This window comes from Rhineura floridana, chromosome 1 (genome assembly GCF_030035675.1).
Source record: "Rhineura floridana isolate rRhiFlo1 chromosome 1, rRhiFlo1.hap2, whole genome shotgun sequence".
Taxonomy (NCBI): Eukaryota; Metazoa; Chordata; class Lepidosauria; order Squamata; family Rhineuridae; genus Rhineura; species Rhineura floridana.
Genome location: NC_084480.1, coordinates 178803482 through 178875325, shown reverse-complemented (window position 1 = coordinate 178875325; position 71844 = coordinate 178803482). Strand labels below are relative to the sequence as shown.

The window sequence follows — 71844 nt, the reverse complement described above, 5'->3', positions numbered from 1 at the left end:
AAGCTAGATCCAGGAGCCAAGCTATGTACCTACTCTTACAAGCAGAGTACAACATTCAGAACAGGGAACCCCCGATTTCTTGGAACTAGAAACCCACAAGACAGGACCTCCATCTTGTCTGGATTCAGTTTCAGCTTAATGATCCACATCCACCCTGTTACCTCCTCCAGGCAATGCTCCAGCACTTCAGTCACCTCTTCTAATTAAGATGGAACAGAGAGAGCAAGGTGTCATCAGCAAATTGATGGCATCTCATTCCAAATGTCATTCCATGACATCTCCCAGTGACTTCATGTAGATATTAAATAGCAGGGGGAGGGGACAGGGGAAGCAGATTAAACCTTGCAGTTCAGGACCCTATAGTTCAATTCCCGTGAAGTCAGGTAAACGTTGCCTATTGCTGTTGTTGTTGTTATGTGCCTTCAAGTCGATTACGACTTATGGCGGCCCTATGAATCAGCTACCTCCAACAGCATCTGTCATGAACCATCCTGTTCACATCTTGTAAGTTCAGGTCTGTGGCTTCCGTTATGGAATCAATCCATCTCTTGGTTGGCCTTCCTCTTTTTCTACTCCCATCTGTTTCCCCCCAGCATTATGGTCTTTTCTATTGAATCATGTCTTCTCATTATGTGTCCAAAGTATGATAATCTCAGTTTCATCATTTTAGCTTCTAGTGACAGTTCTGGTTTAATTTGTTCTAACACCCAATTATTTGTCTTTTTCACAGTCCATAGTGTGCACAAAGCTCTCAACACCACATTTCACATGAGTTGATTTTTCTCTTATCCACTTTTTTCACTATCCAACTTTCACATCCATATATAAAAAATTGGGAATACCATGGTCTGAATGATCCTGACTTTGGTGTTCAGTGATACATCTTTGCATTTGAGGACCTTTACTAGTTCTCTCATGGCTACCTTTCCCAGTCCTAGCCTTCTTCTTGACTATTGTCTCCATTTCGGTTAACTACTGTGCCAAGATATTGATAATCATTGACAAGCTCAATGTCCTCCTTGTCAACTTTAAAGTTACATAAATCTGCTGTTGTCATTACTTTAGACTTTTTCACATTCAGCTGTAGTCCTGCTTTTGTGCTTTCGTCTTCAACTTTCATCAGTATTCGTTTCAAATTATGACTGTTTTCTGCTAGTAGTATGGTATCATCTGCATATTTTAAATTATTGATATTTCTCCCTCCAATTTTCACACCTCCTTCATCTTGGTCTAATCCTGCTTTCCGTATGATATGTTCTACATATAGATTAAACAAATGGGGTGATAAAATACACCCCTGTCTCACATCGTTTCCGATTGGGAATCAATTGGTTTCTCCATATTCTGTCCTTACAGTAGCCTCTTATCCAGAGTATAGGTTGTGCATCAGGACAATCAGATGATGTGGCACCCCCATTTCTTTTAAAGCATTCCATTGTTTTTATGATCTACACAGTCAAAGGCTTTGCTGTAATCTATAAAGCACAGGGTGATTTCCTTCTGAAATTTCTTGGTCCATTTCATCATCCAATGTACGTTTGCGATATGATCTCTGGTATCTGTTCCCTTTCTGAATTCAGCCTGAACATCTGGTATTTCTCACTCCATATATGGTAAGAGCCTTTATTGTAGAACCTTGACCATTACTTTACTTGTATGGGATATTAAGGCAATAGTTCGATAATTACTGCATTCCCTGGGATCCCCTTTCTTTGGAATTGGGATGTATATCGAATGCTTCCAGTCTGTGGGCCATTGTTTAGTTTTCCATATTTGTTGACAGATTTTTGTCAAGCTTTGGACAGATTCAGTCTCAGTAGCTTGTAGCAACTTTATTGGTATGCCATCTGTTCTTGGTGATTTGTTTCTTCCAAGTATTTTACGAGCAGCTTTCACCTCACATTCTAAAATTTCTGATTCTTCATCATACGGTTCCTCCATGAATGAATCTGTCATCGTTGCATCTCTTTTATAGAGTTCTTCAGTGTATTGCTTCCATCTTCCTTTTATTTCATTTCGGTTAGTCACTGTGTTCACCTGTTGATTATTCAACATCCCTACTCTTGGTTTAAATTTCCCTTTCATTTCTCTAATCTTTTGGAATAGGGCTCTTGTTCTTCCCTTTTTGTTGTCCTCTTCTATTTCTATACAATAACTATTGTAATTGTTCTCTTTATCGCTATATACTAGTCGCTGTATTGTTGCATTTAGGGTTCTGACCGTGTTTCTATTTTCTCTTGCTTTTGCTCAGAGCTTGAAAAAGTTACTTTTTTGAACTACAACTCCCATCAGCCCCAGCCAGCATGGCCACTGGATTGGGCTGATGGGAGTTGTAGTTCAAAAAAGTAACTTTTCAAGCTCTGCTTCTGCTTTCCTTCTCTCCATTGCGGAGGTTGCTTTCCTTCTCTCCATTGCGGTCTTCCTCTCTTTTTAACTAGAGGTATTGTCTTTTTGCATTCTTCCCTGATAATGTCTTCATTCCATAGTTCTTCTGGTTCTCTGTCAACTAAGTTCAAAGCCTTGAATCTGTTCCTTATTTGATCTTTATATTCTTCTGGGATGTTATTTAAATTGTATTTTGGCATTATGAGTGCTTTGTTCTTCTTTAGCTTTACTCTGATTTTCAATACAACCAGTTCATGATCTGTACCACAGCCTGCCCCTGGTCTTGTTTTCATAAGAACATAAGAAGATAAGAACATAAGAAGAGCCTGCTGGATCAGGCCAGTGGCCCATCTAGTCCAGCATCCTGTTCTCACAGTGGCCAACCAGGTGCCTGGGGGAAGCCCGCAAGCAGGACCCGAGTGCAAGAACACTCTCCCCTCCTGAGGCTTCCGGCAACTGGTTTTCAGAAGCATGCTGCCTCTGACTAGGGTGGCACAGCACAGCCATCACGGCTAGTAGCCATTGATAGCCCTGTCCTCCATGAATTTGTCTAATCTTCTTTTAAAGCCGTCCAAGCTGGTGGCCATTACTGCATCTTGTGGGAGCAAATTCCATAGTTTAACTATGCGCTGATTAAAGAAGTACTTCCTTTTGTCTGTCCTGAATCTTTCAACATTCAGCTTCTTTGAATGTCCACGAGTTCTAGTATTATCAGAGAGGGAGAAGAACTTTTCTCTATCCACTTTCTCAATGCCATGCATAATTTTATACACTTCTATCATGTCTCCTCTGACCCGCCTTTTCTCTAAACTAAGAAGCCCCAAATACTGCAACCTTTCCTCGTAAGGGAGTTGCTCCATCCCCTTGATCATTCTGGTTGCCCTCTTCTGAACCTTTTCCAACTCTAGAATATCCTTTTTGAGATGAGGCGACCAGAACTGTACACAGTATTCCAAATGCGGCCGCATTTATACAACGGCATTATGATATCGGCTGTTTTATTTTCAATACCTTTCCTAATTATCGCTAGCATGGAATTTGCCTTTTTCACAGCTGCCGCACACTGGGTCGACATTTTCATCGTGCTGTCCACTACAACCCCGAGGTCTCTCTCCTGGTCGGTCACCGCCAGTTCAGACCCCATGAGCGTATATGTGAAATTAAGATTTTTTGCTCCAATATGCATAATTTTACACTTGTTTATATTGAATTGCATTTGCCATTTTTCCACCCATTCACTCAGTTTGGAGAGATCTTTTTGGAGCTCTTCACAATCCCTTTTTGTTTTAACAACCCTGAACAATTTAGTGTCGTCAGCAAACTTGGCCACTTCACTGCTCACTCCTAATTCTAGGTCATTAATGAACAAGTTGAAAAGTACAGGTCCCAATACCGATCCTTGAGGGACTCCACTTTCTACAGCCCTCCATTGGGAGAACTGTCCATTTATTCCTACTCTCTGCTTTCTGCTTCTTAACCAATTCCTTATCCACAAGAGGACCTCTCCTCTTATTCCATGACTGCTAAGCTTCCTCAGAAGTCTTTGGTGAGGTACCTTGTCAAACACTTTTTGAAAGTCTAAGTACACTATGTCCACTGGATCACCTCTATCTATATGCTTGTTGACACTCTCAAAGAATTCTAATAGGTTACTGAGACAGGACTTTCCCTTGCAGAAGCCATGCTGGCTCTGCTTCAGCAAGGCTTGTTCTTCTATGTGCTTAGTTAATCTAGCTTTAATCATACTTTCTACCAGTTTTCCAGGGACAGAAGTTAAGCTAACTGGCCTGTAAATTCCGGGATCCCCTCTGGATCCCTTTTTGAAGATTGGCGTTACATTTGCCACTTTCCAGTCCTCAGGCACGGAGGAGGACCCGAGGGACAAGTTACATATTTTAGTTAGCAGATCAGCAATTTCACCTTTGAGTTCTTTGAGAACTCTCGGGTGGATGCCATCCGGGCCCGGTGATTTGTCAGTTTTTATATTGTCCATTAAGCCTAGAACTTCCTCTCTCGTTACCACTATTTGTCTCAGTTCCTCAGAATCCCTTCCTGCAAATGTTAGTTCAGGTTCAGGGATCTGCCCTATATCTTCCACTGTGAAGACAGATGCAAAGAATTCATTTAGCTTCTCTGCAATCTCCTTATCGTTCTTTAGTACACCTTTGACTCCCTTATCATCCAAGGGTCCAATTGTCTCCCTAGATGGTCTCCTGCTTTGAATGTATTTATAGAATTTTTTGTTGTTGGTTTTTATGTTCTTAGCAATGTGCTCCTCAAATTCTTTTTTAGCATCCCTTATTGTCTTCTTGCATTTCTTTTGCCAGAGTTTGTGTTCTTTTTTATTTTCTTCATTCGGACAAGACTTCCATTTTCTGAAGGAAGACTTTTTGCCTCTAAGAGCTTCCTTGACTTTGCTTGTTAACCATGCTGACATCTTCTTGGCCCTGGCGGTACCTTTTCTGATCTGCGGTATACACTTCAGTTGAGCTTCTAATATAGTATGGAACTTCTCCATCTTCTGCTACCAATTATATAATCAATTGGATTCCTATATTGACCATTTGGTGATGTCCACGTGTACAGTCATATTTGGTTGCTCAAAAAATGTGTTCTCAAGAAACAAATTATTGGCTTCACAGAATTCAATAAGTCTTTCTCCTACTTCGTTTCTGTCTCCTAGGCCCCATTTCCTTACAATTCCTAGTTCTTCTCTGTTCCCTGCATTTGCAGTCCAGTCCCCCATGATTATCATCACATCTTGTTTTGGTGTGTGATCAATTTCCTCCTGTACTTCTGTGTAAAATCTCTCCAATTCCTCTTCTTCTGCATTTGCCATTTTAGCATAGACTTGGATGATGGTTATGTTAATAGGTTTCCCATTTAATCTTGTTAATATCACTTACTCTGACCTTGTGTTATAGCTCCTAATTGCTTTTGCTACATTACTTCTCAATATTAAAGCGACCCCATTTCTTCTTCATTTCTCATTTCCTGCATAAAATATTTTATAGTTGCCTGATTGCAAATGTCGCATTCCGGTCCATTTTAATTCACTCACACCAAGTATTGTAATGTTGATATGTTCCATTTCTTTCTTGACAATTTCTAACTTTCCCTGGTTCATGCTTCTCACATTCCATGTTCCTATTGTGTATGTCGTACAACTCTGGACTCTCCTTTTGCATCTGTGCGCATCAGCCTCTGGGCTTCCTTTCAACTTTGACCCAGCTACATCATTAGTCACAGCGCTACTCGTACTTGTCCTTTGTTTTTGTTGGAATGTATGAGGTTCAACTCCAACTTGGTGGGTTGAGGCTGCATGAGGTTAAAAAGGGTAGCTAGGGAGGAGACCTCCTTGTTGCCAGGCTATACCTGTCCTTTGATCCTTGCCGTCTCTCCCCTTCCTGCTAGACTGATATGCAAAGGATGTTGATCCCAGTTCCTTCCTGCCTTCCCAGTTTCTTCTTCTCTCTCGAGAGGGGAGCAGACATCTTCCCTTTGTTTCTCCCTCTAAACCAGCATGAGAGCTGCACTGGGACCAGTGCAGACTGCTCCAACGTAGCTAGTTAGCTAGATATAGAACTCTTTCCTATCAAGCATGTACTTCCAGAATAAAGTAGTTGTTTCTTATTTTACAGCTTAAAGTCTTTGTCTGACTAATTTGCAGGGAAGGTAGAATCTTAGCAAAGATTCAAACACACACACATAAGCTCGCTCAATATGCTCCAGTCTGCTACGCAACTCAATAGAATTCTGGCAGTTTTTCCCCAGTAGCTCATTCAGTACCTTCTGACGTGGGGGTCTCATCTTCCACCACTATTTTGTTTTGCATTTTGGATACTCTGTTCATAGGGTTTTCGTGGTAAGAGGTATTCAGAGATGGTTTACCACTGCCTTCCTCTGAGTCTGGATGCATCTTAGTCTGGTGTCTCAGCTTTGACGATTCCGCCTTGGGTTCGCCTGCTAGGACTCTAGCTTCTTAGTCTAGACTCCTGTCAGCATTGCTCTCAGGTTCTTCAGCACTCTCAAACCCCCTCACCACAATAAGGTGTGCATCGTAATAGATGTGCCTATTGCTGCTCACTAGAAATGACCTTGGAAGTAGGTGTGGAACCATTGGATGCAGAGCTACCAATTGACAACATACAGAGTCACTCCAGTAGGATACTTTGTGATCTGTGCTAGCAGAGATGAGCTTTAGAATGGTGTTTGGCAATGGCTTCGACATCAGAACCTTACATACTATGGTACTCACTTCCCACAGCAGGGTTGAGCTCAGTTCTTAATTATATATTTATTATTCCTGTTTTCAGAAGACTTCTCACTCTTTAAGGTGAGCATGAATTAATCAGTGATTGATGAATGATCTTAATAGGGATGGAGTTTGCCTGTGTTTGTTCATAAGGAGAGAAAATGAAACCTCAAGGCTAACATTTCACATGAAGAGTGATGGACAAGGTAGAGTTGCCAGTTTCAGGCCCCAAGGCTCATGGAACAGAGCCTGGGATATTAGTGGTGGTGGTGGAAGGTCTGGTGGATCTAAGGATAGGAACCTCACAGAGCTTGGAAAAGTTACTTTTTTGAACTACAACTCCCATCAGCCCCAGACAACATGGCCACTGGATTGGGCTGATCGGAGTTGTAGTTCAAAAAAGTAACTTTTCCAAGCTCTGCAACAAGATTATTATCTTCTTTCCTGTGGGGCCTCAAATTATATTAATTATGCTTGTCTTGAGGTCTCATTTTCAGCCACTCTTTCCTGCAGAAAGCAAAAGCAAAAAATTCAGAGACTGGAATAATGTATTGTAAAACTCAGGTGTGTAATTCTAAGGAAAGAGGATGAAGTTTGGGAATGGACCGTGTTTGTGTAAAATAGCCTGATCCTTTGCATTTGGCTCCTCTCCCTGAGATTTAACATCTCCCCTCGGAGATTCTGAGAAGGAGATTAAGCTCTTGACTCTAGCCCAAGCCTCCTTTGGTTCCCTCGTGGCTACTGTACCAGAGAGCAGCACAGTAAGAAATCATGCATAAGTAGCTTTCATGCTGCTACCAAAAATATTTAATTAAACTTGACCTAAACCTGATTGAAATCAAAGGGCTTGACTACGCACAATAGATTCCCATTCCATTGCTTTCAGTGGTGCTTAGTCAAGACTAATGTTTGCTCCATTTGCCCAGTCTCAAATGGCAAAATCATGGTTTGATCATACTGGTTACAATTTCTGAAAATATTTTCATGAATGAAGAAACCCCATTGAATTGGATGTGAAATCTAATTTTCTAAAAAGAGTGAGCTGTAGAATAACTATGCAAATAGTATACATTATAGTTGTAGCAATGATCATATGATTCCCACTGTTGGGGGAGAAATTCCAGACAGGGCACAAATTCAGCAGCAAGTCTCTTAATTAGATAGTCACCAAATTTCATTCTCTGAGTATAGAAATGGGTATTTCCAACTATTCTTCTTCTTATGTGTTATGGGTATGTGTTTTAGAAAATGAATAATTATGTCCCATGAAAAACTGGCCTCCTAAAGTAGGACACCAAGGCTGGCTTCCCATAAAATACAAATCTTGCATTCAGATTTTAGATATCGCTCTGTAGATGGGATGAAGAGCAAGAGACTGTTTTACATTGACAAGAGGTATTTCTTTACAATTATTTTCATGGAATTGTTGCTGTTGTGGCTATTTCTGCTCCAACTTCCCCCGGTATCAGTCACTTCGATATGCTATCAGCCACCTGTGGACTCTTATTTTATTTATTTATGTATTACATTTATATACCACCTTTCTTCCATGTGAGAAAGTTGGATGGTCTCTGTTAGAGGGAGATATTCACTGGTTCTCCCCTCTCCATTTTATCCTCACAACAATCCTGTGAGGTAGGTCACACTGAGAGTTGGTGACTGGCCTGTATTGCCAGAGACAATTTACAGTGACAAAGACTAAGGTTCTTTGCAAATTTGGGTACAATAACAGCACAGATGAAGTGAAAAGTCACAGGTTTGTTAACTATTATGCAGAGTACAGAGATACAAGAAGCAAAGCAGTTAATCTTACGTTCCTTCTGTTGTTGGGGAACCCTACAGAACAACAATGAATGGACCCCTGTAGGAGTTTCGGTATGCAGCACACCATTCTGGGATCTTGGGTCTACCATGAGTTCCAACATGGAACGGTTTTGCAGGGCTTTTTATACTCTAGGATGCTAATAAACCAGACCTGCTATTCTTGGGTTATTGTGAGGATGTTGATGTTTTTAACAAAACTTAGACAGCACTGTGTAGACAGAACACATAAGAAATAGCTGAGTTCTGTAGTTTATTTGTTTATTTATTTATTAAATTTTTATCCCACCCTTCCTCCCAGAAGGGGCCTAGGGTGGCAGCTAGTTGACTAGTGAGTTTCCCTAGTTCTAAACAACAGGTGTAGAGCATGAGTCAGTGAGCTCATCTCTTGTGAGAACATTGGTCTCCATCAGAGGGAGATATTGCCTGGTTGTTTTTACTATTCAGCATAGTTCTCATGGTACTGTGGCCATATGATGAAAGGCCTCCTGCTATCTGACATGGCTTCTCATGTTGAGCGGTGATCTTCCAGTTCATGGCCTAGCACCATGAGGACTGCAAGCAAGCTAATTTAGCCCCTGAAGGAAGGCCTTCTGCTTCCTCCCTTATGGGAGGAAAGTTGGGATATCAATTGAACAGAATAAATAAGAAAATAAAACTAGCTTTGGTTACTGCAAAAAGCCTAATATTATATATAAGCCTCAATATATCAAACTAGGCATGTGATAGGACACATTGCATATACATATGGCAATACAACCAAACAGAGAATATTAGGCATTAACCAATTATATGCATTCTGGCCCAGAAAGGATCCTTAGGCATGAAAGGAGCAAGCGTGGTGCACCTACCTAAACCTCTTTGAAGTACTATGGTTTTCCGGATTTATGGCACTACCTGGCCCAAGGTCACCCAGTGAGCTTCATGGCTGAATAAGGATTCAAACCCTGATGTCTCCCAGGTTATAAAGCACCTTGGACAGCTCTTTGAAAGTTTGGGCTAAAACCCAGAGTAGATTCACTGCCCCATGGACATTGGAACCACCACCCTCCACTGCTGGCTTATCCCTGCCATGGTTCAACTCCACCAGTGGAGAGTCCAAAAATGGGTTAGGGTAGAAGCAGGCTTTTTTGAATCATAAGATCCCATGGACCCACTCCCAGACCCTATGCTGGCACTGTAGAAGAACCCTTCTAGATGAGGCCAAAAGCTTGTCTAGTTCAGCATTCTGTTCCCACGGTGGCCAACCAAATGATGCCTATGGGAAGCCCACAAGCAGGACAGTGAAACTCAATGGGGAGACAAAACTACACCATTCCTCATCTCTTCCTGCTCTGCACACATCATGGCAATGAAGCATTGGGATCTGTCTAACTCTGACTCGCTCACAGCTCATCAAACTGCTGATAGGGAGCTTCTAACTTAGATGTCAGGGCGTCTGGCATAAGGTTATAGCACTTTGGCTTAATGTCATGCATGCTTAGAGCACATGAGGGGAAATAATGGTGAAAAGGCACTTTGCAAAAAAATGGAGCACTTTGCACAAATCACCAGGCCTCTGAACAAATATAGGAAGAGCAGTTTGCTAGCACTTGTTTTCTCAGAATCTTTACATGGGGCGGGGAACCTTAGGCCCAGGGTCTGAATGTGGCCCTCCAGGCCTCTGTATATCACCCTCTGGACTCTCCCCAATCATACCCCCTCTCCAGCCACACACCTCATCGGTCCTGCTTCTGGAGTATTTTTCCTTATCTGGATGATATCCTTCAACTCTAATAATGCTTCTCACTTGTCTAGATGGAGAATAGAGAGGGGCTTTGTGAGTGTGCGTAGCATACTGTAGAAAGGTCCAATTCGCACGTGTTGCTCTATCCATCTTTGCTCTGCCCATGCCCACATTTGCATCTGGTCCTGCGCACCACTTACATGAAGCCCCTGGAGGTTTGTCCAGAAGGCAATATGGCCCTCATGCTACAAAAGGTTTCCTACCCCTACTTTACAGGTACTCAGTCACATAGCTCTTCATACTGAACAGGAACATTTATTCCAATGCCACAGCTATGGATGCAAGTTCAAGGTACCCCATTCAGGTAAGCAAAAAGGAGGATGCCATGCCTCAGAGTATGACTGTTCCTGTGACTCCCATCTCTCCTAACACCTGCCACCCCTGCACTATTTTCAGCTGTGTATGGGCTAAACTTCACCCTCCGTGGCGCAGAGTGGTAAGTGGCGGTAATGCAGCCGAAGCTCTGCACATGGCTGGAGTTCGATTCCAACGGAAGGAGGAAGTCGAATCTCTGGTAAAAGGGGTTGAGGTCCACTCAGCCTTCCATCCATCCGTGGTCGGTAAAATGAGTACCCAGCATACGCTGGGGGGTAAAGAAAGACCCGGGAAGGAACTGGCAAAACCACCCCATATATACGGTCTGCCTAGTAAACGTCACAAGACGTCACCCTAAGAGTCGGAGACGACTCGCACTATAAGTGCAGGAACACCTTTGCCTTTATGGGCTAAACTGCAGTGCTCTTCAACCTTAGGTCCCCAGATGTTGTTGGACTACAGTGCCCATCATGCCCCAGCCAGCTTAGCCAGTAGTCATGGATGATGGGAGCTGTAGTACAACAACATCTGGGGACGCAAAGTTGAAGAATGCTGGGCTAAAGTATATTGGCTAGCTAAGCCTCTTTCCTTCTTCACTGTCGCTGTTTCCTGTGCAAGAGCTGTCAAGTAAGCATGAGTGGGGGCTGGCAGACAATCCCTCTGTTGGTGAATATCAGACACTTCTTTCCAACCATTGCTGCTGCTGGCTCATGACCCTCATGAAGACTTTTGCCTTGCCTGGCCACATGGAGCAGCATGGATAGACACTGCACAGAGTTCCATTGCAACCTCCGTAGGATATGGATTGTCTCAGTCACCACAGTCTGTCCCCCAATAGGAGGCAGGCTGAGGTAGGGGCACTAAAAGAGCCCCCAAGCAACAGCACAAATGAACCACTTATGAAGACCTACTGAACACCTGAGTCCAGAAACCATGGCAGCTGCTGACCACAACTCCTTTCAGTCCTGTGTGTCTTTTGGCTCTCCACAAGCACCCTTCAGACAGTTGCAGAGGCAACTTGTGTGTGTGAATGGCTTGGTGTTAAAACCATTAAGTTTGCGTTCAGTGGCAGTTGGTGGCTCAATGTCAGTGAAGTGGTGGAATATGCTCTGGGTTTCCGTCCAAACTTTCAAGGTGCTTTGCACCTTGGTCAGCTCTTTGAAAGTGCAGACTAAACCCCGGAGCAAATTCCTCTGCCCCACTGACATGGAGCCACCAGCCACTAATGACCGCACTGGTATCAGTTTTAAGACAGAGTGTAGAAAGAGGTAGCAGGCGGCTAATAGATTAGGCCAGCCTTTCCCAACCGGTGTGCCTCCAGATGTTGTTGGACCACAATTCCCATCTTTCCTGACTATTGGCAATGCTGGCTGAGGCTGATGGGAGTTGTGGTACAACAACATCTGGAGGCACACCGGTTGGGAAAGGCTGGATTAGGCTCTCTGACTGCTGTGTGGGTTTCAGGTTATACCTAGGGATGCCAGGATGAAGCAACACACAATGGCTGTGTTTCCCCATTTTCAGCCAGGCTAAAGTAGGTTCCAATCTTTCTTCCTGGCTCTGCTTCTGTGCCTCTAAATGGCATTTGGAGACACCACACTGTTTCCATCACTTTATTACCACCTTTTTTAAAAAGCAAAACCAAAATACTTTTTGTCTGTTAGGCTATTGAAGTCTGAGGAGCAGGGCCAGGAAACAGAATGGTAGGCCTGCACTGAAGGCACTCTAAAATAAGCTCCAATGAATTATTGATTAAAATGGGAGAAGGGACAGGATAAGGATTTAATCCTGATTAATTACAACAATTCTGCAAGATGAGAGTGAGCGAGCAGAGAAAGGTAAACTTATCAGAGGAAACAGTTTTTACCTCCTTCCATTTTAATTATTTTTATTCTTTCTAACTCTTCACTTCCCTCCCCCACCAAAATCTGTGTATTTTAGAGCCAAATCCTATTCATGTCCACCTAAAAATAAATCCCATTGAGTTCAATTAGGTTTATTTCTAGAGAAGTTGGTATAGGGTTGCAGCCTTAGAGCTTTCAATTTCAATTTGAACGGATTAAACCAGGGGTGCCTAACTGTCAGTTTGGGGCTGAATCTGACTTCTGAGACAATTATTTATTTATTTATATCCCACCTTTCCTCCAAGGAGCTCAAGGTGGCATAAATGGCTTTCCCCTCTCCATGTGATCCTCACAACAACCCTGTGAGTTGGTTCGACTGGCCCAAGGTCACCCAGTAAGCATCATGGCCAAGTTGGGACTTGAACCCTGGTCTCCCAGGTCCCATTCTGACACTCCAACCACTACATTACACTGCTGCTATATGTCACCACTGACAAATTTTAACCAGGCTTTGGTAAAAGGTTATCTTCTGTTTCACCTGTCCAAAAAAAGGGCAATGTTTTTGTTATGAGAAACGAAGATGGATTTGTAATGGTGAACTTTCTACTGACAGACATCACCATGCACCATGACCATGTGTGTGAGCAGATCAATTTGATCAAGAAAATGCCTGGAGCAGCCTTTCCCAACCGGTGTGCCTCCAGATGTTGTTGGAGCACAACTCCCATCAGCCTCAGCCATTGGCAATGCTGGCTGAGGCTGATGGGAGTTGTGCTCCAACAACATCTGGAGGCACACCGGTTGGGAAAGGCTGGGCTGGAGTGTATCCTCCTCCCTTGCTGTTTTAAATCATAGAGATTTTAAAGTACCACACATATTCCCTATATTTTGAAGGGGTTATGTCAGATCAACAGTGACCTCTAAATTCTCAGAGTTAAATGACTGGAGCAGAAAATGCTTGATCGCAGCATCTTTGGATCAAACCTTTGGTGGTATTTGGGAGGATTCAGTGGAACACAAGGCATTTCTTTACAGGTTACATTTCCCTGGGATACCCTTTTAATATCATGCTAGAATTGTATCTTCCTTTCCCCTTTCTTTTTACTATTAAAACTATGAAGTGAGGACTTTTTTCATCTCAAGCTTTTAAAAAACTTTTTATTGAGCTTCCAGAAGATGATAAAACAGCTGAGATTCACTGATGATCATGCCCAAGACTTTTGAAGCATTTGTAAAGATATTCATGGGCTCCACAAGCCTTTGGTAGTCTTTCTTTTGGGGAAAAGAAAGCTGCCTGGCAAGACATTGGGAAATGAGTGCTAATAGATGCAACCTCAGTTTGCTCATACAGGCTACTGCAGTGTCATCAGTGGTTTCTGTATATTAATCGGATAGTTTCCTATGCCTTTCTTCTTCCCAGGTTCAAGACAAGCTCAAGGTTTGCCTATCAGCATGTAATTTCCACCCTTCTTGTGATGTTCCAGCTTTCTGAAAGAGAGATAAACCTCCCACACAAGTGTTTATTGGGAACTAACAAGGATGTAAAGCTATAACAGGATTAATCAGTCCCTAGGTACCATTTACAGGAAAGCCATTATGGATTCTTACACTTTGCAAAAGAGACTCCCTGGCACTGTCACACCACACTGTAGATGTGGATCTCAGATTCACTGTATGGAGCTGCTAGAAAGAAAACATAGATTAACACCTCTGAGGATCCCTGGGGACTCTGAAAGACTACACTTCCTGAACAAGAAAGAGGGGCTTGGCTGGAAATTTCCTGCTGCAATTGCTTTGTTTCTCACACTTGCCAGGGATCCCTTTACTTGACTAAGAAAAAAAAAACAAATTTGACATGCATTTAAAGAAAGGGTTATGAGTGGACTCATGAATACTAGCAGATCCCATCCTTCCATGGATTTACAGTTGGATTCCAAGGCCTGTCTTGACTGAAAATGTTCCAACTTTTCATTGTCGTAAATAGCACTCAAGGTGGCAGAAAACAAAAACATCATAAAAATACCACATAAATGCAATCAGCTTAAAACACACCAAAGTACAAAAGAAGCCATAAAAGCAACAGGTCACAAAGAGATAAAATGCAACTATCCGACGTTTTCAAAACCCATCACCCAACTTGATCACCCAAAGCCCAGAGAAAGGTGATGGACATTGAGTGGCACCCAAAAGATAACAATAAAGGTGAATCGCAGTGGGTGGGTGGTGTTTCATCACCAAGGTAGGCCCTCTCACTCGTAGCCAGATAAACAGGGGCAGCTGGAGAAGGGCATCCAATAACTTGAGCTGAGGTCCTTCAGGTACCTGCATGTTCTAGACCAGGGTTGGGCAGAAGTAGGTCAGGATCTACTGGCAGATCTCTGAGTGATTTGCTGTGTGGGGCTTCTTGCTCCCAATTGTTTGATAACAATAATAACAATAAAACAGCTTTTGCCCCCTAAAATTAGGCTGCTGAAATTAGGAAAGCTGATCAGGAGAAGGAAAGCTAAGGCAAGTATGGACTTGAAAGCAACAAATAGCGAATGTTTAGGACAGGAAAGCCCTGGGTCACTCAGTGAAGCTAACTGGGAGAAAATTCAGGCAAGGCAAAAGGAAGCATTTCTTTGGCCAAAGCAAAATCTGTGTATGGGACTGGCCTCCACACCCTGTGGAGATGACCCCTAGCTTTAACTACCAGCATGCACAGCAACAAAGAGACTCTGCTTGGCAGGGCCATGCTATAGGCTCCTCAGCTAAGTCACGGATGAGCCTTGACTTGTGCAAGGGACTGAGCAGCTGAAGGTGCACTTTTAGAAAAACCAGATGGGGACTTCATCCAATTGTTAGCTGGCACTGAAGTGGCTTTTCAGGTGAGGCATAGGCAAGGCTCTCTTTCTTTCAATGGAAAGGCACCTGGCGAATTGTAGTGAGGGCTGCTGGCTTGCCTGCCTGCCCGCGGTGTATGAACAATGGAAAGAGACAAATGGTATTCCTCTCCGGAGAATCACCCTTTTCCCTTGTAGCTCCAGGTGCAGAACAGCACCTGCCCATTGATACATCCGCTGGCTTGCCTCACCAACAATCCAGGCAAGAGCGGCAGGAGGGCAGTATATTCCTTCTTGGGAGTGTTTCAGACAATTTATGATCATGCCACCTCAGCAGCACAAGATCTCAGTCCAGCTCACATGTTTTACACACACTGATGGGTGTTATTAAAGAACAGAAAAGATCACCAACTAGATTATTGGTAACGTTGGAGCACAGGCCACCATGAAGTTCTTCTCAAACCACACCCAAAGTGACCTGAGCTGAGCCTCTTCTTTTGTTTCTGTACAAAAGCACTTTAGCCCCTCAATGCATGCCACAGGAGGGCTTTTGAGTTTATGAATCTCCCCAGTCCTCAATGCCCCGTCCCCGATCCTAAATAGGTTGATTTGGAAGGAAGCCTGAGAGGTCAAGCTGTGAGCCAGGAACGCCGCTGTTCAAACATCAGCTTACTGGGGGGGGAGGGGCGCTCAGGGGCGCTCCGCCTCCTGTTATATGGGTTTAAGAAGACCGCCCTGATAGTTACTGTAGGATGACATCTGAAGGAGACAGTGCATGTGTGAAGGGCCTGGAAGACTAGAAAGCTGTGATGCCCCTTTAGAGGGAAGCTGGCTTTCCAGCGAGGATCCTTGCCCAAGCCAGTTGAATCATGCACTCTTTTTACCACCAGAGCGAGCAAACGTCTTTTTTCCACCATTCAGCCAAATCCTGAATCTCTTGCTCATTTCAGTGGACAGAGACGAAGCGGGCAAGACTGTAGCCTAGCTAGACTTAGTCTGGACCCGGGCTAAACCCTGGAACCTTTTTTCCATGCTCAGGCTCAGCTGTGGGACTTACCTAAGGACAAGAAAGGACAGAGCGCCTCTGAGCGATGCATTTCCTGCTCAGCGACAGCAGACCTTCTTGGTCACCACTCTGGAATTGGGGGCAAAAAGGCTTCAAAGGCAAACGGGGGGGGGAGGGAGGGGGAGACTTCCAGGCTTGCTTGAACTGCGGTCTTTCACTTTAGATCAAATGGGGAACCTTCTGGCTCTCCAGTTGCTGTTGAACTTCAACTCCCATCAGCCCCAGCCAGCATGACCAATGGTCAGAGTTGGTGGGAACTGGAGTTCAGCAACATTTGGAGGGCACCAGGTTCCCCACCCCTACTGTACGTACTTTAATGCATGATCCATCTCAAATTAGGCACTTTGAAGATCCCTGGATTTAAATGTAAGGCACTGAACATTTATCTCCCGCTGAATCAAAGGGCATTTCAGCATGCTTAACAGCATGCTTCCCTGCCTTCCTCCCCCAGTCCAAGCTAAGTAAGGCCTTTCAAGTCCCACCGAACCTTTGCACGCACGTGTAGGCGCAAGTCTCCCACTGAAATCTGTGGGAAGCTGGCAAAACTCTTCAGCCCTCCCCACGATTTCAACAGATTTGACCCCGTCGCGAATGATTCGGAGTCGCCCTGACGATCGACCGCGTTTAAAGTTGCGATCCTAGAGGCACACTCCCATCGAACTGAAGTCCCGCTGAACTTCGCCGGATGAAGATACTTCTGTGTAAACTTGGCTGGGACGGGGCTCGTCCCCGTGAGGCCGACTGCAGGCTGGCACACCGTCTTCCCAGCCACCTGCAGCCCTTTGGTTTGTTGTTCCTTCCTATTCCCTCCTTCGTGCCCGCCGGCGCTGGAGCTGGCTGGCTTCCTGCCCTTGTTTTCGGTGCCAAGGCTGGGGAAGCGGCTTGGGCACTGAGTGCGGTTGAGGCGAGTCTCTGCCAGAACCTTTCTCTCTCTCTCCCCGCCCCCCCCCCACAACCTTTCTTCAATAGTTTGCCCGGCACATTTCTCGCTGGCCCAGCTGGGTGACTTCGACGCCGTTTGTCTTAGTTACGAAATGTTGGAGGTCACCCTGAGGCTGCCGGTTAAGCAGCCCTGCAAGCTGTGCACGGCTGGATGCCTGGCCTCATCGCCCGCAGCGCTCAGAGTTGAAGGCCTCGCTCCCCGCCCGAAGAGCCGCTTTGCAGGCTCTCACCGAAGGCCCAACTTTCGAGCCCCGCGCTCTCTTTCCGACCCCGTTCCCTATCGTGGATCTCTAGCTTTCGCACTCCGCGATATACTGCTCCTGAAGACAGAGGTTCCATTTAGTTGTCACTGGACCAATTTTTCCCCCCTCTTCTATGGAAATTTTTAGTGGAGTCAGAACTGGGAAATTTCAGTGGCATCCTTCGTCCTCCCCCCGCCCCTCCCTCGTTTGAGCAGTGTTTAGTATAACTGCTTTTTGCCGCCCTGGGCTCCTACAGGGAGGAAGGGCGGGATATAAATTTTATTTATTTATTGTTATTACATAATATGTCATCCCAAGCGGATAGTTTGGACAAGTGTGATTAGTATCCGCCTACTCCCTCCGAAATTTTTCCAAAATCCAAGCATTTCGACCGAAACGGGTTATGGATTGTTAAAGCATGAACTTTCTTTCTTTCTTTCTTTCTTTCTTTCTTTCTTTCTTTCTTTCTTTCTTTCTTTCTTTCTTTCTTTCCTGCATCTATGGTACAATCCAGCCCAAGGGAAGCACTTTTAAGTCCTATTGGTTTTAATCGGATAGGTGTGCAGCGCGCGATCCTATGCATTCCAATCGGGCTTCCTACTAACGGCGCATAGGAATGCAACCTTAAGCACGTGCTTCAATCTTTCATAGAAATCAATGAGATACAAGTGAACTTGACTGCATTGTACATGTATATTTGTATGAATGTATACATACACTGAAAACATTTATATTCAACCTCTTTGGTTGCTTGGAGGAAGTTTGTGGTTGTTGTTGATTATGATAACAACATGAAATCCCCACATATATAGGAGCAGCCCCCCACCAGCAGTCCACTGCAAAACTAGAGAGAATCCTATACATAAAAACAGCCGTAATTTTTTTAAAAATGTCGTCCGTCAGCAGCAGAGCTATGACGGCCTGTTTGGGGTGCATTGTAGGGTATGCAACCATCCAAGTCGGTAGGAAACCGGGAGGGGGGGCAGTCATTCAGGATTCATGGCCCGGGAATACCACCAGGATGTGCTTTTTGGTCCCAGAGCCAGAGACAAGGGGGGCAGCCTCCACTCCAAAGGGTGCGTAAGGCCGGGCGCTCGGGCAGCCGGAGTCTTGGCGAGGAGAGCCCTCGGTGGGAGCTGATTATTCAAATCGTCTGCCTAGGACCTGGGGATTGGAAGCTCGCCTGGCCTCTGGCTGCTATATCACTCCGGCATCCACGTCACTGCACCACTTCGCCGCCGCCGCCTCCTCCGCTGCCGCCTTGCCTTCGCCTCCCAGCGACTCTTCCGCGCGAAACCCACCCAAGCAGCAGCAGCGGCAGCAAGAGCAAGGAGGGACAAACCCCACGCAGGGCGAGCCCACCCTCCCCCATCACACACACAGAGGGAGGGGAAGAAGGAGGGAGGGAGGGAGGGAGGGAGGAGGGAGGGGAAGAGAGGGAGCGAGGCAAGGAGGAGGGAGGGCTGCCGAGGGGGTGTTTTCCTTTTCCTTCCCCCCCCTTTTTTTTTGGATTGCTCTCTCTCCCTCTGTCGTCGCTTGTTGTGGCTGTTAAATTTTAAACTGCCATGCACTCCGCTTCCAGTATGCTGGGAGTCGTGAAAATGGAAGGACACGAGCACACGGAGTGGAGCAACTACTACGGCGAGCCGGAGGTAAATGGCAACTTCTGTCTGTTTGCGTGGGTGGGTCTCTCTCTCTCTGTTTGTGTGTGGGTCCCCCACCCAATCCCCAAAGCCTCCTCCTCCTGCTAAAAAACAGGAGTCTCTCTCTCTCTCCCCTCTTTTTATACAACACTGTGTTAGCCTTGAGATAATATTAACTTTGTGATCAAATATTGACTTGCGAAGCCTCCAAATCCTTTTGCCATGCCTAGCCGCGCTATCCTAACAAAGTTGTGTTTGGCAGAGAGAGGTTGGGGTGGGGGGAGGAAGGGCGTGGGGGGGGAGCTATAAGGAACCAAGGGAAGAGGGGGCACATTTATTACTCTAAATCTCGCCCTGGGAAGGCTCAGAGTTTGGGGAACAATGAAACCCCAATCCGAACAAGTCTCCTTTATTTATAGACGTGAATGAGAGGAGCGAAGCTTTAGCACAACTCATAGACGTTTCCCCATGTTGAGTGTGTCCTTTTGCGGCAGGAACCGGCGCGGTTCTTAGACTGGCGATGCTTTCCTTCCTTGATCCAGATCGCCTCTCAGCTTCGCTCCTGGAGCACTCAGATGTCCGCCCCATATTACCCTTGGATTTTAAACACAGTCGCCGCAAGTCAGCCCCACACTGATTTCCATGGGTTTTTTATTCTGCCTAGGATTGGGGTGACAGACAGTCCCGATCCTCCCCCCCCAGTGATTTGGATGCAGTCCTTAGCCTGTGGAGAAATACATTTGCAGGGTGATCGTTATGGATATTCCCAACTAAAAGTATTAGAAAATGAGGTTCGAATCGAATCTTACCAAAATAAAATACAAAAGTTTCTGTCGAGTGGTTTTATGGATCCGGCTGCTCTTGGGTTAGCAACGCTAACACAAGTTACTTGGGGAGTCAGTTGCTTTGAAAGCCAAGGGAATCGCTTCTGATTAGAAACCGAAAGGCTTCGGGGAGCTGAGCTGCGGGTTTGTGGCTGCACTCTTAGGTGGGAGTAAGCCCCATGAAACTCAACGGCGGTTACTTCCGAGTAAACATGCATATGATTACACAGGAAAGTATGTGCAGTAGAGAGAACCGGCTTGCTTCCAGGTGAACTTGCATCAGGGTTCGGGTGTCGATTGCTTGGATCGACGATATGGGTTTTTAACATGACCTTCTCCCCAGGCAGCGCGTAATGAAAGGTTTTGAACACTCCTGGCTCCTCCTTTTCTTCCATCACTACACGAAACACGATATTTTGGCAAAGTCTCATTAACACCAACGCGCTTTTAAAGGAAAAAAGCAAAACAAAACGAAGAACGGTTGTGATCGGAGGGTTAGGCTACGCTCGCCGGTACACTTCTCTGGGATTAAGGCCCAGATTCTAACTGATGTGTTTTTGGTACGTCAGCGATTTCACTGGGACTTATGTATCAGTTTAACGTGATTGGGAGCCAGGCTTACGATCCCTGGAACCCTGTCCTAACCATATACACGATCCAGACAAAGCTAGGCTTTTTAAAAAAATCGTATTCGGAGAGGTTTTCAAGCCGATCCTCTCCGTACGTCCTCGGATATAAATGTGACTATTCACTGGAACTTCCTCCCAAGCCTTACGCACCTGCTCTCTTCCATGGAAATCCAAAGAGCCTAAGGGTGCCTGGATCGTGCCATCTATTTACTCGAGACTTACTTTCAGTCTTCTAGGTAAATGGCTTGGGGTGGCACGGAGTCAAAAATAGAGTTTCTCTGTGAAATACGTGGTTTGGGGCTGGGGGATCGGGCCGCGGCCAGTATATGGGGTCTTGGGTGGGGCTATCCGTGGGCCACTGCCACTAACCGCTGGGCTCCCTCCTCTTGTCGCCTTTGCAGGGTTATTCCACCATGAATGCGGGGCTGGGCATGAACAGCTACATGAGCATGCCCGCCATGGGCACCGCGGGCAACATGACGACGGTGACCTCCGGCGGTTCCATGGGCATGTCTTACGCGGCCGGCCCCGCGGGCATGAACCTCTCTCCCGGAGCGGGGGCCATGGCTGGCATGGCGGCCCACCTGAGCCCCAGCATGAGCCCGCTGGGCGCCCAGGCAGGCTCCATGGGGGGCGCGCTGGGCGCCTACTCGGCTCTGAGCCCCAGCGGGGGCGGCGGCGGCGCCTATGGGCAAGCGGCGGGCCTGGGCCGTTCCCGCGACGCCAAGAGCTACCGCCGGAGCTACACGCACGCCAAGCCGCCTTACTCCTACATCTCGCTCATCACCATGGCCATCCAACAGTCGCCCAACAAGATGCTGACGCTCAGCGAGATCTACCAGTGGATCATGGACCTCTTCCCCTTCTACCGGCAGAACCAGCAGCGCTGGCAGAACTCTATCCGCCACTCGCTCTCCTTCAACGACTGCTTCCTCAAGGTGCCCCGTTCGCCGGACAAGCCGGGCAAGGGCTCCTTCTGGACGCTGCACCCGGACTCGGGCAACATGTTCGAGAACGGTTGCTACCTGCGGCGCCAGAAGCGCTTCAAGTGCGACAAGCCGCCGGGCCCCAAGCAGCAGCAGCAGCAGCAGCACCAGGGCGCTTCACCCACCTCTTCGGGGGGAACGGCGCCGCAGAGTAAGAAGGCAGCCTCGCAGGCGGCTCCGCAGGAGCGCGACCTGCCCAACGGCGTGACCCCGGAATCGCCACACTCCGGCGCCTCCCCTTGCCAAGAGCACAAGCGCGCCCTGGCCGACCTGAAGGGCCACCCGGAGCCCGCCCCGTCGCCAGCCCAGCAGCAGCAACAGCACCTGCTGGCTCAGCATCACGCCCACGCGGGGCTCGCCCACGAGGCGCACCTCAAGGCGGAGCACCACTACGCTTTCAACCACCCTTTCTCCATCACCAACCTGATGTCCTCCACCGAGCAGCAGCAGCAGCACCCCCACCACCCCCACCACCCCCACCACCCTCACCAGCACCACCCCCACCAGCACCACCCCCAGCACAAGATGGACCTCAAAGCCTACGAGCAGGTGATGCACTACGCCAGCTACGGCTCGCCCGTGCCCAGCAGCCTGGCCATGGGCTCGGTCACGAACAAAAGCGCCCTGGAGGCCTCGCCCTTGGCCGGAGACGCCTCCTATTACCAAGGGGTCTACTCCCGACCCATCATGAACTCTTCCTAAAGAGCAGCCCCCCCCCGCCTCTGCCCTCTCCCCCACCCCCTTTTCTCTCCTCGGGAGAAAAAAATCTGGGAGGTGAGACACTTCAGAAAGAATCCAAACGAGGCCCGAAGCAGCCCTCCCACTCTGCCTCCCCGCCTAGGTCACCTTCCGTTTCGTTTCACATCCAAAGCCCATCGGAATAAAACGATCCGGCGGTCTCAGCTCGCGAACTGGAGCCCCCCCCCGCCCCTTTGTATCGACTAAAGATTCTCTAGCCCTATTTTTGAAAAGAAAAGAAAAAGAACCCTTTCTACGAGGAGCCCTCCCGCACTGCTCTGGGCGAAGAATCCTGGCACTCGAGCCCTGCTCCTCGTTTCGAAAAGCTCCCTCACTATTTAATCGACGTTTGCCGTTGTGTCATTTCAGTCTTCTTTTTCTTCTGCCCTTTTCTCGCCGACGTCGGAACAACGGGATTGATCTCCAACCCCCGTGGGCGTGTGGAAAGCTCCCGGTTCCCTAGGCTTGGGCTCTTGGCCACCTTCAGTCTGCGTCAGACTCCGATTTAATTGTATTGGAACTGGAGGTTTCTTTTTAGGAGACGCCTTGTACGTTTCTTTCTTTTGTTTGTCGCAGGGAGTTATAAACATATCTATTTTTGGGCGTGAAAGTGACACAAAAATGTGTGTGTGTGTGTGTGTGTGAACCGATGTTAGCTTTCAAAACTGAGGATCAAAAGACTGTAGCATTGTGAAGTGGGGGAGGGGACAAAAAGAAAAAAAGGGACTTTAGATTGTAATTTGACACACGAAGATTTGATGTTACGGGAGAGTAAACGACTCGGATCGAATTAATTTATCGTTTCTGTACGCTTTATTTATGGCTTATAAACGTGTATTCTGGTAACGACCGGCCAAATTCTCACAAACCCTATATTAAATTGCTGTTGGAGATTTATTTTTCCCCTCCTTTAACTTTTTTTTTAAAAAATCTTATCTGTATTATTAGTTTTCCGATGAACGCATAATGCAAAGAGATGTGAAAAAGAGAACGAACTAATTCTAGTTCAAGATATTACCTGCCAAAGGGCTTAATTTGCTTAGGGTAGGATTTTTTCAAAGGAGTGACTGTATAAAACTGCATAAAAAGCATGCATGTTTAAAATACATATATGAACCTTAAATACAAGATGTTGGACATCTTGGCACCCTAAACATACCAGCTGATCATAAGTGAATTCGTCTTTCCTCAGAAGCAAGCCTCACTGAGTTCAGTTGAATAGGCCTGGATCTATGTAGGTTAACTGGAAAGATACTCCCATGGAGTCCAATGGGGCTTAGTCTCAAGTGTGAATAAGACTGCAACTTTACCCCCAAATGACGGTGGGTAGGGGCGGGCAGAAGGCAGTTCGGGATCTACTGGTAAATCTCTGACTGATTTGCAGTAGATCAGCAAAAAAATTACTCCTTTCCCCCAGTAAACTGCTGAAATGGTTGGTGTTTTGAGTGGATCGACTGTGAGCACTGTTGAGTTCTGGTACTGAAAACGAATTCTTAGGCTCCGAATGTTCTCAAAGCCACCCTGTTCTTTAAATCTCACTGTATGGTCCTAGCAACCTGTCTCTGCTTAGAAGATCTTGGGGTTCTAGTAGAAACCAAAGTAGATCAGAAAAAGTCTGCCACCCCGTTGTATAGGATTACAGCCTATGCACATTCTTGATGGAAGTCCAGCTGTCAGCAAACCTAGATAGGATTGGGCTGTTAGGGTCACAGCTGAGGCCTATATATACATATTTTCCTGGTGCCTACTCAATGTATGCATTGCTTTGCTCATCTGTCTTTAAATATTGTTTTGTTTATTTGATGCTGTGAACATTACTTAACAGAAGAAGAAAAAAACCACTGGTTACTTAACATGTTTGGAATCGGCTACCCAGCAGCCCAGCCATGAGTTATACATACGTAGACATCCCCAACTGACTTCAGAAAATGGCTAGGATTGCAGCCTCGGTCTAAAAGGTTCGACCTGTATATCATGCTATTCTTAGATTCTCTGCGTGGAGTAGTTTAAACAGTGATACGGTCCGCAATCTAGCCAAAATGTTTTTGTGACTGGTTGATTTCAGTTGTAGAGTTAAGCGTGCGCAAACCTCTTTCCTTCCATCGTTGGTTTTAAAAGTGCTTTGGTTATATCTCGGTCTTAATATTCAGTATACAAAGAGCACGTTTCAAGCGCTCAAAGCACTTCACACAGATTATCTCAGTAATCTGTGCAACAGCCATGTAATATTATTATTAACTCCGTATTATCATAGTCTATGTGAGAGGTGACGGTCTGAAGATCAGAAATCATTGATTTCAATGGGTCTTATCTGAGTATGACTAACATTGAATATCATTCTCAAGATTGCGGCTTACCTGAGGCCACCTAAGGAGTGCAGGACAGGGTTGAATATGAAATCTAGGGCAAAGAGGTCACATATCTTAATGATAACACTAAGGAAGGCCCTTATTTATTTAAAATATGTTTTATATATACAATAAATGTTACGTCTTAAGATTGTATGTCAATAATGACGGGCAGAATCCATCGGGACCCTTGCGAGGCTCCAATTCATTTCAATGGGGCCTTCGAGAACTTTCTTCTGGATTTGCCGGTTGTGTTACTCAGATGAAGCACGTGAAGCGCTGGGAAGCACCTAAAGTGCCCAATAAGCCAAAACTCCCGTCCAGTTCGGCCGACCACAAAGGCAGCTCGGCAGCCAATTATTTGTCGGGACTTTTTTTTTTACGGGTTGAAAGGAGTCAAATTCTAGGCCCAAATGACCTTTTTTTTTTTTAAAAGGGGGTTTGATTTTAGCCTGGTTGAAACGTAATTGGCAATCATTGGCCCTGTGCTCTTACTGGGAGGATGGGTGGGATATAAATGTAGTAAGTAAGTAAGTAAGTAAATAAATAAATAATGAACAAGGCCAGGTTTACTGAGTGCTGGCCAATCTGGAATCTGTTAGTAAGTCTGGTGCCAGCTTATTACTCTCTGCCCCCCAGAGCAATAATTTAGAGAAGGTCTCTCTCTCTCTTTCTCTCTGTGCATGCTTTGAATCAACTTCTGAGCTCCCCTTTGGAGACTCTCAGCAACCGGAGAACACAAGAGAGTAGATGTGACTCCACTCACGCCTGATCTCGTTCATGCAGAAATCAGCTGGTCTGGGGTGTGTGGGTGGGTGCGGGGAGAGAGAGAGAAAGACAGAGGCCTTTTCAATGGCAGGAGCTGGTCAGAGGGAAGCCTTCTTTAACTTGCTGGGCCCAAGTGAGAAACAGCTGGAGGCTGGTACTACCTCAGCAGGCATCGCAGATCTTTCTCGCCCCAGTAAAAGCCCTTTCGTGTGCTCCTTTGGTGGTGGATCAATTCTGCAAAAGCCACGAGATCTGCTTCTCTTGCACACCGATCATAAAAACATGGAAAACAGTAGGGTTCACCTCAAAGTGATGAATACCACATGGTATTATAAGAATTTTACTGATTAGTTAAGGGGTGTGTGTGTGTGATCCTGTTCATGTTTATGATCCGGTCCGAGGCTATGATCTGAAGGCACATGGGGCCACCACCTTGCTGAAGCTAAGCGGGTCTGGGTCTGGTCAGTGCCTGGATGGGAGACCGCTTGGGAACCACATGTATGCCGTCTTGGGTTCCCTGGTGAAAGTAATGAAAAATGAAATGGACTGCCTTCAAGATCCCCACTTACGGCGACCCTATGAATAGGGTTTTCATGGTAAGCTGTATTCAGAGGGGGTTTACCATTGCCTTCCTGTGAGGCTGAGAGGCAGTGACTGGCCCAAGGTCACCCAGTGAGCTTCATGGCTGTGTGGGGATTCGAACCCTGGTCTCCCAGGTCGTAGTCCAACACCTTAACCACTACACCACACTGGCTCTCTGGTAAAAGTAAGGCAGGGCATAAATGTAATAAATAAATAAATACAATGTTTACTCAGGAGTAAGGTTCACTGGGCACAATGGCCTTTGGCCCTAAGCTGCAGTCCTATGCATACTTACTTGGAAGGAAGTCCCATTGAACTCGATGGGGCTTACTTCCGAGTAAGGGTGCGAAGTGCCATCCTGAACCTCTGGCACTGGAATCTGTTGGACGTGAAGCGCAATTACTCTGCGTGTTTATCCGGAAGTAAGTCCCACGGAGTCCAAAGGCATTTACCCCCAGGAAGTGTGTTTTAGAGTTGCAGCCTCTAAAGGCCGCCATTTGGCTGGATTCTGTAGGAAGCTCGAGGAGGCAATGCTGAGCCTAGGTAGGAGAAATAAGGCGTCAAGTAAATGCACACTTAACGGGAATCCCTCCCACTGACGTAAGCGGGGCATACCTCCCAAGGAGCATGCGTAAGGCTAAAGGTGAACCCCACTGGAATGAAGGCGACTCACTTCCAACTAACCAAGCCTCGGTTACATGCCAAGGCCTCCAACCAGACGAGGCAGAGAAGATCATCCGGGGAAGGGAGGTAAAACAGAACCTCGTTTCTTGACCCCAAACGGAACAAAGCACCGGTGGTACACAACTTAACAAAAACTCCTGGTATGTGTGTAGCGCTTTAGAGGGTTCAAAGCACGTCACACAGGGTATCTTGCAATCCTCACAACAATCTTGTAAGGCCGGTCGGTGTTATCCCGACATCGCAAATAGGACGTTGAGGCTGGCTAAAGCCATTTAGTGAATTCACGGCAGACGCGAGAGGCACGGCTTGTTCCTAGCTCACGCTGCTATCATATGGGCGTTGACCTGGGAGTAAGGTTCACTGATTGTGACGCAACTGACTTCTGAATCAACAGGCATGGGCTGGCAGTGTCCTCTCGTGAGCCAATCTACTCTGCCACCTTTCGAGGTCAGGACGCGGCCTGGTGCTCTGAGACCTGTCAGCATGAGCGGAAACAAAAGGAGGAAAATACAAAATCGGGTAGTTTAATGGACGGATGCACAGAGCGGACGTATGAAAAACCTTTCTCCCACATTTACTTGGATATGAAGGATTGGCTTAACCCCCGCCCGTTCGTCGTGTGATGACTTGCACGTGAGAACGTGTCCTAGACTCGCAACCTAGCAGTCCTTTCGTATCACCTCGTAGTCACGAGGTACCTCCTGTCAGGTAATCACAGCAGTCCTCATCTCAAATAGTCCGTTGCATACATTCCGGCAAATGGTTGTGCGGAATGGGTTAAAAAAAATTCCCAAGCTCTCTGACTTGAGTTCGGGTGAACAAAAGTCTTAAGGGTGGTCTCTACAAGAAGGGAGAGCCACTAAATGTAATGGGAGAAAGACTGCAACAATGACTACACAAGTCAAGGGACTTGCTCCCAGATAAGTGGGGTTAGTATTGCAGCCTTCTACTCAACTCAGTGGAACGTTCTTCACAGAAATTGAGCATGTCTTAGGCCACAGTGCTAGAAAACTGTCAACATTTATCCCTTCCCTCAGGACAGCCAGATCCTATGTATGGAGTTCAGTGGGACTTACAAGAAAGTCTGACTAGGACTAAGTCTGCCCTACCTGTGTTTGCTCAGATGTTAGTCTGAACCTATGCAGAAGGAAGCATGCACAAAATCCAGTTTTAAATGGAAGTGAGTGGTCTTCCAAATAGCTATACTTAGGATGGCTTGTAAATTTGTTAAGAGAGCGCTTCATCCAATTCCCACTAGAATCAAGTCGTGCAGGATATTTACATCGCGATCCTATATATGTCTGTTCAGAAAGAAATCTCATTTAGTTTAATGGTACTTACTCCCAGTTGGTGGTTACAGGGCTCGAGTCTTGAGGTGGCTGGTTAAAGGTGGATGTTTAAAAAACAAACAAGTCACGTGGTTTTTCATCTGAGTTGAACTCTGAGCAAAATATGTTTAGGATCCGGATTTCATATAGGGCCAGTCACTACACAAATAAGCTGGTGGGAAGCAAAGAAGGTCATTCAAGTATTCTTCTGACTTCCTCTGGGTGCAAGCTAAAATATCCACTCCTGATTGGCTGATTCAAATACACACGGTACTCACTTGCAGAGGCTTCCTGACAAAAGTGAGGTTTTGTAGGCTTTGGATCTGGGGTGGTCTTTCCACATGGAAATCTTGATTTTGTGGCCATTAAGTGATGAGTGGCCCTGAGAGAAGTGATAATTGCCTTGGCGCATAATTATTTCAGTCAGGCAGTTCCTCCCACAAAGCCAGGATATAGAAGCCACATCTCTCCTTGGAAGTAAGTCACACAGAATTTAATGGGGGCGAAGTTTGGAAGTAAGTGGCAATGCTCTGAACTTAAGCAAGAGAGGGATCACACGTACAGTGCTGCAAATCAAACACCCCAGATACAACTTTCATATCCCTTTAAAATGTACTTGTGTGACCCACACATTTCAACTGCTCGTGTGCAAGTGTATATAGTTATCAAGTCTGCTATTATATGTGAAGTCTGCTCTTAGCCTGTTGAGGATTATGACCCTATCTTAGAAAATGAAATTTCCACTCCTTTTAATCTACTCCAAAAAGTCCCACTATTCCACCAAATATGCCTGAAATTGGGTTGGTCTTGCCCACATGTCCAATTTACAGCAGCAGGCAACTTACAGATTTTTGGGAGAATGTGGAAACCTTACTTCTAGGTAACTCTGCTGGAAAGCTGGTTGTTAGCAGAGTTTGGCCAACCTCAACCTGCTTAACCAAACTGGCACCTAGGCCTTTTTTGTGATAGCCCAATGAAGCCCATTTACATTTTGAGTACTTCAGTTTTACTACTTGAATTATCAAAGGTAAATGGTTTGACACCACGGATCCAAACTCGAGAAATATAATTGCATTTAAATAATAAAAAAGCTCATGAAATCACACCTGGCCCTCATAAATATAGCCTGCACCAGGGGCCAGGCCGAATTGGAGGGCTGAAGCAAACTATGTGTTTTCAGGACACTTTCACACGAAGTGCATGCTAGTTGATGCAGATTTGCATTTCTGCACATGCAGTTGTTTGCTTAAATTTATTCATATAGTTAAGGTGACTGTTAGAAAAATGGTGAATCTTGACATTTACCGGGAGGTGTTAAGACTGTAGAAGGCCTAGCCTGAAATGTGAGAAATCAGCTGCTGTTTTGACCTTTATTCCAATAACCTGGTCACTGTCCTTTACCATGAGAGGAATGAACATAACGTTGGGACTGAAGCCACTCAACTGGATGGCACGTTTACTGATGATTTCTGTCGTAATACTGATCTACCTCTCTGCCTGTCATATCATATCGAAACTTTGGGCCACATGCACATTAGTGGTCACAGCTCTCTCGGCTCTTCTCCCCACAGCCATCAGATTCAGTCCGGAGCTGCCGGAGATTGCTTTTTAACCCCCCCCCCAAATAAGACGTGACTTTCCACTCTTTGCTCCAAAGGCGAAGGAAGCCGGCGGCTTGGCCAACCTTACCCCCATGTTCTGATTTGATCAATTCAGACTGCCTCGTGAAGGCCGTTTAATTGAAATAAAGTATCTCCAAACAACCGTTTGTAGGCCTCCCTGCCAGGTTTATAGATTCAAAAAGTGGCCTCAGTTTGCGCATCTTTCTCAAATACCCCTCACTGTTTTTCGGGAAGACTCCAGGGGTGGGGGTGGGGAAGACTCCAGGGGTGGGGGTGGGGAAGACGCCCCCTCCCACCCCAAGTAGGCTCCGTCCGCCTCTGTCCCGCGAGGACACACACGTCGAGAAGCAAAGCGGAAAATGTGTGTTCGTTACCACATAAAAGGCTCCCGCCGCGCAGAAGAATGGGGCCTGGAATGGGAGTGATGGCGGCGACAATGGCCGCGAATGTGATGCTCTAACCTGGCCGGTCCCATCGCGCCTGCCCCCATTGTGCCGCGGTCGTTTTAAACTACTTAGCTGTCTCCCACTCTGCTGATCCCGGGCGATAAGATGTACTTCTGCCAAAAAGACTTTTTCTAAAAAGAGAGAGAGAATGCGCGGACGTGGGAGGAGGTGTCATTGAGGTGCCTGCTATAGAATCGAGACCTTCTCTTCCTTTTTCTGTCTTCTACATATCTTCCCTCATAGATCGGGGGCTCGATGGAAGGCTGGGGATGATTTGCAAAGGACCACACGGTCTGTCGGCCTCAGCGCCCCCACTCATTTTCATTTTTTAACCGTTGCTGATTTCAGTCACCGTGATCTGCGAGTAAAGAAAATCAGTAAAATAACAACAACAACAACAACAACAACAACAATAACAATAACAATAATCTAACTCCAAATTCCAGGAGGGTGAACTTTACACAGCACGTCTTCAGTAAATTTACACAGATATTAGGGACTGCTGTTCCTTGCCTCTCTCTCTCTCTCTCTCTCTCTGTGTGTGTGTGTGTTTCCTCTGTTCCTTTTGAGCCATTGTGCTTAACTGAATTTTATAACGCTGATCGATATCTTGGTAAAATATTCATTTTTAAACTAGCGGGCAGTGAAATCTTTGCTTTGTGCTAAAGTCAACAGTCGCTCCAATAAATGCCGCGATGCCTTTCCGAGGAGCTGCAGTCAGCGTGGCCTCTGGCTTGTCATCGCCTCTACCATCTGCAGCTCCAGGGCATCAGGTAGGGATTTTCAAAGGGGTGGGATGTTTGTTTGTTTGGGGTTTTTTGCACTGCTGGAAGGGGGGCTGAGAACCTTGCCTGATTCCAATCTGCTGCTGATCCCGATTCAGAATCAGGCCCAGTCATCCCTTCGCCCGCCCCCCACGGGAGGGAACGGCTTGCAGTCTCTCTGGCATGTTGGAAATCGAGCCGACGGGCAGAGATTTAATATGGCTACGAAAATCCCGCCACCAACAAAACACACAGCTGCCCCCTATAGCAGAGGTATGTGAGCTGGTGGCTACCCCATAGGTCGAAGTAAGGGGAATCTTCCACTGAAGTTCCTGACGACCTGGTTGTCAAACGGTCTCCTGTGCAGCCAACCGAGGGCAATTCGTCCAGCGTTGACGTTTTACTGGCTGGAGGTTGCGGCGGGGGGTGGAGGGGTGCAGGTAGCGAGAGATGCAGCTTGAGCATATGCAGGCTTACTCGGGAGTAAGTGCTACTGAGCTGTACGGGCTTCCTGGAAGCATCTGTCTAACTACTGTGGAAAATGCGATGCTGAACTAGGTGGGCATTTTGGACACTTCTTGTTTGAATTGAACAGCAGCCTTGGTCACGTGGAGAGGCGGACTTTATTCCGATCGCTTCCCAGTTTTTCGGAATCAACCTCGCTTCCGTTCAAAGCAGCCGGAGGGCTGGCCAGTCGTCACAGCTGCCCGCTTTGTTCTTGAGCCCCCCTCCCGCACCCAGTGGCTTCTTTCCTTCAAGCTTTTTTTGGCTAGCCTTTTAAAAAAGTTAGGACGCAATTCTAGGCAGACTTACCTGGGGGTAAGCCCCACGGAACACAATGAGACTTTCTTCCAGATAAACAGGCATAGGATTGCGCGGGAAGAAAATGGCTTCAGTGGCTGAAAAAGGTTAAACTCTTTTAACCGGTTTCGTTTATTAAACGAAATTCCAGAGAATGCAAAGGACTTGGGTGGACTGGGATTGAAAAGGCTGGTTCATTTGACAGTTGGTCGGCCATGGAAGGCTGAGGTTGCAACCCTAGACACACGTGCCTTGTACGCAACTCAGCACTGTAGCTTTCATCACTGCACGCTTAACTTTCAAAAATCCCCCGGGAAGTCCTTGTTCCCACTGGCATCACAGAAGACGTGGAACACTGTTGTGGGATCTTTCCGCATTTCCCACTCATACGAAGGGGATTTGCGCAGAACTTCCCGGTGGATCGTGGTCTTGATTGGACCGTGAAGTGAAGTGAAGTTTGGCGAGAAGACCGTTTGACCTCTGGGCTGGGGCTGTGCCGCTGGCAAATTCTCTACGACAACTTGAGGAGCTCTGGTTCAAAAAGCGAAATGTGCATGTTTTTATTTTCAGCGAGACAGGTGCTTTGGAATTCTTTCTGTGTTTCTCCTCAGTACAACTCCAAGGTCGCTTATTCTGTAATAACGGTGGTGTTTGTGTGTGTGTGTGTTAAAGCGCCTTGGGCATGTAGGGAAAACCTTAGACAGCCATAAGAGCAATATTCAGCCAAACTCAAGGATATTTAGGCCGACACTGACTTAGAAGAGATTTATTTTGGAAGTTGCTCCTGTAGTAGCATTAATTTCATTCACCGATTCGCTTACCTATCATTATTAAAGAATCCCATTTTACAGATGGGAGAACTGAGGAGAAGGCATAATCCCCCCTCCAAAACAAAACAAAACAAAAAACCCTATAGCTAGAATCTGTGTCTTTCAGTGTCTTTTAGACTGGCCAACCTCCTCCCACCCCTAAACCTCAAATTTAAAAAAATGTATCTTGTTTTCTGTACCTGACTCTGTCTTTGCGGAGCATTTTAGAAAAGAGCAGGGAGCCGCACCAGAGTTCATTCGTGAATTTGACTCTCCATGCTTGGGTGTATTTGACATGATGCCTAGCTGACCTTGACTTGCAAGCTCTCCCCTCCTCTCCCCCTCCCCCCCTAATCATCACACGCACGCCCTTTGGAAAGGAGCGTCTAGGGAAAGACCTTAGGTAGGGCCAACAGAGCCACATTGGGGGGGGGAAGCGAAGAGATCTCCTTCTCGGTGTCATGATTGCCAGCATGAGGTCGGGCGTCTGGAAGCAAGTTGCCCTGGTCTTCGATTCCCTCTGGATGGGGCCTGAAGCGGAGAAAGGGGAGGGGGAATTTCTCCCTCTGATTTCCCCTGCATCTAAACTGAAGTGATAGCTTATATTTCCCGAACAAGATGGGATCTCTGCAGGACACACACAGAGGCTAATGGTTTTTCAATAATTAATACTCCCCTAGCCCACTAGTAATGCGGCCTCTCGGATTTGACAATTACTTGTCATTAAACGAGTGTCTATCCACGTCCTTCCCTGTGAGTCCTTTGACGCAGGGCTGAGGGAAGAAAATCTCCCCCAGTCTCGTCTCAAAGAAGCCCAGGCAGTCTGATCTCAACCGGGGAAGGCCCTCGGTATCTGTGATCGGCAGGCAGGGTTCAGCGGGTGTTTGTGCAGGGAGCCGAGGAACAGCCTTCTGGAAGCCAGCGCTTCTAAAGAGATTTAATCGGGCAAATGGGCAATTTTGTGTTTCCGATCCTTGTCTTTCTTCTTACCCGACTGGCAAGGTTTGTTTGCTTGTTTTAAAGAGAAATAAGTACATCAATAGTAATCCCACCTGGTCACTTCGTCCAGGCAGAAGCCAGTCTCCCCTTTGAAGCAAGGTTGCCAACTTTCTCTTCCTACTGCTGTGCCTTTCACAGTCCGACAAAGAGACATTTAGTAGCTGAAGCCTCTCCAGGCCCTTCATCCCAGTATCCCTTGCTAAATTTCACCACATCAGGCTACTGTGAAAAGCAGAGCAGCAGGGCTGGCAACCCTATTTTTAAATAATAATCCATAAAAGGGCGCCGCGCCGTTCAGCGAATGCTTGAATTCGTGCCCCCTCTCATGGGCTCAGTTCTGGAACATGCACACATACCGCTTCGCTTCTGAGCCTGTTCAGAGTGCGATTCTTCTCGGCACCAAATAATCGCAACCAGCCTCTCGCATAGCTGGGATTTAAGGGACAGAGCTGTAAAGGCCGAAAATGCGACGGTTTGGATTGAGCCACAGGACCTCTCATTTTAGAAATTCTCCCTAGTTCTCTCCCTGTCTATCTCCTTCTTTTAACCTTCACGCAATAAAGTGGTGAAGAGTAACGTAAGCCATGGGTGCCTCAGCTGCCTGCCCCAAGGAGCTTACCATTTCTAGGTCAAAGCGTACACGATGTTACGGTCAGGCCAAAGTTAAGCGGTCGGAAGCCTCGAGGTTTTCAAGGAACCCCTTAAATGCCCATTCTCGGAGGGAATCAGAGGTAGCTGCACCTCTGCTAAGCACAGGCGAACCTGATCAGCACGGCGAGCCCAAGAGCCCCACGCAAGCCAAAGCAGTCAGACCGCTGTGGTAGGTGATGGGTCTTCAAGGTGGCAGACCTATGGCTGGACCCTGTCCTAAATTTAGAGGCGTGTCTGGGAAGGGGAGGGAAGACACAACAGGCATAGAATGAGGCCAGGGAGGCGGCTCGCGGGGCAGCGCTTTGCGGGTGTCGGGGGGAGAGGGAGGACCGTATTGATCGACTGTCAAGAAGAATATCCAGCCTGCAAAGGGACAATCCGGCGCTGCGTTCCGAAGGCGGAGGGCGCTTTGTTGCAAAGGCGGCGGGATCAGCGAAGGCCAAGCAGGCGCATTCGCCAGGCGACCGTAGATCGGAAAGGAGAACCAGATGCCCCTCCGGGCTCCCCTCTTTCTCGGTGCCTCCATAGGCCGTCGTTGCTGCGCAAAGAAGCATCCGGAGTCCTCGCCGCCGCGCTAATAACATCTAGCACTGTCCATCATGTGGAAAGCCATCCAGTCTCTCTCTCTCTCTCTCTCCCCGACGCTTCAGTAAACCCTGACAACAGGACTCATCCCCTTGTCCCTCCGCCTTCTTTCTTGGGCGTTAACTCGATTGTAAGCAGCGTTTGACCCTCTTTAACCGCCTGGAGTCTTTGGTCGATGAACCGGTCAACGTTACACACACACACACACACCGTGCGCGCGCGCGCACGCACGCACTTAAATTACTTTTGGGGATCCGGCGCGGCACCCTAAAGTGGCTGAAGACTTTGGCAAAGTATGAACATCCTGAAACACAAAAGATGTACATCCAGATTCGAAACACATTTGCTTGGGTCAGATGGATTTCAGCGACGTTTCCTTCCGCGATAAGGCTGGCCAGGCGAGAAAAAAAAGAGAGATCGGGGCTCCTGGGCCCTTAGCAGTTGGGTAGAAGATGGGATTTCTCTCATGCGCCCAGTAAAATCCTCTCTTCTACGTAACAGCTAAAACCCTAGTGTTTTTCTTAATTGGCGAGCCTAACTTCAGGAGCTTCTGGCCAGCGAGATAGGGGCTCCTGCCCCTTTAGTAGGTGCATAGAAGAGGGGATTTCAGCAGGTGTGGCTTGCAATGCGTCTGGTAAAATACCCTCTTCTGTATAACAACTAAAGGGCCAAGAGCCCTTAGCCCCTTTCTTAACTGGCGACCCAAACTTCAAGAGAGGTTGGATTGGCCTTCTTTTCTTTTCTTTTCTTTTCTCTTCTAAACACATTTCACCTTAAGACTATGTGCCCAGAAAAAGAGGAAAAACGAGTTACTCTGGGGCCGTTTCTGTGTTTTTTAATGCTATATATATAGTACAGAGAAGGTCCAGCAGCTCTCATGGGGCTCTCTCATAGGCAGGCAGATTGGAGTCAGGAAAGTTTTAAGACTCTTCTGGAAAGAGATAAGCTCCGCTATGCTTAGTGAAACTTACTCCCAGGTAAGAGTACACAGAATTGCAGCCTTAGGCAGCAATCTTATGAACGCTGCTTTGGGCTTCAGCACCACTGACCTGACATTTATTACGGTTTTGACCCGGTAGACTTGCGCGGGACTGGAGGATTGCAGTCAGTTGCGTACACTTGGAGGAAATGTAGTACTTCTGAAATCCGTGAGACTAACATCATTTTAGGATTTGAGTGGGGGGGGGGCTAGCTCAATCGGACCCCTAGAAATCGCGTGATTAGGGAGACAGTGAAACTCCCTTGTCTAAACTTAAATTGGATACATGCAATGTTGACCTAACAGTCCTTTTTTTTTTTTACTTTTTACTTTATGGCTGGAAAGGCTTCCAAAGACGACTTTCTGTAAAGGAAAGACCTGGATAAAAAAAATATGCGAGGACCCTTCCCTTTCCTTCCCCCTGCCTGCTCGCTTAAACCAGTATATCTTAACTCGTCCAGTTGAGAAAAGAACCGCCGGCTCTCTTCTCTGTCAAGAATTCCTCCATTCACAGCCGTAATAGAAGGGCAGAAATCATCTAATTGTGCACCCCTATTTTCTCCTCGTCTTCTCTCTCCCCCCCTTTTCCCCCCTTTACTTCCCTTCAAAACAAAACAAAGCCAAAGCCTCACACCTCTTTCTCTGTTGTGAGCCTGGTAATGACATGCAAGGATGGGCTGAAAGACAACCAGACATCAAAGCACAAAGAAAATGACATTTCCCGCACTTTGATAAGAAAGTCACCCTCTGGACTCCCCCCACGCTCTTTCCTTTCTTAAAGCAGGCCGCTCAGAGCGGTGGCATTTCGGCGATGGGCGCCCAAACGTTTGCAGCCTGTCCCCCGCACATTTGGAAACAGGCAGCCCCCTGGGTACCCCTGAAGTTTGTAAAACTGGGGGGAGGGGCGAACAAAACAGCAACAACATTTATTGGGGATACGGGAGCGCGGGGGGGGGGAGGGAGGGAGGACACACGCTTGAGACCGAGGTGGGACTAATTATGGCGAGGGGTAAAGAGGAGGTGGAACACCCAAGTCGAACTGAGCCCGTCTCCCGGGAGACTGATGGAGACCTATTTTACAAGCTGTAATTCCGCTTTAGACGATTGCAGGCTAAAGTCAATTCACACCCTCTTCTTTCTTCTAGAAATATTCCTAATCCTACCGTTCAAGCGGGGAATTCTCTCGCCTTTTCCCCACCGTTATTAATCTAGAAACTTCACAGAACTGGAGCATGATGGGGGGTGCGCGCGAGGGGGGCTTCTCTCTACCAGTTTAACTACCTCGGCAACGTCTAGCCCCCGAATGAGTAAATATTAAACAGGGAAAGAAGCCGGTGGATGATTTACGGTCCCTGGCTCTGTTGTTTGGCTGAAAGATTCGTCGCCAATAATTGAAAAACAACAGCAACCCACCATTTTATTTTATTTGCAAAGCGAGAAACTTTCTGTTGGCTGCATTCTTCTTTTTCGGGTAGTTAGAGAATCAGCGCCTGAGCAGTTTGCTTTAGTTTTTGCCTTAATATTTATGTTTTATTTTTAAAAAAATGAAAATAGAATCTTTCATGTGTATGTAGCTAAGTATAATACAATTATATAATTATAATTGATAATAGATAATAGAAAAATAATAAGGTTAGAATAAATCCTCTGGAACACAGTGAGTTTTACTCGTGAGGATCCGATCGGTGTGAAGCTGTAACATTGGGGACTGTTTGAGATGAAGTGTCATTTAACTAAACTAGACTTTCTTTTCAGCAGATTTATTTATTTTTATTTTTATTTATTTATTACATTTATACCCCGCCTTTCTTTTCATGACAGAAACCCAAGGCGGCTTACATATGGTTCCCAGGCAGTCTCCCATGCAGGCACTGACCGGATCTGACCCTGCTTAGCTTCAGCAGCAGATACCTGACAGTAAATCTCACTGAACTGAATGGGACTTTACTTCTGAGTAGATATGCAGATAATTATATTGTAACTGTCTACCTGGGAGTAAGCCCCATTGCGGTACCCCCTATTCAGATTTAGGTTGCTTCACATCCCACTGAAGTCAATGGCCTGTCTAATCCGAGCCTTCCTATGCTTACTCAGAAGCAAGGCCCACTGGTCTCAACAGTTACCATTCTTATTGTAAGTTTTGTAAGAGAGGAGTTATGAGTCTGCCAGATTTTGTTACTATTTTTCATTAGCAAAACTGGCAACAAGCAGAGTTGAGATATTATAGAAAGTAAAATAATGAAAATATCTATCTTAAATAGAATCCTTCCTTCCTTCCCTCCCCCCTTGCATATCCCCTCCTTAACCCTTATCAATAGCATGTCAGCAGTTTCATTTCACTGATACTTCTGGCCAGTTTGCTCTGTCAATTTGATATGACGGAAGATTAAAAGCAAAGTATGCATTCGTGTCCCAAGATAGGTTCAAAATTAAATAAAATACTAGGCTAGGGATAACCACCCCCCAAAAACTAGGCTAGAGACAATAAGTCAAGGGCTACACAATGTGGTGTCTGTTTTAAAGGTAGAGGCACTAGGATAATTTGCATGATACATGCTTCTAAGCCAGGATCGTCTGCCTTGACTTTTCATTCTCACCATTTCCTACATTTCTGAACATTCAGCAGGAAAGTCATTCCCCCTCATTTCCCCCGCTGGCAGGAAAGAGGCCATATCGAACAAGCACCCGTCGAACAGGAATCGTTCACTCCTTTAGAGCAATCTAATCTATAAAATATATATCTTCCAGCAGTTTTTGTCTCCTTCCTTTTTTTTTTAATGGCTGCCAGCTTTTCAACCAGCCCTGGTTATTGCGGGGCTTGATCGGCAACCGTCGTTCCTGGGGGGAGATCACAAACCTGTTCCTCTCCAGTTGCTGCAGATGGAACTGTTGTGAAAAGCACAGGTACAGAGACCGTCTGAAGAGTTGGCATCCTCATCCAGACGTTCAGTAGGGCTTAAATGTTGGTAAAAGTGTGTTTAAGATAACGGCCTTAATTAACAGTCCATCTTGGAACGAATAATCCACTCACTTCCCTAGAACCCAGAGGGATTCTAGATCCAGTCTCCCACCTTCTTCACCTGGGCGACTTTAAACCCCTTAATTTGAAAGAATATTCCGCGGAAATCAATGGGGCGCTTTCAAGTGATCCTTTACAAGCAAGACAGATCAGTTCCTCCGATTGAGAAAGTTACCCCCATCTTTCAGTACCTTTGATATCACATTTTGTATGTGCAAGCAGTACTGGCAGCGATCCTCTGGGCACTGACCTGTGGCTAAATCTTATTGAGCTCAGTGAGATTTGCTTCTGAGTACACACGGGTGCTATCTGGCTGCAGGAAACAAGAGTCCCTGTTTAGCGTACTTTCGCTAGAATCCGAAATTCCGGGGATGGAGGTATGGGGAAGGAGAGAAAAGTCATCCTCAAACGTGGATCTGACACAGTTCTGAAACTCTGAAATCAAGAGAGTTTTGCCTCCGAGGACAAAAGAGAGTATGATCAACAGTCTACTCGGAAGTAAGTTTCAGGGAGTCTCATGGTGCATAGGATTGCAACCTAGATGATGAAGAACACTGTTCCGCCCAAAATTAAGAGCATTTAAAGTCTCCTTGATGCAATTATAGGACACACAGTAAGACTATTGAATAAGTGGGACACGCATGTGTATTGGAAAGTAAACTCTAGGTCGATCAGTGGGATTTTACCCTCTAGTAAGCGTGCATAGTATTACAGCCTGCATAAAATCTTATGTTTAGGGGGATAATGCCTGCTACTATAACTACTACAATTGCCATTATTATGTTTCCATTATTTATTGGGGAAATAAAGGTTCTGAATCTTTCAAAGTGTTCTCCATTTTCCCAAGAGTTTTCCTGCCCGAATTTCCTGCTATTTCGGGACTGTCGGATTATCCTCCAGTTCCTTTCTAAGCGCGTTGGGTCGGGGGGGTGGGGGTAGGAACGGTACTACAGTCTGCCCCACGTGAACAGAGAGCCAGCAATATTCTAAGCGCCGATCCACAAAGCTTGGTCTTTCAGAGTAAGTTTGATCAAAAGTCCACTAGTCTGCTCGGGAGTAAACGACATGTGCTAACAGTTTCAGTGGCCAGCCGTCTGCAACTCTGAGCAGAAGACAAAAAACAAAAAACCACCCTTTTTTGGGGTGTGTGTGTGTTCTGACATAAGATTAATTAAGGCTGCAGCCCTATATCCATTTATGAGATTCACCTCTGAGTAGAGTAGACCTATATAGGATGGCACCCCCTCCCCGCATATTTGTTGAAAGCTGGAGGTTGCTGTGAGACTCCAAGGTGTGACTATTCTGAGGAGGTCTGAGCACTTCAGTGTAGGGATTTTCAAGAAATTCCCCTCCTTCCTTCCAAGGGCTCCATAACTTTTAGAAGGGACATGAATGTATGATCCTGTTTTATACCACTGGTTTATCTAGTTCCTTTCCTCAGATCAGCAGTAGCTTTCCATGGTCTTCTTCTGGGACTGTGGCATACAAAGCATGTGCTTTCCCATAAAGGTAGGCCCTTGTCTCTTTGAGCTCCCCTAGCTGGGGATATGACACTCAAAGTGAGGCCACAAATGCAGGCAAGCGTTTACTTTAATTTACTCCAAAGTGCTTCTTCCTCACCAGGAGTGTAAACTGTGGTCCCGCTGTTATTTTAGGCCGATCTCTGCACCCCCCTGAAGTTGCCCACTCTTCCATCCCACCACAGTGGCCTCTAATTGATTTTCTTCTTATTTTTCCTGATTTGTTAAAGTGTTTGTCTTTCTATGTAGTTTCAGAATAATTGGAAGGGGCAGGATATTTTTCACCATCATCTTCCCTGGCTTTATGACTTGGGGGAAAGATGTGTTTTCTTCAGGTGTCTGAGAACAAATTGGTAGGCTTCTGCCCTATAGGCATAAGTGTGGGGTGTGTGTGTGTGTGCTTAGTACGAGGCCTGTGCGTGTGTCGGAAAGGAATTCCTTTTCAGAACAGTGTTGGAGTTAAAACAAACACACCCACCAAAACTTAGTGTGCTTATTTTAGAGTAACTTTTTCAAGCCCGGTGGAATTCACTTTTGTAGATAAACTGTGTCTAGGATTGGAAGCCCTAATCCGAGGTAGCCCTGGTTGAATCAGGGTAGTCTGTTCCGGGTTAGAACAGTTTTGTTGCTGGCCTCACTCACCGCCACCACGGGGCTAGACAACTTACGAAGAGGAAATCCGGCTTTAGACAGAAAATAAGGTTGCCCACATCGCACCGATATGTACCCCGCACGACGAAACCGGGCTTTCATCCTCTAAACGAGATTATTGTTTCCATTTTACAGCTGACTGCACTGATACTGATACTGATGCGTGGGGAGAGGCAGAAATCACCCGTTTCAGAGCCTGAACCTCTGGAACTTTACTTGGTAGGCAGATCTACTACAATTCAGTGGAGTTTGCTCCCAAGTAAACGTGCATGGGATTGGAGCGATCTCGAGCAGACTGGACAGTTTTTTTTGGGGGGGTGGCGGGAGGAAGCAAGCGAATAAGACAGAATGCAACCCCCAAGACACGCTCTCGACCTCATCCGGAGTAGACAAGGGAGTGGAGCTGCAGTTCAGGAGGTCAGCTCGAATTTTTCCAGAGCTTCATTTCCACGAAGTCCCGCAGCGCCAAGAAGCCCCTTCTCGCTTGGCCCTTTGCAAGGCTCCCCCTCCTTCCTTCGACGCCATATCACAAAAGGCTCTCATTCTTCTCTAAACGCGGCTCGGCGAATGAAATCGGCTCTAGTTCCAGCAGATAAAAAGCAGATCCTTTCTCCCTTATCTTTTCTGACATCAAAACACTGGAAGCCGTTTATCTCAGGTGCCTTTAACCTGCGGTTATCAGCCTGCCAGGCTCATTTAGGGAGCTCAGCTCAGTAACCTGAGACGAGACTCCATTGATGGTCGAGAGTGTCCTTTAGATTCCACCCTTGCTCGGTAAACAACGCCAAGGAGCTGCCCTTGTTCCTTCCCTGCCCCCCTTCCGCCCCATTGAGCCACTTGCAGAGTACAGCACCTCGCCTAATCTTGGAGGCTGCTGCCTTTCAAACGTCTCCGTGCGAATTCCTAAGGACAAAGAGGGGAGGTATAAGAGGGGGAGAGAGATCCCGCAGGTGGACATTTAGGTTTGATGGTGTTCTGACATCTGCCTGGCAGGAAGGTGTTAAGTTCATGGGGTCTAGACCTTACTTTCAAAGGCTGAGATTGCAGGAGTACTAAAGGAGCGTTTACAGCCAGGATGCAGCAGAAAGGGGCGATCGTCTGTGTGTTTGTGCGCCCGCAATGATGTCCGAGAACCGGGCAGTTCTACCTACCTGGGCTGTAGTCCTGAGTCTAGTTACTTATATCGAATTCAGCTGGTCTTGTTTACATAAAAGCGCTCTAATTGTCAGGATGAACCAAACCCACCGTAGTAGAATGATGATGGTGATGGCGACGTTAAATAATTAAAGCGTTTGACGTGCTTATGCGGGGAACTCTATGGGAGCGGAGGTGTTTCTAGATTGTGAAGGCTTCCAAGTAATTAGATCTGTTATGAAATAATTTGTGGTTTGTTAATGCACCGCCTGTAAAGCAATAAATTAATCGCACTTAAAAAAAAACATACTGCGAAAACGTAATTGATCAATACTGCTTGGAAATTTTTAAATGTGAAAGGGTATATAAATGTTTCAAATGTGTAAGTAGGTGCCTTTGGAATATTAACTCACGTATGGACAGCTTACGGTTTACCAAGAAAAAGCTTTAAAATAAATTTAAACATATTTTTCATTTGCTGTGGCAAGTGACCCAAGAGAACCAAGATACCATCACAAAGGCGTTCCGTTTATTTTCAGAGTCATCCATTTAAACTTGCTCCCACCGATCCATCGATTAATCGGAGCATTAGTTGATTAATCGACTCATTAAAACGGTTTAGAATGCAATCATGATAGTGCACATTATTTGAGAGCAAGGTCCCCTCGGAATTCGATGCGACTTTCATCTTTGTTAACAGGCATCAGATTGTGTTGTTCGTTCGAGGAGGTTTATGACCAGCTAAACGGACCAACTAAAATAAGGCAAGCCACTTGGTTCTATTGGAGCAAGTCCTACTGGGGGGGGGTTATCTGATGTATTAAGAACCGTGGTGGGAAATGCTCAGGGAGCAGTTCTGTGTGAGACCTGATTTGCAAGATTGTTTGCCAGAACAGAACCTCCCATTTTTTATTTTAGCCCTGGATTCTTTTATATGGAAAAAGAGAATGGGCTCTTCTTGTAGTACCTTGAAGAGGAACAGGTTTATGGCGACTGAAGCTTCCCTGCGTTAGTGCTCACTTGGGAAATGCATCTGAGGAAGGGGGCTCTAATCCACGAATGGTTTAGTCATAATAAAATTATTAAAGTGCAATCCTATGCATATCAATCCATTAGGAAGTCCTACTCCCATGTGAGTGTGTACCTACTTGGGTATAAACCCTATTTAATTTAATAGGATTTAATTCTGAGTAGGATTGCACTGTTAGTCTCGAAAGGGCTAATCTTAATTTTTGCTGTAATAGATTAGGGTTGTATTGAATGCTAGTCTGACTCTGAGTAGACTCACTGAAGTTAATAGACATGACTAACTTAAGTTCATTCATTTCAATGGGTCTACTCTGAGGGTAGGACTTAGTTGAATGCAACCTAAGGACTTCAATTCTATATTGCCCAACATAGAAACAAGTTTCATTAAAGTTACTAGGACTTAGTTCTGAGCAGACTTGCATAGGAAGTCTGTGACCTGGTGTGGCATCTCTTAGGTGAAACTCTCAGCAGTGGAGGCCTCCTGTGAACCATGTGAGAGGAAGGCAAGTAGGAGGTGGCTGTGGTGGGGAAGAGGACAGGCTCTTGTCCCTTTGCCAGTTGTGTGGGAAAGAGGGAATATGAGCAGGTGTCGCTTCCCAAGAGAAAGGCACAGGGTGGCAGATTTATAGCCCTTGTCCTGTTTGCATCACACATTGACTTCAGTAGTTGCCTTCAATGGTCAGACCTCACGTCCATGTAGCTCAGTATCGGCCATACTAACTGGCAGCTGCACTCCAGGGTTCTCAGGCAAGAATTTTCCCCAGTCCAACCTCGATATGATGGGGATTGAGGCTGGCCTCTTTTGCATTAAAAGCAGGTGCTTCTGCTACTGAGCCAAGAGCACCCTTCTGCAATAGCTTTAGATAATGCCCATCAGTGTTGTAGTCTGGTAATTTGAAGCCCTGGCCTCAAGGGTCTTATGGAGGCCCCTTGTAGAGGGTTGTGTGTATGACTTCAGTTGTGAAGCACACAATCAACATGGCTGTTCCCTGCACCCCTTTTCATGCTTTGCAACTGCTTCTTCATTCTCATATGTTACAGCAACCTGCCCAATGCACAGTTTACCAACCCTGATAAAAAAGGAATACTCTGAGCATGTGCAGTTTCACATTTTAAACTCAATGAAGTCATGGCACCATCAAGACTACAGGAGTTTGGTTGTGCTGCTTATTTACTTGGGAATAAGCACCATTTTCTAGGAGAAAAGTTCCTGTTTGCTGCTACACCGGAGCATCTCTGGGTTGAGGGACTCTGAACTTTCCCAAGCTTCAGTCCTAGCTGCATCACTGGCACCCCCTCTGTAGGGGTGCAGTCATCCAGGGCCTGGGGTGTGTGTCTTAGATCCTTTCTGTTTTTTTGGAGAAGGGTCCCAGTAGGGTCCCTATGTCTCCAGCATCCTATGAGCCAATCAGCATGAAAGGGGAATGTGCTAGCCACTGAGCAGAGTCTTCTCATGTGCTTCCTTGTCCTTTCCTGCTGATTGGAACCAAACAGAGTGAAAGGAGGGAAATCAGTCACTAAGAAATCTCTTCTCAGTAGCTAACACTCTCCCTTTTCGTGCTTATTGGCTTGTAGAGGCATCTGTTGTGTAAGATGTCCTTAACAAGGATGTCATTCTCAACCAAGCAGAAAAAAAAGATGGGAGGGGGTGTGGCTGTAACTGTCATGAAGGGACCTGGCATTTCTGAATTTGCCACTACACTATTGCCCCCTCCCTCCTGCTCAGTGCCTAACACTTTCCCCTTTCATGCTGATTGGCTCGTAGGATGCTTATTCCCAAGTAAATAAGCAGCACAACCAAACTCCATTTGATTTCTGTAGTCTTGATGGTGCTATGACTTCATTGAGTTTAAAATGTGAAACTGCACATGCTCAGAGTATTCCTTTTTTTATCAGGGTTGTTAAACTGTGCATTGGGCTGGTTGCTGTAACATATGAGAATGAAGAAGCAGTTGCAAAGCATAAAAAGGGGGGCAGGGAAGAGCAATGTTGATTGTGTGCTTCACAACTGAAGTCATACACACAGCCCTCTACAAGGAGCCTCCATAGGAGCCTCCATAAGACCCTCCTGATTTCCCCCTCACAGAGCAACACCCTTAACAAACTACAGTTCTCATGATTCTTTGGGGGAAGTCTTGTGCTTTAAAGGTGCCTTGGGTGTGCTTTAAATGTATGGTGTGGAACCCAGTCAATATACTGCAGATTAATTGAGGGCCTCCGGCAAACTTCTCCGGTGTCCCATTGCCATGCTGCTGTTGAAGCTCACACTTGCTGGTGGAGGGCGAGGAGGAAATCAATCCTGTCCATCCAAGTGATGGAGCTGCAGTACTCATACTTTGAAATACACCATGTAGTCGAAAAAGGCTCATTTGGACATTACTAGTGTGGTGTAGTGGTTAGAGTGTTGTACTACGACCTGGAATACCAGGGGTCGAATCCCCACACAGCCATGAAGCTCACTGGGTGACCTTGGGCCAGTCACTGCCTCTCAGCCTCAGAGAAAGGCAATGGTAAACCCCCTCTGAATACAGCTTACCATGAAAACCCTATTCATAGGGTCGCTATAAGTCGGGATCAACTTGAAGGCAGTCCATTTCCATTTCAGATGCAAAGGAAGAGGGCAGGGCTCCCTTCCCCTTCCCTTTTAATATTGTTTTATTGATTGTATTATATTTGTGTGGTTTAATGATTTTTGGAACCTCCCAGAGGACTTTGATCGATGGGCGGTCTAGAAATGGCATAAATAACAATAACCACATTAACAACCACGTTAGGATAAGTTACCCCTGCCCAAATGCCCTCTTCTCCACAACTAATGCCCAGACGCTGCCCCCCTGGATTGTGATTTGCTGATCCCTTCAGTTATTCAGACCTGAAGGAAGCGCCCCCGGGGCAAACGTTGGAGCTGAATGTGGTGAATTCATTGCCCGTTCCGCCAGCAAAGTTTCGACTGGTGTGCAGTACTGTTTACTCAGAAGTAAACCCCACCGATTTAAAGTGGACGCTGTCATAAAACTCATATGCCCGTGTTTTTTTTGGGGGGGGGTGAGGACCGCTGATCTCATGGGAATTCCAAACGGAAAAAACTTTAAGATTATATATAAGTTTGCAGTTTTCGGCAGACAAGCACTGGCAAGTGGGAGGCCCAGCGTTGTTCGCTGCGATTGGTTTGACCAACTCCCAGCCGTCGACTAAAGAAGGGTTAAAGAGCGATCCGAGCGGCATCCCGAAGTGCTTTGCGCAGAAGTGCCGTGCACAGCTACGCTCGAGAGAAGGACAATGTCTTTGGGGATGTGCTCTGTCTTGCAAAACTATTTTTCAGGTGGAGTCTGCTGATAGCTGCCTTTGTAGACTCCAAACGTGATTGTCGAAAAGCAGTTTTCGGCTTGATCAGGCCCAGCGAGCATGGAGGGGGGAGCCAAGATGAGGCACAGTATTTACAGTAGAAATCAAGCATGAAATTGAATGTTAACCTTTTTAAAAAATGCAAATCCAAGGAGGGAGGACCAAGTTGGAGGTACTCGCCAAGCTCTCGCGAGAAAGGAAACAACGTTTGAAATTTTGTTTGTGGGATTTGAGGAGCGCTGTCCCATAGAGTAAGTTTGCTAGGAGACAAAGAGAGGAGAGATTAGCCTTTAAAATTTATTTAAAAAACAATGTAAGGGACGCGATCCACTCCAAACGAAGGATATTTAAATCCCTTTGAGAGACATTTAAGCTCCTGTCATTAAACTCGATGGGACTTGGTCTGAAATGTACCCAATGACCTGTAATGCAAGTTCCGGAACAGGCTTTTGAGATCAGCAGTCACAAGAAAGTCACTTGGGAGGAACCGTTTAATTTCCATGGTTCGCAAAAAAACTTAGCAGTAAGTGTGCACAGGAAGACCTTACTTCCTTAAACAGCAGAAACGTCCCTTTTTCAGTCTTGCCCAGAAGAGCCAGATGGATATATATGTATATAATTGGTGCTGTAGCGCTTTTTTAAAAATATCAACAGGCCACAAATATCTCCAGTGTCTTTGCTCCCCACAGCCTCTAGGCCCACCCCTCAGGCAGGGATAGCTAACCTGTAGACCTCCAGGGGTCGTTTGTCTCCAGCTCCCATCAGCCCCAGCCACAATGGTCAACTTTCGGCAATTATGGGAGTTGCAGTCCAACTGCCTATGGAGGCCCATAGTTCCCCTACCCCTGCCAGTCAATCCTATGTCTACTTAGAAATAAATCCCACTGAGTTAAACTGGACTTACTCTGTGTATAGCATTGCAGCCTGTGTAAGATTTAACAGGTGTCTGTAGTGTGATTACAACAGTTGCTGTGTAGAGGGATTGGGGGGGGAAGCACTGTGAACTGTCACATTTAAAGTGCTCTTAACACCATTTAACACTCCTGACTTCCTCCAAAGAATCATGGGAATTGTAGTTTGTTAAAGGTGCAGGGAATTGTAGCTCTGAACAGCTCATCATCATCATCATTATTAATACTACTACTACTACCAATAATAAATGTTGTGCTATCACCCAATACAGTTTAAAAAATATCCCGCGACATTGGCCAGAATGCCAGTTTGTATTACAAATGCCTCTGTTCTGCTTTCCAAGATAAAGAGGATCAAAGATATTGTAAGCCTCATATGTGAATGTTCCTCCAGAAGAGGGACCCTAATAGGCTATTACTATTGTTATTTCACCCCAATCTGTAATATAAATGAGGCTGGCTGGGAAATAACTAAAAGATTTCTGAGGGGGAAAATTGCTGATCAATAATGGGGGGACAGAGACTTCCTGAATACTGGGTACATGGGGAGAAAATTCAAGGTAGCCCAATGGACATTGGTTACTCCTTACCACCTATTGTGCTCCCAACAGATTTTTCTTAAGGCTACAATCCTGTCCACACTTTTGAGTAAGCTGCATCGAACAAGGAGGGCCTTAAACATGCATAGTTGGAGCTCGACATTTCTACCTATTTTTATGGGCTCACTCTCCTTTAGTGCTGCTGAGTTGCACCACCATGGGTTAGTTGCCCTCTGATTAATGCAAAAACCCTCTTTCAGAGTAGATGCTGCTGGTCAAACCAAAATGGGAGTCTGCTGTATGATGCTTGAAGGAGACCCCCCATCTCATCCTATATCAATCTGCCCCAGTTTGAGATCTTCTACTGCAGCTCTTCTTTGGGTACCTCCTTTATCAAAGAAGGAACAAAAGAGGAGGCTTTTTCAGTGGTGGCACCCTGTCTTTTGAATATCCTCCACAGAGTAGCCTAGTGATTAGAGTGTTGGGCTAAGAACTTGGAGATCAGGGTTCAAATCTCCATTTAGCCATGAAGCTCACTGGGTGACTTATGTTAGGCCAGTCACTGTCTCTCAGTCCTACCTACCTCACAGTGCTGTTGTGAGGACAAAATGGGAAGAAGAACAATGTATGTCACCTGGAGCTCCATGAAGTAAGGAGGGGATATGAATGTAATAATATACACATAAGCCTCCCAGCAACAGTTTCATTTATACAGGAATTTTAATTTATTGTTAGTTGATTGACTGCTATTTATCATTTCATTATTGAATTTTTAGTATGATTATTGATTGTATACTGCCCTGAAATCCTAAAAAAATATGAAGGGTGGTATACTATTGTTTTAAGGACCTCCAGATGCAATCTCAACTAATGGGAAATCTGGCTTCTGGAATAAGATCTGTGCTCAAATGTATAAGGAACCTCCAGTATAATGTAGGGTATGGATATTTTGGAAATAGAAATGCTAATTTTTTATGATAAGGGGTGTCCCTACATTTGGAGCACAGGAAAAAGGGAGGGGTAAGCACCTAAACTAGCAAGTTAATATATAGGGTTTTCACCCCATTATGTTCTTCCAGATTTCTCTTAACTGCTCTCGAGAGAGCCACAATTCTCTCCCCATCCCAAGCCTGTTAACTGGCGTCAGTGAATCAAAGTCTCATTTAATTCAATTTGCTTGTCAAATTAGATTGAGTGACGTTGTTAATCTTTTAGACATACTTCTACAGGTTGGGTCTTTCTTGCCCCATTCTCCCAACCCGGAGATTGGGGGACAGGACTTAATCTCTATCTGGGCTAGGCCACTTCAGACTGCAGGTGAGGACTCGTGTGGATGAATGCTTCTCTGTACAAAGCAGTTCCTTGCACACAGAAAGCTAGCATGCCAGGGAGGTTTCTGGGCTGATTTGCTAGGGATGGGGACATTCAATCATGTCAGCCCCCACCTACAAGCTGAAGAAGTACAGCCCAACAGTACAAAGTAACATGTGCTGTTAGTTGGTGAGAAGGAGGCCCGTCCCAGTCCCAAGGATATCAGCTGAGCAGTGGAAGTCTCTTAGCTTATAGATGAAGGTGAGAAGCCACAATTCTGTTTTCAGAGGTGGCTGCACAGATGCCTCTAGAAAGCCTACAAGTATGGCTTGAAGGCAGACGATCAACCCTTTTTTACCCACAGGATCTGGTGTTCAGAGGTAAACTGCCTATGAATATGGAGGTTCTATTATCATAATGGCTAGTAAATTATTATAGACCTACTCTTTATTAATTTCTCTTATGCAGCTCCTCAATATGAAGTCAAATTTCCACAACGAATATGTATAATTCCAGATAGAGGTACTTAGGGTGCCCATTTCTCTCTTGCTTTGATGTAATTAATCCGAATTTATCCTTGCTTCAAGGCTGCAATCCAGTGCACACTTACTCTCAGGTCACGTTGAAGCCAATGGAGCTTACTTCTGAGTAGACATGGATTGGATTGCAGCCCTAGCTGTGCAAAACTAGTCCTTCATGCGGATTAGAATGCACTCAAACGAATGTGTTGAAAGGGCGGGGAATGCCGACCCCTACCCCTTACCTGAAACCTGGGAACACAAGACCAGTTAGAATGGCCTTGCTGGATCTTCCAGCAGCGGCTGCTCGGATGGCTCCAGAAGTTCGCAAGCAGGCTGTGAGAATGATCCCCATCCTCTCTGTCTTTTGTTCCAGTACCGCTCTGCCTCTCTCCACGGAGGTTCCCTTTACTTACCACTGCATAAATCAGCCTTTCCCAACCAGTGTGCCTCCAGATGTTGTTGGACCACAATTCCCATCTTTCCTGACCCTTGGCAATGGTGGCTGAGGCTGATGGGAGTTGTGGTCCAACAACATCTGGAGGCACACTGGTTGGGAAAGGCTGGCATAAATAAACCTACTACCCTCCCATGAATCCATCAAAATCCCCCCCCGCCCCGCCTTTTAAAAGGCATCACCTCGGCGCAATGGTGAGCCGAGACAGTACGGGTGAAGGCCCAGGTGTTATCCGCACCGTGAAGCGCTCTTGCTTGAGCCACCGAGCCACAGGGTTTTTTGGCTGTCATAGGGACCTGGGAAGGGCGGGAGAGGGCCAAAACTCTCCTCCTGGCCTGCTGATTTCCGATCCCAACCGGTGCGCCAAACATCTCGGTTCAAGGCTCGTGCCTGGACTCCCCCTTGGATTTACCTAGAAGGGCTTCAAACAGATCCTTTCCAGTGATCAACATTAAAAACAAAACCGAACATCTCCGCCGCTGACATGAAAACTATTAAGTAATGTCGATGTATACACCTTTTCCTAACAGGATTGCTGATCATTTGGTTATTTGATTTGTATATAGCGCTCAGCTTGGGCTTCAGGGCTTTGCAAAACATTTATTGGGAGGGGGCACAGTCCCGCACTTTCCACACGGCAGTTCTAGATCCCTAACATGGGGGCTAGCGGCCTTGAATGCAATGAGATGTGTCTCCAAACACGATCGGGCTGCTCGTCCCACTGATTTCGGTGGAAGGCTTTGAAACACTTCTTTCTCGTTTCCGTTGAACGCCACGCGAGTTGAAAATGCTTCACCTTGGCTGGCTCGTACTCTTTGTGTCTTAAACAAGGAGAGTCCGCGCCCCGCCCCTTAAATGAGGGCCTCGAGAGTAGCGGCGATCGTTGGCGAGACTGGCCAAAAAGTCCGTCGGCTGGAGCTGACAGAAAGCGGTCCTCGCAGAGAAGCAGCCACTCTTAATTATTCTCCCCTTATCGCTCTTCCTCCTACCGTGGAAACATTTTCTCTCTAGCAATCCGAACTTCCCTGTTTACTGTTTGAATCAACTTTAGTGAGTTTTCCAGGAAGTTCTCTATTGACTTTTCTTCGCCACCCCCTCCCCACCGTGAAATTAGTGGAAAAATAGAAGCGTTATCAGCCAGGAAAGTAATAAGTAGCCGGCAGAACAGAGATCGCCTCGCTTATTGCCCCCATCGTTTCTCGTGTCTGGAGGCAAGAGAAGGAAGCGAAAGCGGTGCTTTGCCGTGCTAGAAAAGGGCGCAGCCTTTCAAGGAGAGCAGTCTCGGGAAATTGACATTCTTCTCCGCGTCCTTTGTCTGATTTCAAAACAAACAGAGGCAATTCGGATCCAGCCAATGCTTCGGAACGCATGCATTTCCTGATCATGTCTCGGCTTTGTTTCCAACTGCAGGGCGTTAATCCCATAAATGCGATTTAATTACTGGGAGGCTAATTGCTCGCCTCAGTTGTTTAGCTCATTAGTAACTGACTTGACATCCGCGAACGCGCCCCCCCCCCAATAATGATAACACGAATGAAAAATTAAGCACGGGTTTAAATAATTTACTCGCGTACATTTCGACCAGTGCTTTTTAAAAAAAATTAAAGGACGAGACCTGTGTAAGGCTGCAATCCTATGCAGACTTCCCTGGGAGGAAGCCCTATTGAATGCAATAGGATGTGCTTCGGAGTAAATATGCTTCGGAGTATGCTGTGTGTATGGTGCAGGTTTATGGTTTACACCGGGGTCTGATGTCAGTCTTGCCTGGTCTCCTTTGTTTTATATTTTTTTAATTTTAAAACCAGAAACCTCCTTGTCCACCCAGGTGTTTAAAATTTACAAAGCAAAACCAAGGAAGGCTTTGCTAATTTGTGTCAAAGTGATTCTTAATGTGCATCCTTGCTTGAGAACATAAGAGGATGTCCTAGGACTAGGTTACGGTACAGCCAGTTAAGCAATCTTTGAAAGAAATCTTATCCATTAGTAGACAGTCCACCAGAGATGGTCCCTACCCAACTACACTTTCTGCCCATGCCCAGAGTTTCAGTTTAAGCAAAGCACAGTCTCTGAATTACCTTTAAGATAGACCAGGTTAACAAGACTCTCTGAAAACCTTTGTTTTTGTGATAAGATACACCTAAGACAGAGGCTTCAGGAGTTCCACTATGGTAAACCATCGAAAGATATTTTCAGTCATTACCAGAGTTAGGTAGATACCTCAAAAATGATGTTAATGTTATTTTTTTTAAAAAACACAGATAAAAGTGCCTTCCATTATCAAGTGAGATGTAGAACTCCATTAATGTTCAAAATAGGCCATCCATATTTTAACGTCAGTACTGCCTTCATGCCTCCCCTGATTTCTTTGCAGTCCTTTTTACATCTTTCTTCAGTGTGGGACTTGATTTTCCCAGACACCAGGGAACAGAGCAGGCTACACAGAAGCAATAGCATCAAATATCATGGCTGAATCAAGCTGGAATATTCCATTTTAGGCTGCACCACATGTTTCAGTGCTGCTCTACAGAGGTGTTGCTGAACCCACAACTGTTGTATGCAAAGAAATAACATGTTGGTGACAAAGGTTTTACTTAGGGTTACTTCTCACAGAAGCACTCAACTTTTACCAGATCATCACTTCACACTGCAGGTGGGGCTCACATGATTTAATACTCTTCCATTAAAAAAATAAACAAAACTAAATAAACTCTCTGTTTAGGAAACTAGAAATTTAAGCTAGAGCCACTTTCCCTGATGTGTTACTTTTTTATATGCAGGGATTTTTGAGCATTCAATCATGTGAACCCTTACCCGTAGTCTAAAATAGTTACAGCCCAGATGCAGGTTTACCAGGTATGTCAGACCAAAACTGTTCCCTTTTCCCTGTCATGGTAGTTTCCCACATATAGCGAGTGGGTTAATCCCCAAGGTGAAGCATTAAAGCATGCAAATTCTCACCCCAACCTACGACCCAGAGAGTTTTACTTTTGATTTGGCTGATTGTGATCCTGAAGCTGATGGCAGTTGAGCTCATAGAGAGTCTAGTGATGCTCCTCCAGTCATCCCTTTCATCCTCTTTCAAAGGAGCAGAAGATGAGGGACCTGAAAGGGAACTGAGAATGCTTGATCAGGGGTTGCCTTAGGTTGAGTCAGACTATGGACCCTCCTTATTCCATTGAGCTATGGCTCTTCCACAGGTTAATGTCTTTCCTGGTAGATCTGGTCAGGTCTGGCCAACTTGAAGTTCAGCAGTGATATGAGAGGACCACCATATGTTTTAATATCTGGGCAGTGTATTCTCAGAAGGCTATCAACTGGAGTCTCAATTTTAAACAACAGAAGTGCTATGGGACCTCTTGAGAGCCCTGCCTTCTCCAGAAGGAAGTTTTGCTCCTCAGTTGTAAGTGAGTAAGGATAGACTACAGTTGTTTGGTAGTGGGGGATAGGCACTCTGTACTTTCTCAGAGGTACCTTTCTATAAAATATTATATCATATCTTGTGTTTTTTTTAAGGTTCATGGCCATAGATGGGAAGGAGGGTGTGGTGAAAGAAGGAAGGGAGCTTCCAGACCAAGACCTGTGGCACTGGCAAAGATATTTCCCACCCCAATACACTACTGAGGTGATGCCACAGAGCATAGCTCTAAATTTAGATCTGCAAATTTCTACCAAGTCTTAAAATAAGTTACTGGCTAGGGGAAAGTTTCTGATTTGAACTATATTCCCAGCAAGCTGGTGTTATTTCAGCTCTTTAGGAATGGGAGCATCAGCCATTCAACTTCAAAACCTGCTGCTTAATCCAAATTGTCCCACCATCTTCTGACATCATTGCCGAGTGCCCTTGCAGCTGGGGCTATGCTTGCAGAGGCACAAATCCTGTATGATCCTGTCTAAGATCTCCGCTGTGACCTATGCTGCATGCATATGATGCATCATGATCAGCTATGGCATTTATTTACTTATTGAAAGGTGGGGGTGCAAATACTGAAAACAAACAAATAAACAGGGTCAGCATATTTGTAATATTGATAGCAAATTGTCCTGTGGCAGAATAGTCCTGATTTAAGAGTGAAACATTACATATTTAAGCTGGTCTGAACGCAGTGTAACTGTGATTAATTTTTTCTTAAGAATAGTGGAAACTGCAGTTTTGTGACGGTGCTGGCAATTCCTAGTAGAAATTCAAAGTTCTTACATCACAGATTTTGCGTTGAGACCAGTTAAGCTGGATAGAGAGCAAGTTAAAGGGCGTGGCTCCCATCCAAACCTGGGGAACTGCAGTTTTGTGAAGATGCTGAGGTTTTGATTGTTACAGATCCCTTGCCTCATCACTGAATCATAGAGTTCTGAGATTGGGACCATGAAATCAACTGGGAAACTGATTAAAAGTATATACTGAGTGAACAAGGGCTTTTCCATTGTCAACTATAGAACGACTTGCACCTCCTGCAACTTACTGTATATAGCTAACAGTAGGATTTGGCTGTATGCACAGTTCTGGGCACTTGATGTAGTTTGATTCTCCCTCCCGTGTCTTAGATGTGTGGCTCCAGATGTTGCAAACAGAGCCTGAGTTAACAGCAGATAAGATGCATTTAATTCTGCTTTGGTAGGTGGGTTGACAGAAGAAGAGGATTGCATCCACTCAGCTGGATTGGACAAACAAGCAGGACCATGAGAGTGTAATCTTCCCTGTTGCAGGTAACAGTAAAAAAATCCACAACTCACTGATTGTGATTCTGTAGATTCAGGCCCTCAGCCATCATTAACCTAAAGAAGTGTTTCCCAAACTTCTACACACAACCCCCTGAATGAAAACTGAAGGCATTCTTCACCATTGCCCCTTCCCCAAGTTTAATTTTAGAGTGTAATACCAACAATTATTTATCCTTAGTCTACTTATATTTCACCAGGAGTCACTGTTCTGGTTTTGCTTCCTAAATGGAAGGATGCAAATGCAGAGCAGTGACTCATGCAGAGTTTCAGTGGAAGCAGGCTCCTCTGAAGGGAAGTAGTACTGTTGTGCCGCTTCATCAGGAACTAATGATCCAACGTTATTCAGTACAAAGACATAGCAAAGCTATTTGCCCTTCAGACAGGGGAAGGAGGCAAGGCCAGTGTAATGGACCTATGCACGGATCTTTTGTCCAGGGGACCAAAACTTAGTGGCAGAACACATGCTTTGCATACTGAAGGTCCCACGTTCAACGGCTAGCATTTAAAGTTACAAGGATCAGGTAGTAGGTGATGTGGAAGAGTCTGTCTGAGACCCTGAGGAGCCACTGCCGGACAGCATAGAAGCTAGATTGGCAAAGAGTCTGTGGAAGGTTGCTATGTTTAATTTTAGTTATTTAATCAACTCTTGTCTTGAGGCACAGTAACAGTTACTGCACTTAGGGTCACCAGCTTGGTTTCTGCCCACAGTTGGGGATGGACAGTCTTCAGTCGAAGCTGGGCATACTCAGTAGCGTGGGATACTGCAGTTGAATCAAGCTTGCTCCCAAAGCCTTTATTCAGAATTCTTCCTTGTAAATTTTGATGTAGAAATGTTCACTGGATGGTTTCTGAATAGCTGCATGTTATCTAATATTGAATATTGATTACATATGATATTTGATTTTGATATTTGCCAGATTTTTTTGCATTTGACAGCTGACATGCAATGACATTTAGCATTTAACTGCATTCCATAGCTGATACTGTATGTAATATTTTAATCATATTTGATAGCTAACATGACAGTTACATGATGTAACTGACAGCATTTGAAATCCGACATGCAATGATTTGGTATTTGGCAAAATTTAACTGGAAGCAGCATATGAAATGTCATATTTGACACCTGCCAAAATCAAAAGAACCAAGAGGTGCAAATATTTCAGTTTTTGAAATAATGTTTCATATTGAAACATCTATACTTTTGGTGGGTTTTTTTTTTTTTTTGGACTTAATGCCGTGTTCCCAAAAGTTAAATTCATGAAGGTGAATGCTTGATCATAATGGGCTCATAACTGTACAATCCTGTTTATGATCCGTTTGGAGATATAACCACAAATGGGAATATAGAAAATGGAAAAATAACTTTGTGTTTATTGCCTTTGAGGCTATGGATTGAAATGGGAATTTTTCTTAAATGGAACAAACCTGTCAGTCTGATTTATAGAGCTGGAAAGCTGTCAGTTTCAGCACTCATTCCCCCTCCCATCATGTAACTTTTCAATACAACAATTTATTTGTTGTTGTTATGTACCTTCAAGTCCATTACGACTTATGGTGACCCTATGAATCAACAACCTCCAATAGCATCTGTTGTGAACCACCCTGTTCAGATCTTGAAAGTTCAGGTCTGTGGCTTCCTTTATGGAATCAATCCATCTCTTGTTTGGCCTTCCTCTTTTTCTACTCCTGTTTTTCCCAGCATTACTGTCTTTTCTAGTGAATCATGTCTTCTCATGATGTGTCCAAACCTTGGTTTCATCATTTTAGCTTCTAGTGATAGTTCTGGTTTAATTTGTTCTAACACCCAATTATTTGTCTTTCTCACAGTCCATGGTATGCGCAAAGCTCTCCTCCAACATCACATTTTGAATGAGTTGATTTTTCTCTTATCCGCTTTTTTCACTTTCCAACCCTCCTGGATGGAGTTAGCTTGGCCACAGTTACCCATGTCATGATAATCTCCTATTTAGATTATTGCAATGTGTGTTACATGGGATTGCCTTTCAAAGTGGTCTGAAAACTGCAGTTGGTTCAAAACAGAGCCACAAGACTACTAACTGGCAATGACCATTTTATCGCAACATTGCTTTATCAACTGCACTGGCTCACAGTCTGTTTCTATGCTTAGTTTAAATTGCTGTGGGTTTTTTTGGTAACCTTTGAAGCCATTTACAGCTTAGGTCTAGGTTACCTGAAAGATGGCCTACCCTATACCTACCCATACCTTAAGATTCTCTTCAGAAGCTCTGCTCCATATGTCACAATGGCTGCAGGAAGCCAAGAGGAAGAAGGCCTTCTCAGTGGTGGCACCTTGGCTATGCAATTGCCCTTCCTCCAGAGCGGCTTGCCTTCTGTATGGTCTTTTCAGTGCCAGGTGAATACTTTTTTATTCACCTAGGCCTTTTAAACAATGTGTCTCAGGCTGGAATCCAATACACACTTAGCTGGGAATAAGCCCCTTTGAACCCAGTGGAGCTTACTTCTGAGTAGACATGTATTGGATTGCAGCCTCAGTGTTTGCATTGTGCTTTATTATATAAGCTGAGCTGCTATAACCTGATTTGGGTTGATCTTATTTTTCCTCTGGCAGAAAAGAAAGTTTTAACGTGGCATGTTATTGTCTTTGTATTTTTAACTATTGTATTCTAATGTTAAATCTTATTCTTTGCCCTGTGAGCTGCCCAGAAAACATAGGTTAATGGACAGCCTGTACAAATCAAGTAAGGGAATAACAGGACAGTCCAAACCTTGGCCTGGCAGTGGTGGGGGCATCGCAGGGTTGTTACTCATGCTGGCTGGGGTGGAAGGTAGAGGGAAAGCAAATAGCTGCCCTGGTCTGGAACTGGTGCAGCAATTGGGCCTGAATCAACAAGTGACTACAGTGGGACTGGCTCAGGACCTAGTGGATCCTGGGCTGGCTCAGCCCCTCCTCACCACTCTCCATTTTGGAATCCAATTGGCAGTCAGTAGTGCAGTGGCAAATTCAGGAGTGCAGGGTCCTTTCTTGATAGCCACACCACCCAGGATTCACTGTCTGTGTTGCAATTACAGGATTACAGAACCAAAATAAGACTGCTGTGTGCATAGGCTTCCCCCTGCTCAATCACTCTCTCTGGGGGCTAAAAGCTGCAAGAAATGTTTTGATTTTAAGAATTCTGAAATGGAGCCAAGTGTGGGCCTAGGATTTGGGGGACCAAGGTACTTTGCCATGAAGCTCCCTTCTCACTTACCCTAGGAGCCAATCAGCATGAAACGGAGGAGTGTGTCAGCTACTCAGAAGAGTCTTTTCAGTGACTTACTTACCTCTTTTCACTCTGATTGGCTCCAATCAGCATGAAAAGACAAGGAAGCACACTGTTAGCTAAGTGAGAAGACTCTTCTCAGTGGCTAACATGCTCCCCTTTCATACTGATTGGCTTGCACATAGGGACCCTGCTGGGACCCTGCTCTCAAAAACGTAAGGGGCTATGACCCCCAGTGACCATGGATAACTACACCCCAGCTGGCAGTAGTTTCACCCACATATTCAGTAGGCAGAATAGGGAGCTCCATGCAATGGAATTATGATGGCATCACTCCATGGGCAGAAGCTGTTGGAGGGCAGCAGGGCTGGGTGGCGGAACACCTCTATTCCAATCCCCCCCAAACCAGCACAAAGGAGGGGTTTGACTGCAGCCTAAGGAAATAAGGAAGCAAATAAAATAGATGGAAGGAGCTCAATGAATACCCAGGATACTGGGAAATGCAAGTGGAGTTCTAGTTTCAGATCCTTCCAGTGTAGGAAGGATCTGAAACCACTGAAAATTCCTAGTAAGCCCCAAACATAAATGGAAAGGGTGAAAATATCCTGTCAACATGCTTTAAAACCATTCTGATGGTAATAAGCCCCATTCATGGGTCCCAGCAGTGATGTAGTGGCAGTGTGCATTGCAAAGCTGGCACCATATGGGTGGGGACAACTGCACACGTCTTTTCCTCCGTGCCACATTGCTGAAAGGAAAGATGATGTTTGTCTGGGAAGGACTGAGGCAACTGACCTCACTTTGATGGTTTCATATCTTGGTGCACACCTGAGAGCTATGGGATTGTGCTCAGGTATGTGTGTGTGTGTAGCATCTCTCCCACCATTAGCAGTACGTTTGAATGGGGCATGACAGACAAGTTAGAGAGTGTTAACTGGGCAATGAATTCACATTAAGGCATTTTCCTATGCACTCTCAGGAAAGAGGCAGATAGTTACATGGCTCCCAAATATTTATTCATCTCTTGATTTATCTTTTCACCCTTGAAAGCTTGCAGACTCTGCAGCTGAAGACCCATCTAAAAAAGCCCCTGTTTTTCTGCTATCAGAGCTGTGAATGCTCACTCACATGAATGCTGCCATTGGAATGATGAACACGGATGTGTGAACTGGCCCTGAGTGCCTCCTGTTTCCAATGCACTTTTACTAGTGGATGGGCCTTCACAAGTGCCCAAGGGATTTAGAAGCATGAAGGCGAAGGGCTTGCAGTGTTTCCCTATTCTTTGGAAACACAGCATTACCCTGAGGGTGTCTGTAACGGGGCAGAATCTAGCCAAACTGAAGCACTTTTATGTCACATACATTTCAATTGTAGCAATTTAAGCAAGTGATTAACTTTCTCCTGTTGCAATGGATGGGGCTTCATAATACTGCTGCATGCCTTTAGTTTGTGTTTTACAGAAATGTCCTTTACAAACAAATGCAACATAACCTACAAAAATGAAAGGAGAGAAACCTTTCCCTCTTCTGTAGTACAATAAATTCTGGGCAAAATTAAGCTGGTATTTCCTTGGTTACTTATTAACCACAGTTCATTTAACTGAATCAATATTTCAGGCAAAAAAAGTAAACACTTGCCACATAGCCCTGTCCTTTTCCTTTACCTTTACAACCTGATGTTTTTAAAAAAAGAAAAGGGAAAGAGAAAGGCCTGGAAACCAGAGGAGAAGCAAGAACAGTGCCTGTTATCTCCAGGATATGCAAAGCACATTTTATTTCGCCTTTTATCTCTCCAATTGTATGTTGATCCCATACATATAGATTGATTTTGCACAGGTAGATAATGAAAAGTCAAGGGGGAAAATTTACACAAAGGCACTCAGGATCTCAGCTCTCTATTGGTATATAAATTGGTTTATTATTTCATTCTCTTAAAGAGGGCCATTCACACTGGGAAGCACTTTAAAATATAGCATGTTTAAACATAAATCCATTTACCATTCATATGCCTTTTTTCCTTTGTAATTTCCACACCATTTTGGGGGTTAATTTTCCAAAGATATTTATGTGTACACATGATCTTGCTTATTCCTAACTCTTTCATCCATCACCTTGTTCTTACAGTCCAAGTGCTAACGTGATATTTTTGATAGGATGTCAATGACAGCTGCGAGCCCAGAACATGTAAGTATTTCTCTCTCCATTTAATGATACCTTGAGAGCCGTTTGTAATTCATCACAAGTGCTTTGCATTTAGCCAGTGCAACCTACAGTTGGGCAGGCTATTGAAGCAGAGAAAAGGGGGCACAGCATGCAAGGAAAGCTTGAAACAACAACAACAAAAGCCAACAGAAAAAAAGGAAACATTATTAATAAACATTTTCTGGCCATTTGGTGGCACATTTTGGCTGCTCCAGCTTAAAGCAATTAATTCAGGATACTGACATTAACTCTCGAGCTCATTGACAGCTTGGAGCTGAGACTAAAAATGCTAGTTCTCCAGGGAAAAAAGGAGGCTAGTTGGCTCTTTTTCTGGACTGTTTGCTTATAGGCCCAGAGAGCAATCTTCCTTGCAGAATGAAATGCAAGGACACAAACAATGTACCGGGGAGAGAATAGGAGATGGGAATGAACAGTTTGAACTATTTGCTCAGCAGAAGGGCAGTCACAATTGCCGGCCAATGGCTTTCCCATGCATCAGCCAAGGCTTCTTAGCCTCTTTTGTTGTTCTTCTTCTTCCTCTGGCCAGATAAAAACACAGCTGCAGAGATTCCAGCTAACTTTGGGCCTGGATTTATTCACAGAAGTCTCCATTCATGTTTACAGTATTAATTTACTTCAGAGGTTTCTGATCCTTTTTTTTTTCTTTTTCAAGTAGATTTAGTATTTCCCCTCTGAAACAAGAGACATATTCTGTTGAAAAGTTTGAACTTGCAACTTATCTTCATATTTGTGCTAGTCCCCATTTCCTGTGCTTTCTCAGAGAGATGGAAAGAGTCCCAGAGAAGTCTTCACCAGAACCCTAACAGAGAGTCCTTCGTTCATATTCCAGCCAAAGTTAAGCCATTTGAATTTCATCAGTTTTAATGAGTGAGGAGTGCATAGTGTCTCCCTTTTAAAGTATTTACCTGGGGCTGGATCAGGCCTGTTCTGCATGTTTACACAGAAGTAAGCTCCATTTTGTGTAATGAAGCTTACATCCAAATAAATGAGCATAGGATTGCAGGTGTAGGTTTCTCAAATTCTGGTAAATTTTTCTTTATTTTAGTTCAGAAAAACATTTGTAGGAGGGAAAACACTTTAAATGCTAGTCTGCTCGATTGAGTGGCAATGTAATGGGTGTTCAGCAACAGACCATTTTATGCTTCATTGGATTTCAGAGGTGGTTACTTTACTTTTTAAAATTCCTCATGGCAATTGGATAAAATTCTCCTGAGGAATAACAATCATGTGTGCGTGAAACATACAGGGTAGAGCAATTTACCCCTCAAATGGACTGCCTCCTCTGTTCAATTGTCTTTCAATGCATGAAAGACATCCACATGATTGCCTACATAGCAACACAGAATTTTATAGAACCCACATATATAATGCTTCCAAATATGCAAAAGAGCTTATGTTTATGTAGCACCATAGATACATGAGAACACAGAGGTATATTTAAAAGCTAAGGTTCTACACACAGAATTAGTTGTTATTTTATTTATATGCTCTAAGAATGGATTGATTTTGGGGTATAAAATCAAGTTTAAATGATATAACTATGCACACAGTACAATCTGTTTATGAATGAATAGTGTGTGTACATTTACATTTTATTTTTTTTCTATTTTTAAAGATTTATATGCAGTTTTCCATAAATGATTGCCATTGCAGTATGATATGGCTAAATTATTCTGCAATATACATGGGACCAACAGTAGGGAAAGTATCTTCCCCCCCCCACAGCTGGGGGCCATTTCAATTCATACATAGTTATGATGATTGTTAGAATATGTTGCTATTTCAGTTCCAGTACTTTTTGTGGGCCTGTGCAAGTGATCTGATCACATCAACTTTTATACTGTGCCCAGTTTATTGAGTATCTGATTTTTTTGTCAGATCTGCATGTACTACTTAAATACTAATGTTACTTATTATCTATTACATAAAATACACACCATGGAAAATGTGTTAAACGTAAACCAATATAAGAAGTATTTGTGGTTGTTTTTTTGTATATGTTTCCATGTCATTGACCTTACAATAGTAATTTATATAGTATCACCAGCATAACATCAGCTTTATAGTATAACATCAGCAAAAAAGTAGGTCTTGGCTCCATGATCCATATATATTTGTGTGGTTTCAATGATCCTCCTTCCTCTACATTTAAATCTCAGATATCATGTTCTAAGGTTAATTAAACTTGAATGGATATCTAATGTATGAAGCCATTGAAAAAAGCAACAAGAGAGAATGATTTACTGTTATCAAATGGAACATTCTCGGTCAATGCGCAACCTCATAGTAAATACAACATTTGCATATTACTTTTTCCAGTGCAAAATATCTGAAACCTCAGGGATTTTTCCTCTACTGGGTGGTCAGGAGGAAAGGCTGAAAGGCAAAAGGACTCCTATTATCCTCCACTGTGTCTTAAGAGCTGACCTCACGTGCCTCTAAAGAGAAGAAAGCACCTGTTTATCTCCAATTATCCCTTCCTTCTGTGAGCGCCAAGCTACCCCCGCAGAGATAGGATCCTTCCTGGGGGTAGGGAGGGAGGGGAGAGCATCTTTAAAAGTGCTTTGAAAGCAACCACATTAGCCTTCATCCCAATCTGGTCACACTGGCACACAGGACATTCACTTCAAATATGGCTGGAAATGCTTTCTTCACCCTATCTATGTCATCAAATCTAGCGTGGTCCTGAAGACACATTGCAAAGCTGGAGGCTGGAGCACATCCAAATGCATATGTGCATGTAGTCTGAGCATGGGGTTTTCCATCAAGAGGATCCATGCATAGATGCCTTTCAGTCAGGCCCCCTGCTTCGCTCACCAAAGGACAACATTTTGCAGAACATGAACCTCCTATTTGAAAAATGCCATCTCCATGCTGATTCCTCCCCCTCACAAAATATTGGTTCACTTATCTGTGATGCCATTGCAATGTGCAGTTCCCCTCTACCCCCATCATTAACTGGTGCTGGTTAGGACTGGGGGATGCATGAAATGATAATGAAACCATAACATATGGTTTGCTATCCTGCCACTTATGGGGGAAAGGAGAAGAGTAACAAGTAGTTCCACCATAAGGGGAAAGGAGTAAAATGAGGGCATCTTAGCATGGGGGCACCATATCTGTTTTGGGGTGGTAGTGGTGTCACAATGGATATGGCAATCTGCTGCATCTCTATTTATACATTATTTCAAATAATTATATCTTCCTCAGGAGGGTGTGCATGTTCACCCAAGGCCAGTATCACAATCTGTATGTTGCCAGTCAAAAGCACTTTTAATTTAATTACCCAGGTCTGTGCACATCTTAGTTTTAAGGATTTTATCTGCTGTTTTATCCCGATTCTGTTTTATTATATTTATCTACACTGCCCTGAAACCCAATGAGATGAAGGGCTGTATATAAACATTCTCCCAAATAAAATACCATTCTTAAGCACATTAGGGTGGCTTTTAGATTATATGCATAGCCTATTTTATTATATGTATTCATCTTTTTTAAAAGTTAAGGAACTTTAATCATGTCAGTGCCTCAATGGGAGACCATATTGGTCACCCCAGCATGATCAGGAAAGAGGACGCTGAATGTGGCTCTGCAGCTAAGACCAAGCATGGGCCTCAGTGGCTCCCATTAAGTTTCATGAGACAAAGTAAATGGACTGAAATTGGCCAGACTGTTGGTGTCTTTACTGATATATTATACAAAGAAATATTGTATGTATATTCTTTTTATGCCATTTTTATGCCATTATGGTATTTTATGTAAACGTTTAGGGATTTTGCATATTAAATGGTATATAAATATTATTGATGATGATGATGATGATGATGATAATAATAATAATAATAATAATAATGGAGAGTGAAAACCTGCTCCTCCAAGTAGTTATAAGATGCTTTTGCTGTAATCCAGTACATGTCTACTCAGGAGTAAGCTCCATTGGGTTCAGTGGGACTTACTCCCAGGTAAGTGTGTATTGGATTGTCTCTCCTTTCTCCCATTTAACTTCAGTGGCATTCACACTTATGAGAAACAGTGTTGCATTTGGAGATACCATTGTAGTGCAGGAGAAATCTCCTCTCCCCTGATCCATTGTTGATAATGGGTGGTCCAGCCTCCACTGAGATGCAATGCATTTCTCTGCACAATGCACACAAATAAACATTGTCTCATATGTGTCCTCCCATATCCCTGCAACATACAGGTTGCCTGTCATAATGGTAAGCATTGTGCTAGCTTTTTGCTAGCTAATAAATACTGATCATATTGATTAGCCAGTGCCTGCACCTAATATTAATTTTTATAAAATACCATTTAACTCTTCCTCCTCAGAAGAAAACTGACTTTCCAAAGGCTACAAAACCTTCTCACCATTTGAAGAAGAGGGAGCAGAGCTACCTTCTAGTTCATGGCTTCCTTCCCCCGACCCATAGAAGATGGCTTAATTAATCATACCTAAAGATTGCTGAATGATCCTTAGAAGTAGTTACTTATGAGACTAATTTCCAAACCAGTAGGCAAAGAGAGACTGCTTTGTTCCTAATGAATGAATGAAAGGATCAAATATAGTTATGAAGGGTTTAAATTAAGGGTGACACATATGTAAATATAGCACTGCAAGTGCATGTTTAAGAAATACAATCAGGATAAGGTTTCAATCAAGACCTCCATTCAGATTAAACTAGATAAAGCTCTTATAAGCTCTAAAAGAAAGAAAGAAAGACAGAAAAAGAAAGAAAGAAACTCTCCTAAGTAGAAGGACATCAACAAGTTTGTTAGGAATCCTCACCCTGCAAAATCAACATACCAGATCCTCAGCTTTGGCCTCTGGAATTGGGCACAGAATGTATTTTTAATTTTACAATAATTGTGCAGGTCTCTGAGTGGTTTTTGCAAATGCCAAGTGCCTCGCCTGTGATTTTCCCACTCCCACCTTGATGTGTTGCAGCTTCTTGATGCAAGCCGCTGGAAAAGAATGAGGATTCATTCAGCTAGCATTTTATTGAGTGGTAATCCAAGGCTGCATTAGGATAATCCACTAACAGTGCAATCCTATACATGCCTACTCAGAAGTAAGTCCCAGTGTGTTTTTGTGGTCACAGGATGTGACTGATATTACTTTATGGAGTGCAACTTGTAACCTATGTTGTAAGTTTCTTATGTTGGATTGTGACATTATTGTTAATGAAAACTATTGTTTAATTTTTTTAAAAAAGCAAGTCCCATTAGATTCAGTGAGGCTTACTCCCAGGTAAGTGGGTATTGGTTTGCAGGCTAAAAAAACCTTTTAATTTAAAAACGATGCCCCAGATTAATCAGGCAGCAGACTGTTTTTAAAGTATTATTTTAAATTTAAAAATAATAAAAACTGTAGATGATAGGCACAACCTTAAAAGAGGTATCCCACCTTCTGCATTGAAGAGAATGCCTCTTCTAAAATGAGACCTATTATGACACGTGTGCAACATGCAGAAACAAAGTCTTGCTTCAGAATTATTATTCTTACCCATATGCAGTTATGGAAATTTAATTGAGTAATCAATTAATCAGCTAAGATTTCTTTTATTTCAACAGGCCTAGTATTTCTGGAGTCTGCTGCAAACTCCCTCTCCAGCTTTCCAGAACGATGTGGGTCCTGCAGATTGCATCTTCTTCTTGCATTGCTAATGCTGATTAATGAGCAGTCAATACCATCTAGGAAATGATGCAGGTCGCAGTGCACCACCCTGCCAGGAAGAAACTGCAGACCAGACCAGTGTTCTGCCTGCAGGAGGGTGGTTGGAAAGGGAAAAAAATATTTTCAGAACTCGACAGAGAAGCAGTTAAGGGGCTCTGTGTATCTTTGCCTAGTTCTCTTCACAATGTCCAGTTGTAAAACAAATTCTTTAATTCCATCATGGCATCCTTACCCCCAGGCAGATTTGTCTGAGCCTCCCTCCTGGCTAGTAGATGTGACCTGTATTCTTAGATAGCCTTCACTGCTTACTAGTTAGCCTTGTAAGTGGCGAAGATAAAGATGAGGGGGGTGTTGTCTCTGAAGAGCAGGACAGAATGTTCAGTAGAAAGCAAAGGCAGAGGGGGAAGAAGTCTAGGATGGAGGTGGGATACCTCCACGTACCAGTGGTGGGCAGGACCAAAGCCCAAAGTGGTTGGGCCAAAGTGTGTGTGTGTGTGACTGTGCAAGTGCGTGCACACACATACCCCACATCCTCCCCCCGTCACTCTCTAACATACACACATTTGGCTTCTGTGCTGCATTATAAGAAAGGTGCCTCCTTTCTCAGTGCACGCCACAAAAACACAGCAAACGTCCCATGGAAGGGTGACATGCTTTCCTCCATGGCCAGCTCCCTTGTTTTCCATGTTCCACACTAAAAGGGGGCTTCCTGTGCTAATAAGAGTAGGTTTCCTAGTCACTCATGCTGGAAAGCTAAACTGATTGGTATGCTTTTTTCTTTTCTTTTTTAGCGTTGGGAAGTATCACCTGACTAGCTGTGGCCTGTGCAAGGAGTTTCCCTTGCCTGGTGTACTTAGTCTTCCAGCAGCAACTTCCTTCCTTTGTTTGGCCAGAGCTTAGTGGTGATACATAGGCTGAATTCTCATCTGACGTTCCTCAGGGACAAGCTGAGATCACATAATGAAGATGATGATGTCACCATGTAATGTAGTCAATAAGATTTCGCTCCATGCTAATATCACTGGAACAGATGAATACTTCTCTGCTCTTTTGCAGCAATCTTTAACAAAAATGCACAAAAGGGGGGGTGCCTTTCGATACTGATGAAACATAAAACTAGGCCCCTCTGGCTCAATCCTCGTCGATACTTGTATAATAAGTTGTTATGAGAAGTCTGTGTGTCTCCTAATCCTATCATGACAAGATCATGCTTATTTATAAGCCCTGAACATAAGGAAGGATGTCTATATCAGCATATGTATATTTTTGATAGAGGGTGAGGTAGAAAATAAAACCATGAATCATGTGACTGGTGTGTCAGCTGTATCATTCTAAAGATCTAGTTGATGACATGGCAAAACTTGCTCCTGAGAGGAGTAAGCTTCTTATTTATGTTTTATTTTTAAAAGTCTGCCCCATGTTTCCACCAAATGCATGCTTAAATAAATGTCTGGTGGTGTAATTCCTTCTTGAATTTCCCTGTGACATTGTACAACCCAATTTTAGTCTGTGCATTTTAGACGATCTAGTAGAACATGCCTGTCGTGTGTGGCCATGGAAGAGGAACCCACTGTACCCCATATCACTTACCTGTCTTCTTCTGCCTCCTATGAACCTGGGGAGGTGCCTTATTCTGAGTCAGACCGTTGGTTCATCTAGCTCAGTATTGTCTGCACTGTAGACTGCAGGGGTTTCTGAGCAAGAATACTCCCAGCCCTTCCTGGAGAGACCAGGGATTGAACCTGGGACTTTCTGCATGCAAAGCAGATGCGCTACCACTGAGCTACAGCCCTTCCTCCTTACCATGCTGGCAGCGAGGGAAAGACTTCAAGCTAGCAGCAAATACCTGCAGTGTCAGCTTTAATTCCTCTAGAAAGGTGCAATCTTAAACAAGTCGGTCCAACCCCAAGTAAGACAAGCTGAACTTTCTAGCTCTTGCACCAGTCCTAAAGAGTTACCCTCACAATTTGCAAAATGAGAAGGTTGGTAATGGTGGCCCAAGTGAGAAAAATGAGAGATGCTGAAGCAAAGACAAATGGACTACAGCATGGCAGCCAGGGAGGGAGCGGCTGAATGAGAAAGGGCTGGAGTAAGAGGGATAAGAGGATCAAGAGGGAGGGCGGAGAGGGAGAGGAAAAAGAGCGACTGGAACAAGAAAGGTGGAAATGGCCCCACAAGATATTGCTTCTATCCCACCCATTTTTTAAACATGGGGATTTAGCTAACTGAGGAGAGTGAAGCAACCCCTATTGACACAACACTTGTCTGCACATTAGAACCCCTCTTTTTGTGGATACAAAATACAATTAAAATTCACCTTGCTCCATTTTAACCCATTTCTCCCAGCATGAAACACATTGAAACAAGTGCTCTTTTTCTTTTCTATCTTTAATATTTTCATTCATTCATTCATTCATTATTTCTCTTTCTCTTCTTTTTCTTTCCCTTTTTTGTTAAATTTTCAAATAATAATAATAATAATAATAAATCAGTTGTGTTTTTTGAGGTTGGCCTGTTGACAACCTTTGTGGTAAGAATGCAAATAAAAGAATAATGAATACCTTGGGGAAGAACAATTTCCATGGCCTTTGCATGGGATGATACTGCCATCTTATACTAGGGTGCAATGACAGTGAATTGGGTCATTACATCTCTCCAGAAAACACTGATATTTTCATGAAAATAAATCTGTAATGTTTCCTTCCAGATCTAGGTGTTCATGCACATTCATATATATATGGGCACTACCTGCACTATACATTTGAATCAGTGTCATGGCTTCCATCTACAAATAGTGGGACTGAGGTTTGTTTAGGGTATTGAGAGTTGTTAGGAGACCCCTGCTGACCTCACCGAGCTACAATTCCCAGAGTTCCTTGGGAAGAGGGATTGATTGTTAAATCACACTGGGAATTGTAGTTCTGTGAGGAGAATAGAGCTTTCTTAACAACTCTCAGCACCCGTAACAAATTAACATCCCCAGGATACTTTAGGGGAAGCCATGACTTTTTAAAGTGATATAATACTGCTTTAAATGTATAGTGCAGATGGGGCCACAATTGCTAGAATAAATACATTTGGATCTCCTGAAAGACATATGACTCCTAGATGAAGCACCAGTGACTTCAGAGAAAGAAAAAGGTTCAAAGCTAGCTTGTGATCTCCGTTTTTGGGTTTGATCCAGCACCTATGGAGTCACAGCAACAGCCCCATTGTCTTTGAGGATGCAAGCCCAATACCAGCATACAAGCCTTTACATGACCTTGAGGCAAGTTATTTATAGCTTCAGTTGCAACTCTATTCTACCTCTGACAGGCAGCTACCCTGCCTTAAGGGTTTGGGGTGTGGCCCTTTCTGGGTCAGGAACTGGGCTCTTAGTGTCCCCAGTTGTGAGTCTTGAAGAGATGGTAGATAGTCAGCTGGGTGAGGCTATGCATTTTACAAAGCCACACAGGTTTTCATTGACAGAGGCTGACATTCCGTCTTCTACTGTAAACAGAATGACATTCCTTCACATATCTTGCTGTCTCTTTGCGGTGCAGAACGCTGTGGAACATTACTGAAATTCTTGTGGGTTACCAAACTATGTTTTGGGGGAACATATGGGTTCCTTGTAAACATTTAGGTGTCCATCAATGAAAAGATCAGTGATGACAATCTTCCCTTTGGCCTTTGCTTGCCACTACTTATCACTGCTAACACACTGCGGCTTCATGGAAGTTTCAGATGTGTGCAACATCGCAGACACACTGGGCAACAGTTGAGTTCTCCAGGCCTCCCGGCCCATATCCCACACGAATCGTGTTTTAGAACATCAGCCCGGCTCCTGCATAACAGGATAGATGTGTAGAGGTTCCTCAGTCGACAGGTCAAGACGGAAAGGATTCTTCAAAGACAGGAAGTGTGAAAGCCACTTCTCTACAGCACTTTTGGTTGGTTTATTTACTTTGACAAAGTTTTCATGACTTTTTCATAAAGTTTCGGAGTTTGGCCCCGAATCTTGACTCTATTTTCCCCTCCTCCAAAAGAGGAGTAGGTGGTCATCTGAACTGTTGGTGGTCTGAAATGATTTTCTGGTACAGGTTGAGATGGGGCGATCCATTACCTTAGCAGCATACTGCATACCCTGCAGCTGGGGAAATAAAGGAGAGTGGAGAAATATGACCATTGTTTTATAAAGTGCTGGAGTGGAGATTTGCTGCTGCTACCCTCACAGGAGGTAGCATTAAAAGTTAAATAAGCAAAACAAAAAAGGAGCTGTTGCAGATGCGCACCGCGAAGGCCATCATCCTTGCTCCACCTGAATTTGCGAATGGATTTAGGTTCCAGTATATAGGGCTGCAGATCCCCCCACATCCAAATCAGGGTTCCATCTTGTGTTTCGGAGTGGCCCAAATCCAACCTGGAATGATCTGGGGCTGACCTGACCTGGATCCTGACCTGAATCGGGGCCCTTGCAGTGTTTAATTAGGGTTTAATCCCTGATTAAACATGCAGTCGTGGAGGGGGGAGAAGGTTAGGCAGGCGGGCAGGCAGGCGGGCAGGCTCCTCGCATCTCCTCCTTCCCTCCCTCTCCTTGCTATCTGACTGCTCCCCCCCTTTTGATAGCCCTGGATCATTCTGGGTGCAACTGGTCTGACCCTGGGTGATTCACGGCTGCCTCAACCCATTCTGGCCGAATCCTGGGTCTCCTTGAACTGACCTGATTTGGTTCAGGATCTAGGATTCAGCCGGAGCAGTTGCACAGCAGTTGAACAGCAACAATCTGGCTGTTCTCTGCATTTGCCATCTGCTGACAACAGTTGTGAACTGGTTGACTTGGTTCCCTGCAGCCCAGAATAGCTCCCAAAGCACCTTACTGCAGTTATAATCCAACACAAAGGTACAATATAAGAGGAGCATGTTTGTGTATGGCAGGTTTTTTTTGGCATCTGGCAGTTGATGACATCATCCAGGATCCAGGCTGTTCCCCTGTGGGTCCTCAGGGAGTTTTTGAGGCTCATTGATGGTCAAAAGTAAAAGGTTCCAGTAGAGAAGTAGCAGCCTGCTCTTCCACAAGGTCCTGAAAAGTTCAGATGTTTCGATGAGCAACCACGCTACTATGTCCAGACATTTCCCTATCAGTCTATTGCTCTGTGACAGCTGTCTGCTTTCATCAGTTGGAGGAGGGACAATCAGGCACATTCTAGAGTCATCAGGATAGTTTAGTGCAGTTGCAGAGGCACACAACGCAGATCACCCTGAGGGTCGCTTCTATGTTTTAGCTAACACAAGAGGGTCTGCTTTCTCACAATTCATAGCTGGATCACTGCAGCTTTTATATTTGCTTTTTATTTGTAAGCTGCTTTGAGCAACCCCTTTGTGGAGCGGGAAAGAAGTGGATACATAAAGGAATAAGATAAAATATTTTAAGTGGTGAAGCCTTCTTTTAAAAATTCAATTTTCTTATTAGCCCTCCCTCCTTCTCCCCCCATTCCATAATGCTCAATCACTTTTCTCTGTGCTTCACAGCCAGGGGTGTAGTCACCCATGGTCTCGGGAGTCGTAGACCTATTACTTGTTTGGGAGCAGGGTCTCAACCAGGTCCCTCTGTATGAGCTAATCAGCACAAAAAGGGAGTGTGTTACCCACTGAGAAGAGTCCTGGTCCTTTTGTGCTGATTGGAGACAATCAGAGTGAAAGGAGGTGAGTCAGCCCCGGAGAAGACTCTTCTCAGTAGCTCACACACTGATTGGCTCCTCGGAACATCTGTCGTAGTGGAGTGTGGTCTCTCAAGATGACAGGGAGAGCAAGGGAGATGAGCGAAAGTGGAGAAAGGGGTATGACTGTGAGGGGTGTGGTGTGATTTTCATGAATGGACCCTACTTTTCTGAATTTGCCACTATACTA

General features: G+C 45.0%; 1 protein-coding gene and 1 long non-coding RNA gene across 7 annotated transcripts; both read left to right on the top strand.

Annotated features, from left to right (window-relative positions):
• Nucleotides 1-18924: 18924 nt before the first annotated feature.
• FOXA2 (forkhead box A2) lies at nt 18925-23092 on the top strand. Of its 4 annotated transcripts, none has more exons than XM_061637123.1 (2): nt 18925-19130; nt 20976-23092. In XM_061637123.1, the coding sequence occupies exons 1-2, from the start codon at nt 19044-19046 to the stop codon at nt 22260-22262; spliced, it is 1374 nt and encodes a 457-aa protein (XP_061493107.1). In that variant the 5' UTR covers nt 18925-19043; the 3' UTR covers nt 22263-23092. The 4 variants fall into 4 exon arrangements, with proteins under 4 accessions (XP_061493107.1, XP_061493379.1, XP_061493197.1 ...); XM_061637395.1 differs by lacking the exon at nt 18925-19130 and adding an exon at nt 20140-20213; XM_061637213.1 differs by lacking the exon at nt 18925-19130 and adding an exon at nt 20328-20505.
• Nucleotides 23093-30762: 7670 nt separating this feature from the next.
• LOC133365752 (uncharacterized) lies at nt 30763-67261 on the top strand. Of its 3 annotated transcripts, none has more exons than XR_009758315.1 (6): nt 30774-30849; nt 54712-54799; nt 60183-60242; nt 65227-65350; nt 65853-65906; nt 66747-67261. It is a non-coding gene; the product is annotated as an uncharacterized LOC133365752 (long non-coding RNA). The 3 variants fall into 3 exon arrangements; XR_009758317.1 differs by having other exon boundaries at nt 65853-66099; XR_009758316.1 differs by lacking the exon at nt 54712-54799 and having other exon boundaries at nt 30763-30849.
• The last annotated feature ends 4583 nt before the right edge of the window (nt 67262-71844 follow it).

Bases quoted from the DNA above. Each gene is read 5' to 3' on its own strand.
- FOXA2 (XM_061637123.1), top strand. From the start codon at position 19,044: ATGCACTCCGCTTCCAGTATGCTGGGAGTCGTGAAAATGGAAGGACAC. The intron at 19,131-20,975 runs GTAAATGGCAAC...TCGCCTTTGCAG, and splicing joins ACTACTACGGCGAGCCGGAG to GGTTATTCCACCATGAATGC.